General features: G+C 55.6%; 2 protein-coding genes across 2 annotated transcripts; both read left to right on the top strand.

The window, feature by feature from the left end:
• The first annotated feature begins 13,204 nt into the window (after positions 1-13,204).
• On the top strand, positions 13,205-36,988 carry LAPTM5 (lysosomal protein transmembrane 5). The gene is made up of 8 exons (XM_004740964.3): positions 13,205-13,368; positions 27,313-27,406; positions 28,097-28,173; positions 29,680-29,811; positions 30,495-30,617; positions 32,245-32,340; positions 34,268-34,360; positions 35,600-36,988. The coding sequence occupies exons 1-8, from the start codon at positions 13,282-13,284 to the stop codon at positions 35,687-35,689; spliced, it is 792 nt and encodes a 263-aa protein (XP_004741021.1). The 5' UTR covers positions 13,205-13,281; the 3' UTR covers positions 35,690-36,988.
• An 8,358-nt stretch (positions 36,989-45,346) lies between these two features.
• Positions 45,347-54,497, top strand: MATN1 (matrilin 1). The gene is made up of 8 exons (XM_004740966.3): positions 45,347-45,504; positions 47,205-47,551; positions 49,684-49,906; positions 50,689-50,814; positions 51,277-51,693; positions 52,220-52,372; positions 53,195-53,275; positions 53,919-54,497. The coding sequence occupies exons 1-8, from the start codon at positions 45,408-45,410 to the stop codon at positions 53,966-53,968; spliced, it is 1,494 nt and encodes a 497-aa protein (XP_004741023.1). The 5' UTR covers positions 45,347-45,407; the 3' UTR covers positions 53,969-54,497.
• The last annotated feature ends 14,496 nt before the right edge of the window (positions 54,498-68,993 follow it).

Below are 68,993 nucleotides of genomic sequence, written 5' to 3'. Positions count from 1 at the left end.
CAGCTGCCCCGTGGGGACTGGAGAGGAGGCACGGCATGGCGGGAGGCAGGGTGGGGACCCAGGAAATTCCAGGGAGAGAGGCACTGGTAGGTATTTGAACATGTTATCCTTCCACGTGCTGACAAGGAAGTAAACACAGAGAGGTTAAGTGACCTGGCCGAGGTCGACCAGTAGGTCGGAGGTGGAGCGATCAAACCCAAGTCCTTGCCCCTGGCTGCATAGAAAGCCACTAGCAAGAGCATCAAAGAGACTGAGCTTGTACCTTGGTCCAGATGGGGGATGGTGGCCTAGAGAGGAGAAGGAACTTAACTAACAGGTTAAGGTGTGCAGATAAGGGGGATCAAAGGGCGGGCTCCGTCTCTGTCTACTGCCCGCCCCGTGGAATGAGCGTTGCCCACCATCCCGGGGAGGCCTCCGAAGTCTTGAGTGGGGAGAGAGGAGCACACCATGAAGGCAGCTGCAGGTGCCTGGCTGCCTCCTGGCTGTGTGGCCTCAGGCAGGGCTGTGCCCTCTCTGGACATTTGCTGGAGGTGCTTGGAACACAAGGAGATCAGGGGGGCAGGGGGAGGCGGCTTTTCTCGAGGCAGCTTGTTTCTCCTCCTGGCCTCTCCTGGGTGTCTGGGTTGGAAACAGAGTCATGACCCGCCCCCTCCACCCTGGCTCCACCCTCTTCTTTTCTAACCCTCTCAAACATACATAGGAAACTTGCAAGTACAGCACCAAAAGCTACGCCCCTTAACCATGGGAGGTTAAGTTGTTCCCGTGCAGACCCAGCCCTTTGATAGTTAGTGTCTCTTTCCTGCCTGCAGGGACCTTGTCCCCACAAATAACGCTGATGAAGTCCCCCAGATCCACTGACCGGGGTCCGCCTGCCTGCCTGCACCTCGCCCCCCGACCCCCGCATTTCGCAGGGAGGGACCTTGAGACCATGTAAATTGGCCCTTACTCATCCAACTTTTAATTCGTTTGTTCGTTTATTCACGTCAGCAAGGACTTAGGGTTTCCACAGCGAGGACTGTGTTCAGGGCATGAAGCGTGTTACTCACGATTTTTTATTTTGCTGCTCCAAAGGTGCTGGCGAGGCCTTTCTCTCCAGAGGCCGTCTTCCCGTGTCCCCGTCATTCTCGAACACTTCCTAACTTCCTGGCACCAAAAGACGTTCTGTTACCTCGTTCCATCCCTGGCCCAACCCTGGAATCAGTCGTTTCTTCAAGGAAGGGTCTCGAGTTTAAGTTGGCGGTGTGGTTCCCACATGAGGGGGAACAGTGTGTGTAGGCGCCGAGAGAGTTTATTTATGAAACACAACATTAAAAAACCCCAGGTGTTTTATAACTGTGTTTGGGCTGTTCTTCATTTTTTTCTTTTTTAAACACACTAGAAGCTTTCAAAACTGGGTGGGTGGGAGTCGTGGGACTGTGCCCTGGGCCTCTCGTGGTCTCCACTTGGCCTCCCAGCCCATGGGGCCCGCGGGCTCCACCTGGCCCCTCCCGGCCTGGCCAGCTCAGCTGAAGCCCAGAGGGGTGTGAGCCAGGCCGGGGGTCCTGCCAGAGCAAACACAGCCTCTGCGCATGGCCAAAGGCAACAGCCCTACGTCAATATGAGCTCGTGCGGAACAGGTCCAGGGACCGGGCCGTTTGTCCCCTGTGGTTTCTGGGAGGGAGAAGGAGAGGCGGACTCAGGTGCTCAAAGGAGCCCTTGATGTCACTGGGCCCAGCTCCGCCTGTGGGGCCGGGGGAGCTGGGGCCTGGAGGTGGCCGGGACCGGCCTTGGGTCACAGTGTGAGCTGTAGGACCAGCCGTCAGAAGAACATTCATGTCTCCATGCTTTTCCTTTTGCGGGGGCGTGGTGTCTCTGCTTCTCCTCCTGGGGCTTCCGGGAGATGGCAAAAGGCAGGTCAGCGAGCACGGGAGTGGGAGTTAGGAATCCTGAGTTCTAGTCCGTTCCACTGTGGGGCCCCGGGACTCCTCCCCTCGTTCCGTCACACACCCCCTCTCCCAGGACACGGCCCGCTCTGAGCTTCACAGCGTCCACCGCAGTAAATCAGGTTCTCGAACTCAAGAGTTGGGGGGCAGGCGCAGAAGGTGGGTGTGTGATGGGAGCTGCTGTGGGGCGCCGGGGCGAGGGCCGTGGGATGGGAAGGTGTGTGTCCCGTGCCAGAGCACCCTCAGTGCCACAGGGACAGGAATTGCGGGCTTTGCTGGTCCCCCGATTGTTTGCTCGAGTAGCTGGCTTGAGGAAGAAGGACGGACCCCTGCTTTCTGTCCCCGTCATAGGACTGTAGTGGAGATGGAGGGCTGGCCGGGGCTGCAGCACCCAGGCCCAGGGAAACCCTGCCATGAGCTCTGCAAGCCTCGGCTGACGCATGGGCCGAGAAGCAGGGAGTGGGCCGGGCCAGCCTGGAAATGATGTGGTCCCTGTTCCAGCCTTTGTGTGGGGCCAGCTGTGGGGCTGTGCACCTGGCCCGCCCACCTCCTGCCTCATCTGTGGGCCCTTGGCCTCCTGTCTCCCAGCTCTGGATGCTTCTCCCACCCACCCTCCTGCCCTGAAGGAGAGTCATGGGCCACCAACCACTGTCCTCACCCTGGCCCAGGCTCCCTGATCCCCCCACCAAGCCCTTGAAGAAGCCAGGAACAAGCTTCTGCTCATCCTCAGCCTGCATTCGAGCCCCAGCTCTCTCACGTACTGGCTGGGTGAATTATTCAACCTCTCAAAGCCTCAGTTTTCTCATCTGTAAAATGGGAATCCAGTCCTGCTGGTTTCACTGGGTGGTAGTAACAATTGCCAAGTAAGGTAAGTCTGTGTGTTACAAAGCAGGGGCTCAGTACAAACCCCTCCTCTCAAGCTTGGCTCCCAGGCTACATTCAAGACTCAGGTCTCAGTCCATCAGAGCCTGGCTGGAGGTCTTCCTCCTCCTGGAGGTCTTCCCTGATTGCCACAACTCAGGCTGAACTCCAGCCACCAGACGCAAAGAATAAAGAGCTCGGCAGTGGGTAGAGATAAGGAGCAGGAAGGGAGCTTGGTGAGCATCTAGGGCGGGCTTCTCAATCTGACTCTTAGAGAAGAGGAGGGTGCACTGTGGCCTAGGAGCCGAGCTGGTTCTGGAGGTCCCTACTGTTCCTCTTTGTACAATCTCTCTGCTTTTTCTGTTTAATATCCTTCCACAAGTAGCCACTGAATACCCATGGCAGGGGAGATGTCTGATTTCATACAACGTGTAAACTGAGGCACGGAAAAGTAAGTCAGGACACAAGGTGAGGAAAACAGAAGTGGCTTCTTGTACAATGCTCTTTCCCGCACAGCACGTGGCCTCCTGTGTATCTGTTACTCCTTCCCTTCCAGGAACCCAGGCAGCCTGTGGACACACATAATGGATACCAACTCCGTGTCTAGCTTCTCCCTTGCCTGACTCAGCCTCCACTCCAGACTAACACACAAGCAGAAAGAAGAGACAATATAATCAGGGCCTGAAAAGTGGTACAAACCAGGGCACACAAGTAACTGAGAAGAGGAAATGACACAGAAACAATGGCATAAAAGTACTAGAAAAAAGCCAGGTAGGAATAGTTTTATAACCTGACATTTTAACAGATACTATAACCTAAAATATCAATACATTCAAGGATTCTTTAAAAATGGTGAAAAAAACTCATTGGCAAGCCAAAAGATAAACTCTGTGAACATACTTGCAACTTACATCACTGACAAAATATTAACTTCCTTAATATGTAAAGAGTACCTTCAAATCAACAGGAAACAGATCACCAATGAACAGAAAAAAAACAGACAAAGGATACAGACAGTTTATAGAAAAAGAAACACAAATGGCTCCTAAACACATGAAGATAGTCTTAACTTATAAAATGAATTGACTGCAAGGCAAGCCATTTTTTCATCTATCATACTGGTAAAGATTCAAAGTTTGATAACTCACTGTGTTGGTGAGGATGTGGGAAACGGGCGCTCTTACATTGCTTGTGGGAGTATATGTCAGTTCAACCTCTGTGAAGAGCAATTTGTCCTTAATGATCAAAATTGGCCTGTCCATGTCCTTTAACTGAGTAATTCAGCTTTTAGGGGTTTGTCTCACACATGTCCCTGAACAGTGTGAAATTGATGCATATACAATGGCATCTATTGTCGTAGTAGATATGCTACTACATTTCTGGTAATGGTATGTATATGGCTGTGTTTGTATACGCATAGTAATCTCCGGAAGGAAACACCGGAAACCAGGTAATAGTGTTGCCCCAGGAGAGGGTGATGGGGTAGATATTGGGTTGGGGGGGATGAATGCTCATTTTTCATTTTGTATTCTTTTCTGTTCTTTAAATTTTATATCATGTGCCTTTGTTATCTATGCAAAATCAATTAAAAAAATGAATGGCAGGGCGCCTGGGTGGCTCTGCTGTTTGGGCATTGAACTCTTGATTCCAGTTCAGGTCATGATCTCAGGGTCATGACATGGAGCCCTGTGCCAGGCTCGCACATACACACACTCTCTCTCTAAAATAAATTAAATCTTTAAAAAAAAAAGTGGGGGGGGGGCCTGGGTGGCTCAGCTGGTTAAGGGTCTGCCTTTGGCTCAGGTCATGATCTCAGGGTCCTGGGATCAAGCCCACTTTGGGCTCCGGGCTCAGCCAGGAGTCTGCTTGTCCCATTCCTGTCCCTCTGCCTCTCCCTTTGCTCGTGCTCTCTCTCTTTCTCTTAAATAAATAAACAAAACCTTTTTAAAAAAGTGAATGCTCTCCCCCACCCCACTGCCTGCCTTTCTGCCTACTTGTGATCTCTGTCTGTCAAATAAATAAATAAAATCTTGAAAAAAAAAAAAGTGAATGGCAAGGGTAGTCCTTTACCCATAGGGAGAAGGGTTAAGAAAGCAATGTCAGCCGGGGCACCTGGGTGGCTTAGTGGGTTAAGCCTCTGCCTTCAGCTCAGGTCATGATCTCAGAGTCCTGAGCAGCATTAGGAGGCCTCATGGTGTGGAGGAAAGTATAAAGCACTTCAAGCCCAAACCTCAATTCTGAAGGTACTCGCAGCGAACCAGTTCACCACGGGGATCCTCAGTTTCTTAGTCTGTACAATGGGGACAAGAACAGCATGTTCACAGGGTGAGATGAGACGAGGCATGTGGCAGGCCGACCCTCTCGAGGTGCTCTGCCAAGGTGCCCCTTCAGCAGTGCCCGCTGCCATCTCTGGAAAAACCCTCCAGAGCAGAGCTCGGCGCCCCCCCGGCCCCCCACTCCTGCCCTCCCCAGCAGGAGCAAACAGCCGAGCTGCTCAGCAAAGCGGCTGAGGGGTGGGGTGGAAAATGTCAACATCAGATTAGCCCCATGGGAAATAGCACACTTGTCCAACCACAAACACCCCCACGTTTCCCTCCAGTGTAGTGGGGTTTTAGGGGAATGGGGTGGAGCCGAGGCCGGTGAAGCCGTGACATCTTTAGGCTTGTATCCCTGGGCCCTCAGAGCCGAGGTATCTTTGGGGGGTGGGGGACTGCATGTGCGGGGGCTCTGGGCCTCCTAGCTGCGCCCCTCTATAGGATCCGGAAGACCTCAGAGGAGGTCCTGGCTTTCCTGCCCGGGCGCAGACACAGGGACAGCCTCTGCTGTCCTCTTAGTGGCTGCTGAGAAAGGGTCCTACAGGCCATGGGGAGCCGCTGAAAGTTCTTGAGCCGGAGAGGGTGTGTTCAGAATCAGCCTTGAGGAAGTATGTCTGGCAGTGGGGAAAGGGGTTGGGTTGGGGGAGGGATAGATGCCTCATAGAGCGGGGGATGGGGGTCGGGGTAGTGGAGGAAGGAGAAGCAGACACGTGCTGAGTGTGGAACCCGAAGCAGGGTTAATCCCACGACCCTAGTTGAAACCAAGAGCTGGACACTCGTCCAACCAAGTCACTCAGGCGCCCCCATTATCTTAATCTTTATAGTGATTTTGCAAGAAAGGCCAACCTACTGCCGTACCCATTTTACACGTGAGGAAACCGAGAGAGGTGGTGAGCCTGGCCCTAGGCTGCACCGCTTAGCAGGGTCAAAGGTGAGAAGTGAACCGGGTTTGCCTCCTTCAAGGGTCTGTGGATTTCCCCCACCCCTGACACCCCTCTAACTGAGGGGACAGCTATTTTAAGACCACAGGTGCCATTTCGATGATGCCTTTTACTAAGAAGTGGTATTGTTACCCGTCCGTGTGCCGCTCTTACTAATGTGACTAACCCTGGCCTTTGCCTCCCGCAGCTGGGTTTTGGCCGGAGTCACGGGAGCTGCCACCTGGGGCCCGGGCTGGCCCCAGGCTTGAGGCGGCCCCAGAGAGGCAAGAGGCCCCTGCTCCGACTTCTACGAGTGGGGGGCCGAGATCTAGCGGTCACCTGGTGCACGTAGCGGCCGCTGGCCTACAGCACCTCACTGGCTGCTTGTCTTGTTCGTGGTTCCATCCCCAAGGCCTGGCTCGGGGCTCGGCAGGTGGTGGAGACTCAGTGGCTCTCGTTCAAACAAGCGGTGCGGTCACCCGTCATGTTCGTGCACTTGCACTGTCCCCGGGAGGGGACACCCGAGCAGACCCGGCCTTCGGGCCTGTGTGGCTGTGGCGGGGTCTGAGCAGGGGTGTCTTATCAGGGCAGCCTCATGAGCCAGTGGGGACATGGGGCACCGTGCAGAGTCTGGGGAGGGTGAGGTATGTGGCCTTCGGGGCGAGCACGTGTCCTAAGTGGTCTCCTCGTTTGTCTAGTGTCTTTCACTGTTGAACGACATGCAGGTATGTGTCTGAGAGCTGGGATTGTCACCCAGCCCGGGCTGCTCTTATTGCACAAGTGTATACCGATGGCAGCTTCTGAGGCTACAACTATACACGGAATCGTCCACCTGTTCCTCAGACAGTCACAGGTGGGCAGAGGGCCCCGAAGTCCAGGTCTGACAGCAGGTCCAGCCCCTCAAGCCCCTGGGCCAAACAAACACGTTCCTGGCTCCCAGAGCCGGCCCAGCCCAGGGACTGCTTCTCTGGCCCCGGCCTCTCTCCACAGCCAAGTCCTAGGGAGGAGGTAGTGGCTGGGCCCTGGCCATGGGCACGGAGAAAGGCAGAAGGATCTGGGGGGTGGGAGGGACACCATATCCACCGCGCTTGGTGACTGGCAGGAATGGGAGGCAGGGGCGCGGAGACAGGGATGCTGTGCAGGGGGGCCGTACCCAGAGGGCTTGACATTCCAGGGCATTCAAGGCACATGGAGTGTGAGGTGGACGCAGGGCTGTGTTGGGGGCGGTGGTGGTGGGTCAGCGGCCGACCTGAGCCGTCGACTACCATGGCTGGGGTCACCAGAACAGGTTTGGTGGCCCTGGGGCAGCATCATGATACAGTGGTGGCCGCATCATGGCCTGGCTTCCCGACCTGCCGAGGGCTGGGCCTGGTGCCGGCAGCCGGAGGTCTCGGCCACAATCGGCCTCTTCAGCCTGCAGCTGGCTGGGGACCGAGCTTTCAGCCGTTGGTGGAGATTTATTGGTGGCCCTTAAAGGGTGGCAGTCAAGAGGCCTGGGCCAGCCCCCCGGGGGCCCTCTGAGCCCTTTACTCAGCACCAAGGAATCTGAGGCCTGTGACAGGCTGGTCAGGCCAGAGGGTGTTCAGACGTGGGGTACAGCTGCTCAGAGGCGCTGACCTGCCTGGCCCGGGGGCCTGACCGAGGGGTGCCAGGCCTCTGAGAGTATGGCTGTGACTCCTTCCTCCATGTTGCAGACGGGATTCTAATAAGAGGGGACTGTCCCAGGGCCCACCAGGTCTGTTCTGGTGAGACCGGAAGTCGGCCTAGCTCGGGCCACAGAGCGAAGTGAAGGTTATCCCTCACAGACGTGGCCTCGTTTCTGTGGGTCCTTGGTACTGTCCTCCCACCAGAGTCTTTTTTTTTTTTTTTTTAAAGATTTTATTTATTTATTTTATTTATTTATTTGTCAGAGAGAGAGAGGAGCGAGAGTGAGCACAAGCAGACAGAGTGGTAGGCAGGGGCAGAAGCAGGCTCCCGGCTGAGCAAGGAGCCCGATGTGGGACTCGATCCCAGGATGCTGGGATCAGGACCTGAGCCGGAGGCAGCCGCTTAACCAGCTGAGCCACCCAGGCGTCCCCTCCCACCAGAGTCTTCAGGGACCCTGTCTGTCTTGTCCGTTGCTGTGTCCCACAAGACCTGAAAGTCTTGTGTCCCACAAGACCACAAGTCTTTCAGGGAATGGATATTCAAGGATATTCAATGAAGAAAACCTGGCAGGGTTTCCTTTTCTCATATGACAAAGCATCTAGAAGGAGTGGGTTAGGGCTGGTGCAGAGGCTTTGTGACACTCTCAGGGCCCAGGGCTCTGTCTCTCTCCCTCCGTACCCTTGAAGTATGGCTTCTGTTCTCATGCTTCCAGAATAGCTGCCGCCGCTCTAGGCATTGTGCCCGCATCCCTGGCAGGAATCCAGGCATTAGGAACGAGGGTAGAAGGGCAGGTACTTGTGGGATCTGTCCCTTCTTCATCAGGACAGCTATAGATTTCCAGGAAGGCCCTTCATAGTTCATTGGCCAGAGCCATATATAGCAGTTCTCTCTCTGCCTTTCTCTTTCTTTAAACCTCTTCCAGGGCCTTGGCCCTTAGAGGGACCTGTCATTTTTGTTGTTTGGTTGTTGTTGTTTTTATTTGATTAAGTGAAAATCCCCTGTCTGGGGGAAATGCCCCAGTGAGTTCATTCGTTACTGTGGTGTGAATGGCAGGTGTGCGACTTGAGCACAAACTGTTCAGGGACGTGGATCTCTGAGGTGCTTTCCAAGGGCATGGTTAACAGCTGGGAGGAGGGAGGCACTGGGATTCGGTGGCGGGGCGTTGGCTGGCACGGCCCTTCGTTCTGCTTGCGGCCGGCACCGTCTCTGACCGTGGCGCCGCGCCGCGTCGTGGAGCCCCCTGCCCAGGGGCTTTCTGCCTGCATGGCCCCTGGCAGCTTCCCAGAGCAGTATAGGGTGTGATTAGGCCCCTGGGTGCAGCCTATGACGGGTCAGTCATAGGAGAGCCTGTTCTCCCTGGCGGGCTGTTCTTGCTAGGATGACCCTCTGAGGTCCAGGCCTGGCTTCCTTCCGCAGGAGAGGGGTGTAGGGGAGCTACCTCAAGGCTGCGTGGGCAGGCCCCTGGGGAACAGGTAGGGTTGCAGGGGATGGACAGGGGAGAGAGGTCTGGGTGGTTTCTCGTGTTTTCCATGCCACTGACCTTGGCCCTGTAGGTCCCAGCTCCAAAACTCAAAAGTGGGGAGGAGGTGGTGAGGGTAGCCAGGAGCTGATCACAGGACCGTGGTGGGGCAGGAAGCTTGACCCTTGTACAGGGTGAGCTGCATAGGGCACTTGGGAGCACCCCCAGGAAGAAAGCCCCCAAACGACCCCTTGTGGCTGCATCACCCATGGGCCTCCCCATAGCCGTCCCCAGGCAGGTACGACCCACATGCGGGTTCCGCTGCTGGCCTACTGTGTGTCCCTGGGCAGGCCCCCGACCTCTTGGGCCTGCCAAGGGGCTGATAAACACCTCTTCACCCCCTTCCTCTCCAAGCCGGGACTGGGGGAAGCTCAATTGAGTTACAAGTTGGGAAAAGGGTTTAGTGACTGATCTGAGCAATAATCCTATCAGTATAGCTCCCCCGCGTTGAGTCCTTACTGGGAGCTGGGCCCTCCTAAGTAGTTCAGGTTAATTGAAAGGATGAGACTCCCCAGCTCTCTGTCTAAATATGAAAGCCGGTAGAGTCCTGGCGGGTTTTATTTTTACCTCCAGGCATGTGGGGGAAGAGAGAGGTCCCAGAGATGTTCTTTGGGCTTCACAAAGAAAGCTCACATGTAACTACCTTTGAGGAAAGTGAGATGTCCGTGGAAACAAGAATAGAGTGTGGCAGCAGATTAGGAAGCAAGACAAGACGTTTTGGGGATGAAAGGTGACCTTGGAGGAAGGGGGAATCCTGGCAGATGCCCTTGTCAGAAGGGACGCTCAGGAGGACAACTCTGCCGGCAGGTGCGTCCCCGCCGGCTGGCCACTGCAGGAACACGGAGCACTGCCCTTCTCCTTATCTGGACTTTTGAAGGTCTCCAGTTTGCAAGCTCTCCACCAGCTGGCAAAGAAGTTAGAAAGAAGTCTGGAGAAGCCCAAAATGTGTCATTTGTCATGGAAAAGCGCAGAAGAGGGGTGAGGGGAGTGGGAGGGTTGCCACCCCCACAGACATGTCCTTAGTTCATCCTTGCAGACGATGAGATGGGTGTGCTCATGGTCTGATAAGTGGCAGGAGGGAAACTGAGGCTCAGAGAAGTCCGTGACATGCCCAACGTGGGAGCCGTGGCTTCTGTGGTGTGTCCAGGAGACCCAGGGTCCAGGGAGGGCCAGGATGCCTTTCCTGTCACGGCTGTCACAAATGACCATAAGCTCGGCAGGCTGAACAACACAACTTTATTACTTGACTTCTCTGGAGGACAGAAGTCCAAAATGGCTCTCTGGGGGCTAAAACCAGGCTGACATCAGGTACGGGCGGGGTGCGTCCGTTTCAGACACGGAAACTCTGCACCCTTCTCCATCTTCAGGGACAGCACATTAGCATCTTCTGATCTGTCTGCCTCCAGTATTCCTGCCTCCCTCTTTCACTTATGATTACTTTCTTGATGATGATTATGATTACAGTTTGATGGTTCCTGTTGATTATATTGGGCCCTGGATATTCCAAGATCATCTTCCCGTCTGGATTCTTAACTTAATCACACCTGCAAAGTCCCTTTACCATGTCAGGTCACATAGATTCTCAAGTTCCTGGGAGGGCATGTGGGTCTCTTTATTCTGCTGATCTCAGTGGCCTTGGTGAAGGGGTCTGACATTTGGGATAACAAGCATCCCTTCCTCAGGAGGGTGGGAGGAAGGCGCTTCCATCCCATAGGGACTGACTGAGCCTCCCCTTCCCACCCAGGGCCCCACATGTACCGGAGGCAGGCTACTCATTGCGGGAACTAAGGATGGATCAGAACTCCAGGGCTTCGGGGAGGGAGAGGGTGGCCAGGACCCAGCCAGGATCAGGTGGATCAGGATTCAAGTCCAGACTGTGCCTCTGCCCAAGGGCCTGAGGGGAGGGAGTGGGGGTGAGGAGCAGGCTGGCCCCGGGAAGAGAAGGGAGGAAATAAACAAACCTCCTCTCATCCTCATCAAGGATGAGGACCCTCTGCCTCTGTTTTGCAGATGGGGAAACAACAGCTCAGAGAGCTCAAGCACTTTGTCTGAGATCACACAGCTCCTGTGAGCATTCCCAGTGATGCCCACGCTGGCGCTGGCTGTTTACTCCACCTGCTCGCCCCCTGGCCTGCAGCCGGCTTGGTATTTTTCTTTAAACCGACTTGCTTTTTTATTTAAATGCATCTGTTTTAAAAAGGGACTTTATATTATACTCATAAATGGAAAATCACAAAATTCATGGGCTAGTTATGTCTATTTTTATAATGCACATTAAAATGAATTTATTACCATAAAAATGAAAAGTGTTCATCCATATACCATACAAAATGGCCTCACATACCAGCAGTGGGTTCTGGCACTCTCTCTGGGAACTGGCTCTACCTGCTTCAGTTTTCACCAAATCATAATGTTATTCATGGCTCTCGTTTATTATAGTATTAAATTTTCAAGTGGCTTCCCAGCTCCATTACCTCCAGACTCCCTAGCATGGCCTCAGGGCCCTTCTGGCTCCTGCATTTCTCATTTCCTGACACTCAGGTCCTGCTGCGCTTGGGCAAAGCCGGACTTCCCTTGCTGTGTTGGCTCCCCTGCCAGCAGGTGTCAGGATTTGAACCCAGGCAGCGAGCTTTGAGCCCACACGCCGAACCAGGACGCTGTACCTCCTTTCTGGGATGTCTGGTCCCAGCAAGGCCTGAGATGCAAATAAAGAGGCTTGAAAGCGAGGTAGGGAAGGGATTGGCAGGGTCGCCCAGGAGCCACAGGCTTACGGGGTCCCTCTTGGTCTCATAGGCAAACAGAGAAAGGTTTGATCACGCCTACCTGCTCAGTGATGTAGGTCCAACAGCACAATTCCTGCCCAGGGCGAGGAGCCTAGAGACCTTTTATAACCTCTCCAGGGCAGAGATGACTAGAAGCCGTAGTGGCCAATCCTAAGTCCCTGACCTTGTGCGGGAATGGGACTTCAGGTCCCCCATGTTCTCTTGAAGAAGCTGTATGTTGCAAGAGAGCTCTGTGTCTGGGCAGAGCGGACTTGGAGAGATTTCCCAAGTGCCTCATACTCCTTTCTTTTCCTGCAGTACGGATAATTCATCACTCGAGAAGGGAGTAGAGGCCCCAGTGTAGCCTGATAATAGTCATGCTTTATTAATTCCACTTTTTCCCAAGAGTAGGGGTGTGGGGGGGTAGATCCCTGATTGCATGGGAGACTCAGGGGGTCTGGAGACCCCCAAAGAGATGCTTGGCGGAGGGTTTCCCAGATTGCTGTGAGGCCTTAAGGAGCCAGCTGTGGGGAGAGCCTAGCCCCGGGCCTGATGCATGATGGATGGATTTGCTCAGTAATTATTCTTCTGTCCTGCTTCGGACGGAACTCAGGAAGTGTGTGCTTCCATCAGAGGCTGGGGATGGAGTGAAGAGAACCGCTCCAAGGGGCCGCCTCTCGAGCCAGTCAGCCCCTCTTCAGATCCCAGTTCCTCCACACGCTAGCTGTGTGACTTTGGACAAATCAATTCCCCTCTCTGGGCCCTGGTCTCTTCATCTGGAAAACAGGGTTAGTCATAGTCCCTCCCTCAAGGGACTGAGGGGAGGGTTACAACAATCCACCCAGGATAATGCTTAGGACGTGTGCGGAACACGACATGGGAGCTACATGGGCCTCCAGGCGGATCTGGGTTTGAATCCTGCCACCGGCACTAACTGCGATGTGACTTGGGGTGATGGTCTTGACCTCTCCAGACCTCCGTTTCTCTGTCTGGAAGTGGGTTTGGTAAAGGCTGCTTCCAGAAGTGATGGGAGCATCCCGTGAGCAGGGCATGTGTCTGCTTGGCTACCGAATGGCGGGGTCCTGAGGGGCAAGAACCTGCCTTCTCCAGGGAGGCCCTCCTCCCCGGGGGTGGGCAGTGGGTCAGCTGCAGGGCTCTGGAGGCAGGCTGTGGCCCTTCCTTGCTGCCCCGCCCCCATGGTGACGAGTGGGGGCCCCTGCCTGTCTGAGGGGCAGGAAGGAAGTGAGGAGGGCAGTTTGCAGCTTCCCCTTTTCTGCCCTGCCCCAGGCGCTGGGTTCTCCCTGTCAGTGCCTAGGAGCAGGGGACAGCGGCACCATGGCCCCCCGTACGCCTGCCGTCCACCAGACCTGCTGCTGCTTTAACGTCCGCATTGCCACCACTGCGCTGGCCATCTACCACATGGTGAGTGTGCAGGCAGGCGTGGGGAGGCTGTGTATGCGTGCGTGTGTGTGTGTGTGTGTGTGCATGTGTGTGTGTGTACGTGTGCACGCACGGGTGTAAATGAGAGGGCCCCCATCTACGGAACTCCCCACCATGGGAGGACCACCGCCCACCACTGGGCCTCAGTCTCCCCCTCTGCCTAACAGGGGAGGGGGCTCTGCAGCCACAGCCGGGGAGGAACAGGGGTGGGAGAAGGGTCCTCCTTCTAAGTGAATGGAACTCACTGTTTTCCCCCAAGGCTCAGTTTCTGCCGCTATAAAATGGGATGACTTAGCATCCACAAGGTTCCAATGCAACAGCAGCTGGGAAGGGGCTGTGGAAGGCAGGCAGGTCTGAGGACCCAGACTGCTTCTGGAGTTGGATCCGCTTCTTCCCCAGTGGGGGCCCTGGGCGTTTTGGTTGGGGAGGAAGGCCGGACTCCCTAGCAGGGAGCGAGGGGGCTGGAGCCTCTGGTTGGTAGCCTGGCACCCCACGGCCTTCTCTCCACCAAAGGAAACTTGCGATCTTGTGCTGATGGGTAGGACGGCTTGCCTGGCCCACGCTCCGGAGAAGCGGCCCAGCGGTTCCCCTTGGGAAGCTGGTGTGCACAGCCCCAGCATGGAGCCTCTATCTTCTCTGAATGTAGGGAGATACTGGGTGAGCCCCAGCCCCCTGGGGCCAGAGGCTCCCCACTCTGTCTTGGTGGGTGAAGGTTGGGGTCTCTGTCCGGACCATCTCCCTGCACCCCCACCCACTGTACCACTCTGAGCCACACCCAGCTCCCCCAGGGCCTGTGGGTAACCGTTTTCTCATGAGCCTAGAAGGGCTTCCTCAAAATTAGCCTAAATCTGGCATTCTGTGGTGGGTGTCTGTGACCTGTTTCAGCCTGGCTGCACCTGCCTTCTGCTTCGGGGAAGGTCAGGCAGGGCTGTGGCCAGAGCACGGCCTCCCGAGGGGCATCAGCTCACAGCCTCTGGGTGCACGCATGTGTGCAAGTCCTGGCCTCGCTGCTTCCTAGCTGTGCGGCCTCGGGTTGCTTACCTAACCTCTCTGAACCCCAGTTTCCTCACTGAAAATAGTACTACGTCTCTGATAGGGCTGCTGAGAGCATCAAGGGAGTTCATATCTACAAGGCTCAGAGCAGTGCCTGACGGAGAGGAAGTGTTTGTTATCGGTGTGCGTCAGACCCAGCGCCCATGGCCGCGTAGCCAGAGTTAAGCTGTCAGACCCCAGAATGCTGGCTTGGGGAGTTGCTCAGAGGCTGTCTTGCCTGGCTCCAGCCAGAGGGGTGACCCTGAGAGATGGCGAGGGCACCTTGGCTGTCCCCACCCCCAATCCTTAGGGCCTCTTTAAGCTCTGAGATAGCATAATGTTCTCTGGAGGACAGTGATGGACGCAGAGGGTCCCTGTGGGAGGTGGGCCCAGGTCAGACCCCAGCTCTGCCACTAACTGGCTGTGTGACCTGGGATGACTTTTTCTCTTGGGCCTCAGTTTTCCCTTTAAGAATGATGGAGGGTGTCAGGGGACTGGCCCTGGGGGTTCTAACTCCATCCTGTTTGCGGGCTGGACAGGTCACGGAAAGGAGGGCGGTGGCACAGACGGTCGGCGCTGACCTGGGGGTCCCATCCTGGGTTGGCTCTGGCTTCTGCTGATTGTTGCCACCAAGGAGTAGTGGGCCCGGGAGCTGCTCTTCTGACACCTTGGGAAGCAGGAAACACAGGCTTTTATGCTGCATTTTCTGATATGTTTCTGCATTGGTGACTGATTCGAGATGGAAAGAAATTCCCGTGCTGGCCAGACAGAGTCCATACGCAAGCCATGTGGGCCAGCCGCTGTCTGTCTTGCGTGGTGCAGACTTGGGGACCCTTGAGGTTTCTTCTTCTTCTTCTTCTTTCTTTTTTTAAAGATGTTTTTATTTATTTATTTGGCAGAGAGACAGCAAGGCAGCGAGAGAGGGAACACAAGCAGGGGGAATAAAAGGGGAGAAGCAGGCTTCCCACAAGCAGGAAGCCCAATGCGGTGTTTGGTCCCAGGACCCTGGGATCATGACCTGAGTCAAAGGCAGATGCCCAACAACTGAGCCCCCCAGGTGCCCCGTTGGGGTTTCTTCTTTATCCCATTGTCTGAGGTCCTCACCTCTTTGTGGGGAAGTGACATCGGGGCCCGCTCACAGAGCTGGAGAAAGTGTGGGCAAGTGATCAGGGAAGCCTTCTTGGAGGTGGTAATGCTGGTGGAGGCATAGAGATTTCTTGTGGGGAGTACGGACAGGGTGGAACAGGTGTGCAAAGTATAGAGACTGAGGGGTAGCAGCTTGTGTAGGGATACTACCCAGATCAACTTAGAGGCTTCGGCTTGGGGCGAGGGAGGTGGTATGGGCTGAGAGCAAGCTGAGGCCTTCACTATAGTGCACTACTGATATCTGGGCCTGGAGAATTCTCTGTTGTGGGGACTGAGCTGCACATTGTAGAATGTTTACCATCATGGTTGGTCTCTACCCACAAGATGCCAACAGCACCCCTGGGCTGTGATCACCAAAATATCTGCATATATTGCCGAATGTCCACTGGGGACAAAATCACTCCCAGTTGAGGATCACTGTCTGTAACATGAACCATGGGAGCCAAGAGATGTTCTAGAGCAGAAGGCACGAGAACAGAGGGCAAGCTTGGACCCTGGACTCCTGGCCTGGGCAGTCCTCTCTGGGCTCCTTGGTTTGTTGCAATGGAGAATCATAGTCTGGAGAAGCCTCTGCTCCTTCCCAGAAAGGACAGGGAGGGGCTGGGTGGCAGGTGTGCTGGCAGGGTCTCTAACATCTGGATGGAAAAAGAGAAGCTGCTGTCCAGATGTGTTGATGGCCCAGACGGTTGTCATCTGGGGCCGGTCACGGATGACAACAGCACACTGAGAGCTATTCCTGGACTTGGCCTCTCTGGGGAGGGTTAAATTAGGTCTTTGGTATCCTCAGACAGCGCTACACTTTATCGGTCATGGGGGACCTCCTTATGGGAGGACCCTCTTGTGTCCAAGGTCTGGAGGGTCTCCCTCAAGGTCCCGCTGGGTTTGTGTAGAGGGTTTCCTTGGTCACGGGTGATTTCTGACTCAAACTTGCATGTGTAAAGGAGTCAGAGAACTTTCTTTTCTTTTCTTCCTTCTTTCTTTCCTTTCTTCCTCCCTTCCCCTTTCTCTCTCTCTCTCTCTCTTTCTTTCTTTCTTACAGATTTTATTTGAGAGAGAGAGTGAGAGAGAGAGAGAAAGAGAGAGAGAGAGAGAGAGCATAAGCCAGGAAGAGGCAGAGGAGGGAAAAGCAGACTTCCCCCGGAGCAGGGAGTCCGATGAGGGGCTCTATCCCAGGTCTCTGAGATCATAACCTGAGCCAAAGGCAGATGCTTAACCTACTGAGTCACCCAGGACCCCCAGAGACCTTTCTTAAATTGGCCTCTTTGGGCCTGGCTTGTCTGGCAACCCAAAGTACGTCCTAAGCCAATGACAGGAGTGGGCGAGTCCCCAGAAGACCCCTTTGCCCAGAAATAGCTCCTTCCCTGACTTTTCCCCTCCAAGCTGCCTAGAATTGCATTAAAATGCCTTGCCCAGATGAAAAGCTTGCACCTGCTTTAGGCCAAGGAGAGAAGGAGGCTAGCTCTGGCTATCTCTGGGTAATAGGGTTATGAAAACTCTAATTTTTCCTACATGCCTATATTCTCTCTACTTGGTACAATGAGCATAAACTACTTTTTTTAAAAGCTTGTGTTATTTATTTATTTATAGTATGAGCAGGGGGAGGGACAGAAGGAGAGGAAGAGAGAATCTCAAACTGGCTTTTCAAGGAACAGGGAGCCCAACTTGGGGTTTGGTCCCATGACCCTGAGATCGTGACCTGAGCAGAAATCAAGAGTCGGTCACTCAACGGACCGCTCAGTGCGTGTACTGCTTTTTAAAGGAAATTTAATTTTAGAATGGTTTTGGATTCACAGAACTCTTGTGAACACAGTAGAGTTTCTGTTCGCTCCTCACCTGGTTTCCCCCGGGGCTAGCATCTTACATTAGAATGGCACATTTGTCACCATCGAGTCCCCATCAGGACCCTGACTCAAACCCAGGCTTTAATCAGATTTTCTCAGCTTTTCCCTCGGATCTCTTTCCTCTCTCAGCATCCCACCCTGGGTACCACGTTACATTTAATCCTCGTGCTTCCTCAGGTTCCCCTTGGCTGGGACAGTTTCTCAGATTTTCCACGTTCTGGGTGACCTTGACAGTCTTGAGGAGTACTGCTCATACATTTAGTCAAATACTCATCAAAAGGGACTTTTAGTTTTCTCTTGGTTGGGCTCCGGTGAAGTGTTCTTGGGAGGGAGGCGGCAGAGGTGAAGGGCGATTCTCAGCCCATCCTATCAAAGGTGTGGACTCCCGACATGTCTCATCACCGTTCATGGTGACCTTGACCGCCTGGCCAAGGTCGTGTTTGTCGGGTTTCTCCCCGCTGTCCCCCACCCCATACTGTCCTTTCTGGAAGAACGTCACTGAAGGAGTGGAAAGTTACTTCTGGAGGGCAGACGAGCTACCTAATATTAGAGATATGTGGAATTTCTCATGGGAGATCGGTTTGTTCTCCTTATCTGTTCTATAACTAAACGATGTATTTATTTATGTCCATAGAAACTCGTGGTTATTTATTTTATGCCTTGGGTTATAACCCAGGGCTGCTTTATTTTTCTGGTTGCTCTAGCATGCTACTTTTTAAATTGCAAAACAAAGAAAGTCAAGCAAACCTCTCTTGTGTAAAGGAGCCTGTTTTTAATGCAGATAAATTCTCCAACAGGACTTCGTTTTTCCCCGTGCTGAGCCCCAGGCCCGGGTCTGGGCCTGACACGTCCATGGCCTGTGCCTCCAGGGGCTCCGGGCTCAAGGAGAGGCGTGATGGTAGATGACACGGGCGGGCGCACTGATGAGGGGCCTGAGCCCAGTCCTGGAGTGGAGGTTGGGGATTCAGGAACGGCTTCTTGGAGGAGGCCAGAGGTGTGCTTAGGATGAGCGGGTGTGTGCTTGGGGCTGCTGGGGAGGGAGCAGCCTGAGCAAAGCCTCGGGGGAGGGAGAGGCTCTGTGATGTTTGGAAGACTGAGATGTTCCTAGAGCTGGGGTTTAGGGAGGGATGGCTGTGAGGAGTAGTGGGGGAGGCTGGATGGAGTTTCTTATTTCTCTCAGGCTTCATAGCCCAGAGGATGGATCTCTGCTTGGTCCAATCCTCTCCTTTTAGAGATGAGAAAGCAGTGGGCCAGGAAGGTTCCTGGCTGGCTCCAGAGGGTAGACAGCGGCTTTTTTTCTGGGGGCGCCCTTTCCAGTACACAGGTGTGGGGAATGAACCAGTGGGTGAACAAATGAATTCCTTACCTGGCCCGTGGACTGGGGGTGGCCCGCCTGTCTGGGAGATCCTTCCCTCCCCAAGTCTTCATTTCTGATTTATGGTCTAGCTCATAGGAAGCATCCTTCTGCAGGAAGCCCTCCTGATTTGTCCTTCTCAGACTCCCAGGGGTTCTTCTTTCTGTTCCATTTTGAGATTGAAAATCATAGCACGGTCTCCATCACTAACATGTGATATGACCCGGAGTAAGCAGACACCTTTGCCGTCGGGGCCTCAGTTTCCTCATCTGCTACCCAGGGCTAGGAATTCCTGCCTCAAGGGTGACTGCTTTGAGGTATTGAGCTGGTGTGGCCCCACTGGGGTGAGGGGCTGCCAGCCGGGGCCCAGAGCGGGATGGGGGAACAGACACACCTTTGAAAGCTCATCTCATCTGTTTAGGGCCTAAAAATAGGCCCCAATTGCCAGGTGGGGAAAGCCCCAGATGAGAGTCTGTTAGGGCCTCTGCCTTCACACCTGATGCCCCATGTGGGGCAGAAAGACCTTGGTCTGTGCCCCTCCTGAAGGTGTGAAGAGGCCGCTAGGGGTAGTCGGGGAGTTGTGGTTCCTCCCCAGTGCCATGGCCCAGGGGGCCCAGTTGGGCCTGAGTTACGCTTCTCATCTCTGGGACATGTAGCTAACTTGTGAAATGTTGGAGGCCCACACAGCTACTTGTGGAGGCTGCTGGACCCACTGGACCCACTGCGGCCTGGGCGCTAGATCCCTTGGGGGCAAAGTGGAACATTTCCTGTGCCACCAGGCCTGGGGGGCTGAGTGGTGGAGGTCTCCACCCTGTGAGGTGGGAGAGGGTAGGCCAGACCTCAGGCTGGGGAGACACCAGCTGGGAGGAGGGGGTCCTCCTGTTCAGACTGGGCCCCATGACTGGAGGGCAGAGTCTGGGGGGGGGTCTGATGCTTCTCGGTCACCACCTTGACACTGAGCTCCCCCAGGAAATGAAGCTTTTAGTTTGAGCCCAAGGCAGCAGACCCGGAACCCAGACTTCACTCTGTGCTTGCTGCGAGGCCTGCGCTGGTCTCTTTGGGGATGGAGGTGGGAGGGGGGAGGTGACACAGAGTCCTGAAGCCCTAATGAGGCAGGAAGCTGAGCATGAAGCTGTGCAGGGGCAGGTGCTGGCTCCCTGCCCTTCCAGCCCTTAGCCCTGCTGTGAGCCCAGGGTCTCCCTCCCCCATGCCCAGCCTCAATTTCCTCCCCTGGCAAATGGGGGTCAGTGACGCTAGCGTGCAGGGTCATTTTGAGACTCACAGGAAACCAGGTGGAGGCACACCCAGTACCTCACGAACACCCCCACAAATGGCAGCAAACCTGGGAGCCTCCATTCGGCCGGAGAGGACAGAAGCTTGGAGGGGCCAGTCAACTTGGCAGCCTGTGGTGGAAGAAGAAGGAGAGCCCCCCCGGCCCCCCCCCGGCCCCCCGCCCCCCACCCCCGCCTCAGGCTCCTGGTCCGGACCTCGTGGGGAGGGTGCGCCTCTAGGCGGTGACTGGGTAAGACTTGCCTCTAAGAGCTAGGGGGCCTGGCTCGTCCAAACTTGGAGTCCACGTGTCTCAGTTTCACCTGCAAAGTGGGGAGCAATGGGGAGAGAAGAGCTTTTCTCACGAGGCTGAGCTGAGGGTGAAGGGCTGCGGGTGTCCCCAGGAGGTCTTGGCCTCTGCCCTGTCCCGTGCTAGCAGTAGCCCTCAAGGGAGGGGGGTGGCCTCGCTCAGAAGGTAAAGAGGGGATTGATGGCTTATGAGAATAGTTTGGAGGCACGGTGTGTCCCCAGATACCCAGGAAGTGGAGGATGATGGGGGCTTTGGCCAAACCTGGAGAATGACCCTGAGCCCCTCCAAAGGCCCACCACGGTACTTCACTGTTTGAATATATCACCATGTATTTGCCTGTCCTTCTGCGGAGGCTTGCTTCTAGTCTGGGGAGGTTATAGTTAGAGTGGCCGTGGGGGGCTATGGTTCGCCGACCACACACGAGCACTTCTGCAGGTCAGTGCGTCTTTCTGAGTGGATCCGTCTTTGGTAGCAGATACGTGTCACCTCATCTGCTCCTTGTGACCGCCTCATGAGGCAAGGGATCCTTCCCTCTGTTCCACAGATGAGGGAACTGAGGCCCAGAGAGGCAACCTGGCCGGGTGGAGGGGTCAGTGAAGAGTGGAGGGGCAGGGGTGGGGGCGAGGAGAGCAGAGCAACAGCCTTGGTGGGGGTTGGGGAGGAGAGCCGGCTCTGGGGCAGAGCAGGCAGCCTGGCCCCGGGCGGCAGCAGAGCCCGGACTCCTCCAAGAGGGCCGGGCAGATGGTACCTGGGGTTGGCTGGGGAGATAATGCTGTGAGGGAATGCCCCCCCCCCCCCCCCCGCCGCCCTGGCCTTCATAAGTGTCTGCAGGAAGTATGGGCTGGTGAGGAGGGGCTGGGGAGGAGAGTTTCCTCTTGACGCTCGTGTGTCTGGTTCTCTTCTCTTATCCCCCCCGCCCCCCAGACAAGCCAGGGGCCCCCAGGGAAAACAGGGTGGGCAGACGAGCTTCAGCGAGGGTGTGATGACGAAGGTGATGATAATGGTTTAAATGTGCTGCTACCCTTGGGTGGCTGGGCCACCAGAGCCAGAGGACACAGGGTCAGGGTGGGGGTGGCCCTGAAAAGGGAGAGGGGCAGGAAGGGGTGTGCGCCCTGGGGACCCACTTCCCATTTTGCAAACTGCATTATCTGTTGGGGAAGGGTTGAGGACATGCCCGGGCCTGGCTCCTTGTGCAACCTCTGCCAAGTCATACTGAGCACCACCATCCCCCCACCCCCCCGCCCACCGCTTTCCTCCAGTGTAAGTGGGGGGACAATCTGACCTGGTAGATTTGCCAGGAGCAAATAAAGTGGAAGGCTCAGAAAGGGTCCTGCATTGGCTGGCACCTGGTAGGTGCTCACCGAGGAGTGGGTCTCTGTAAAGGGGACCCCCTGGCATCTCAGAGGGTGGGGCTCTGCCCACCTTCTTCTGAGATGGTGGGTCCTGAGCCCCCAGAGGTCAGAGAGGGTGAGCCCACCTCCTCGGACTGGAGAGTGGTGTTTGAGCCCTAGAATTGGGGATTTCGTGTCTCCACCGCCATGATTGTCGTCGTGGTCGTCATATCAAGATGTCACTGCTGTCACTAACATCAGCAGCAATGTCACGGCCATATTATCAAGGCAGTCCATCATGGCTTCCCAGCATGCCCACTGGGGTTCTGTCTATCGCCTTTTGTCTGTTACCCGGTCACAAACATGGTCACCTCTATTATTGCTGCCCCTGTCGTCAAAACATTCACTGCCACATGATGACCCAACCCAGCCACATGATGGCCCCCCACCTCCCAGCATGGTCGCCCCCATCAGCCCCGCCCGGCCAACATTTTGTCCACACTCAGCTGGGGCTTCGCTGCTGTTGTGGCCCTGGCCATATTCACGGGTGCCCCCGTGTCTCCCACCTTCCGTGATTTTGCCGCCTCTAGTTCATTCAAGCTGTTGGCTGCTCCTCAGAACCACCAGGCAAACCCACAGGCCTTCTCCTGACTTCCTGGCCACTTGCCCCATTGCCGAGCTCTGGGAAGTTGTGCGTGTTACTGAGAGAGAAGGGACGAGTTGGGGATGGGAATGGGAACCGAAACCGGGAAGAAGCAGAGGGAAGAGGTACAAAAGAGGAATGGAGAGCAGCGGTGATGGCGGGCTGGGCTGAGCCTGGCCACCACGGATGTGGTCTTGTCGCCTGAGCCCTGACTCCGTGTCAGGACTGAGGCTGATTCTGGTTCTGCAGCAGACTTCCCGCGTGAACCTGGGCTGGTCACTGCGTTGTCCTGGGGCTCAGTGGCACACTGGGAATGTTCCCTCCCTCAGGGAGAGGCATTCCTGCCTGTGGGTTTCCCTGGAGTTGCCCTCTCAGCCTCTGGGCCTCTGCATATGGTGTTCCTTCTTCCTGGAATGCTTTTTTTCTCTTCTCTGTTGAGAAACTCCTACTTATCCCTCAATACCCTGCTCGGACTTTTCCTATTTGTGAAAGCCTTCCTGAGTCTTCCAGATGGTGGTGATCACTCCCTCATCAGGGGCCCATGGTCCTCCTCGTGTCCTTTGTTATGGCACTGAACACACTGGTGACCTGTGGTTTCCCCAGGGTCCACGACACCTGCAGGCCAGGCCAGGGTCAGTGGTTTCTCTGGATAGAGCCTGGAGCCAGTATGTGCTCCAAGAGTATTTACCAGATGAACAAACAGAAGGAGTGAACGAATATCTATGCAGATTAATGAATCCTGACCAACGTGTTCGTTTATGGAGCACAAGCTGTATGCCTGGTTCCATGCTAGCTTGTCCTTTCACCTGACAGCAGCCCTACGAGGCAGGTCTGGTTATTGTCCCCATTCCCCAGACGAGGAGACAGGCTCCGAGAGGTTAGTGGCTTGCTCAGGGGCACAGAGCTTGGGTCGGGCCCGGGACCACCTGACCCATACACCCTAGCTCTACTCTGCATGACCTCGATGCTGCAGAGGGAAGGCAGAGAGAGACGCTGTGCTGGAGGAGAGGGTGGTGAGTGGCTGCTGTTTCCCAGGCTTGTGGGAGGAGAAGAGCCCTGTCCTGTCCCCAGAGGTCGTGGGTCACGGGAGAAGGCAGCTCTTTGTCCTGGTGGGTACTCACAGGGGTGGGGGGTGGGGCGAGAGGCAGGTGAGGGCCTGGGCCCTGGGACATCTGGATGCTGGGGGGCTCTGGGCCTCTCCCAGCATGCACTGTAGGTGAGCCAGTTAGTTTCCCAGAACTACAAAGCCTCTTGGTCAGGGACATGGGTGGAGCGGTGAGGGCCTTCTGATGTGCAAGGTGCATCTCCGGGCGGGCCACCCTGGGTGCCCTAGAGGTGAGAGGGCATGGTTTGCAGGAGTTCAATCATCCTAGGGGCCCTGGGTGCAAACAGGAGTGTTTGTCCTCATTGACCAGAGCAGGTAAACTGAAGGTGGGGCTGAACTGGGAACTGGCCCACTGGGAGCTGGGAGGCAGAGGGTGGTCTCGTGTCCCAGCTGCCGGGTCCTGAGAAGGGGTGGTGGTGGTGGTGTCTAGAGCTGCCTGGCGGGGGAGTAGGCAGTTGGTTGGCAAGACCACTCAGCCCTGGGTGGAGCCTTAGGGGCACAGGCTCCAGGGTTCAGATGCCTGCTGGGCCATGTGACTTCTCCTCTCTTAGCCTCTGTTTTCTCATCTGTAAAATGGGGGAAATATTGCTTCTCTTGCAAGGTTTTGGGAGACTGATATAAGCCTGTGTGTGCAGGTCTGAGCACATAATAGGTACTCAAAAAATATCAGTAACTTTCCATCCCATCTTCTAGGGAGGCGAGACTCCTATCTTTCTCCTGGATTGAGGCTGGTGTCTTCTGCCAAAGGTTAGGGGGCCAGCAGAGGGTCTGAGGCTGATGCTGAGGTTGCCTGGCTCTGAGACTTGGGGCTGGTGCCTGCCTTCTATGGGCCTCAGGGTTCTCATCTGGCAAATGGGAACAGAAATCTCTCTCTCCCCTTCCAGGACTGTCGGGAGGAGAAATGGAGGAAAGGCTGAGCCTGGTTTTAAACCCAAGGGGTTTGTACAAAAGGAGGATGATTTCTTGCCCCTGCTGCCCTGGGAACAAGCTGTGGGGGGAGGAGGGCGTGGTGCCCCTCTGACTCAGCCAGGGCGCCGGCATGGGAGCGGGGAAGGGGGCCAGGTATCGGGCAGAGGCCAGAGGCTGGGAGGTGCTGGAAGGATAGCGGAAGGTGTCAAATCTAGGGCTTGTTGGCCTGGGCTTGAATCCTGGCCCTACCCATTACCAGCTGGAGGCCACAGACAAGTCCCTGGCCCTCTCTGAGCCTTGCTTCCCTGGTCTGTGAAATGGGGGTGGGAGTATTCACAATAGTCCCTTGGCTTGTTCTGGGAGGATCACTGGGACGTGAGGGCAGCGCACCTTAGTCAGGGTGTACCGGGGTCCCTCCCCTTCCCTCCCTTGCTCAGGGTCACGGGATACGGTGGGGTGGGGGGGTGGGGGTAGCTGGGATGCTAATGGCAGGATGACAGGTGCCGTGGCAGGGCTGGGAGAGACGTTTAGGGCCCGAATTTAGGGGCTGCGGACAGCTGTGGGTTAGCACTGGTCTCCAAAGGGGGGTGATGCCTGAGATGATGGGGGGGGGCCCGGGAGGACAGTATTAGAATTTCCACTTTTCAACTACGTTCTTTAGTAACTTCTGGGTGTGTGTGTGTGTGTGTGTGTGTGTGTGATGTTGGTAATAACAGAACAGTAGCACACGCATATAATTTTGAAAGAAAGAAATATAGAGGAGTGTGTTCAAAAGGTTTTACTGATATAGGTGCATGATCGAAATACCCGCACACTCTGGGGTACTGGCTAGCGGGGGCTCCGAGGTGTTTCAGGGAGTGGGGTGTGTGCAAAGACACCAGGACACCCCTGGGGGACTTAGACTCCAGTCTCCACGGTGTCCGCAACTTGCCGTATGTCCTTGGGCAAGCCGAGCTTATCAAACAAACAGAGGGTGCTTAGAAGATAAGTGGGCAGAGACCCTTTCAAGCAGCTGGGAGCTTGGGATTGTCTGATTCTGAGCTTCGTTCCAGATCTCCGACAGTTCTGGATTCATGGGACTTCCAGAGTCTTCTCTTGCCACACCTGGTAGATACTCATGTGCCCTTCTAAGCGCAGCTGCATCTTATTGGTGCTCTGCTCACACACCCCCAGGGATGGGGAGCTCACCCCCTCGCAGGGTGTCCTGTTGTGTCCTGGATGGACCTGTCATCTGCCTCCCTCCCTCCTTCCCTCATTAAAGGTGAAATTGGGGAAGAGAGGGGCTGGAGCCTCAGGCTTCAGGGGCTAAGGAAGTGGTTTTTCTCTTTTGCGGCTACTTCCTGTGGGTGCCAGCCACAGCCCCCACAGCATCTGCCTTCCCCTTGGGGCTGATCTCAAACTTTTTGGTGAAACAAAGCGTTTTTGGTTCACCCTGTACCAGGTAGATGGGGCAGCTAGATCGAGCTCGCTGTCCACCCCCCGGCACCCTGCTCTTGGTCTGTTCCACGACCCCCTATAAGCTCACAGGAGCCAAAAGCAGATTGTGTTTGCTGAACGCTCACTGCAGGCCCCGGGCTCAGTGCTTTATAAACACAATACAATTTATTCCTTCCTAAATCCAGTGATTGCCAGTTTCCAGATGAGAAAACTCAGAGATGTGAAATGACTTGCCCAAGGTCACATATGGACCCAGGTTCAGCACCATCTCTCTCTGACTCTGGAGCTCAGCTCTTCATCACTTCCGTGCTGTCCCTTTGTGCCCCCTGAGCAGAATGTAACATGGCAGGAAGACAAATTGAGACCCGTGTCTGAGCTAAAAAACCCTCACACAGTGAGCAAGGGGAAAACAGATGGTGGGTGTTTTGTTGCCTGTCAGCTAAGCACGAGTTACTAGTGCAGGGCCACCCAGAAAGCCAATGTAAACTTCGGCTATATTAAAAGAGGTAGGGCATCCACGGCAAGGAAGGAGATAGTCTTGTGATTCTCAGCGCAGCCAGACGGTGTCTGGAGAATTGTGGGTGTGCAGTGGTGGGGGAGGGGCAGAAGGCTTGCTGCAAGGGGGTGGACACACAGAAGACTGGGAGTTCCCCTGGCCGGACGTACTTAAAGGAGTCCTGTGTCTGATGGCAGAGGGCACAGGCAAGGTGACTTCCGAGGTCTTTTCAAATTTGTGGCTAGACTCCTGTTGTCACCAGGGCCACAACACTAAGGTCTGTCAGATTTGGATAGGGTATATTCATTGTCCATCCATCCATCCATCCATCCATCCAACACAGTAGCTAGGCCAGTGAACAAGAGAGACATAAGCCTTCCCTGCCTGGAACCTACCTTCCAGGGAGGATAACAGCAATCATTATAGTGAGCAGAGCTACTTTAAGTGAATGATTCCACCCTGCCCCACTATGACCCTACGAAGCAGGTATTATAGTACCTGCATTTTGCAGATGGGGACATTGAAGGGCCATGGGGGATAGAATTGGCAGGGCTCCCTGGGGAGTCATGGGTCAGGTGCTGCCACGCCTCTGTGGGTAATTCCAAGAATCTAGAGCTCTATGCTGCCCAGAAACTCTGACCAAGATCCTGAAATGCCCAAAGCCAGTTGTGGTAAAAGGGGTGCAGAAGAGGGACCCAGTTACTGGTAGGAGCCCTCAGACGCTCGCCCTCCAAACTTGACCTTCAGTAGTCACAGTTATTGTTTTATTGAGAACCAGGTGTGGTTCTAAGTGCTCTCCTGGGATATCCTCACTCACTCTTCTTAGGTAGCTATAGGCATTAGCCTCATTTTACAGATGGAAAAACTGAGGCACAGAGAGGCTGAGCAGCTTGGCTAAGCTCACATAACTGAGAAAAGGAAGAAAGCTTGAGCCGTCTATGTGTATAGGCCACACTTGATTCAGGGTGCTCCATAGACCCAGCCCTCTGGGGGGGGAGGGAGCAGGGGTGGATCTGTATAGGCCCCACTGATGGATGTTCTGTCTGCCCTCAGATCATGAGTGTATTGCTGTTCATCGAGCACTCAGTGGAGGTGGTCCACGGCAAGACGACCTGCAAGGTGTGGCAGAAGGGCTACCTCCGGCTCGGTAGGTCCTGGGGACTCTGGAGCGGGAGGGGCAGGTGTGGGGAGAGCAGGTGCGGAGAGGGGCCCTGGCTCTGGGCAGACGGGCTGGGGTTAGTTGCCCTGCCTCTTTCCTTCTCAGCCACAGGTCTTTCCTCTGCAAGCAGAGACCTGTCTCCACCCAAGTCTCTAGGTGTGAGAACAGAGAGGAAAGTGCTTTGCAAACCCAACTGCCTTAGGAAGGTGACAGCAGGACTGTCCTGATGACATCTGTCAGTGGCTGCCCACCACCCTGGAATGAGACAGAAACTCCCCATGGTGGGATCCCGCCCCCACTGGCCTCTCTGGTTCTGGGTTGCAGCACCCCCTCGCTCCCTGCTTCTGCTGTGTAGACCACACCGAGCTCAGCCCCGTCTCAGCTGCTTGGACTCCCGGTCACTCAGCTCACGGGCTACCTCCTGAGAAGCCTTCCCCGGCCTCTCCCTGGCTAAAGCAGACCCGGGCCACTCTCCCACCCTGCATCTCATATTACCCCAAATGCTCTTTTGCTATCTCCGTAGTCCCCCAAGACTGAGAACAGCAGGAGGGCAGGGTCTGAGCTCACTCCTCACTGTCACAGCCCCCACACCAGTGGTTCCCAAAATGTGGTCCTCGGAACCCGCCTGGGGTTCCTGGGGTCACCTCGGAGCTCCTCACTGCCCTCCTTGCCTTCCAGCTAACCTGGTCTCCAGCTTCCTGCTCATCACCATGCTCTTTGCCATCAGCTTGAGCCTGCTGATCGGAGTGGTCAAGGTGAGGGTTTGTAGGGGAGGGGAATGGGAATCAGGGCCTGGGGGCTGGCCAGGAGCCCCAGCTACCCTCCTGCCAACCCCCATTCACACCTGCTGGGTGGGCAGCAATGGCCACCAAGAGGGTGGGAGGTGGGTGTTTTGGGAGACTGCCCCCCTTCGCCCTGCACCCTAGAGATTTTTACGCTCTCTTGCAGTTTGGAAAGCCTCGTTTCCATACTTTGACGCAGACCCCCCCCCCCCCCAACCCAAGTGTAGGGTCAGGCACATGGACACTTCGGTCATACCAGCTGGTGACACACATGAGTGAGAAGAGGAAGGGGTCATTTTAAGGTGTGGGAAGGGGAGAGAGCAGTGGGTTTCGTAATCAGGGAGAGGAACCAGACTAGGGGAGGGTAGATGCGTCAGGCTCAGTTCCACCCAGCGAGCTGGTGAGAGAGAGAGAGAGAGAGAGAGGCTGTGGCTCAGGCTTCTGTGAAGAGGAACCGGGCTGTCCCTTGGCCCCCAGGGGGCAGGAAGCCAGGGCCTCAACACAGAGCCACCGGAGCAGGACCCAGCAAGAGTGTCCTCCCTGGGGAGCTGGTGGCCCGGCACTCACAAGCCAGCAGCGTGGGGCAAGGAAGGAGCAGGGGCTGTTTGGAATATATGCCCCTTGCCCGCCCTGCCCCCATCGCTCCCTGAGCCAATGGCATCCTTATGGAAGCTTTGTGCCCCAGGGGGCAATTGTACCTCGTGCAGAGCCGGGTGTGATCCAGCTAGGAAAGTGGACCAGGGTTCCAGAAGGTCCTGAGACTGAGTCTTGGCTCTTTCGGCTGCCTCCTGAGTGATTTTAGACAGCCACCTGAGAAACCACAAAACCACCCTTCTGTGATTTTGTCCCCAAGGGTGGGTTCATGAGCACTCACACTGGTCACAGTCATCCCTTGCTTGAAGTTGAAGGAGAGGACCTTCAGTGTTGGCCACCAAGGGCCTCTGACCGTGACCAAACACCCCAAGAGCGGTCCACACAGAGGAGGGTCCCACCACCAAAGCCGTGTGGCCTTCCCTCCCCCTCACTAGACCTTTGCTTATGTTGGCCCTTCTGTCTCCAATACCCTCCCCGTTTCCTTCATGGTTCTTTCCAGATCAAGCCTCAGCGTCCCCACCTCCAGGAAGTCCTCTCTGACATGTTCCCATCTGTAAAATGGACACAAAGCCCTTCCTGGCTGGGTTCTTGAAGGCTGTCCTGGCTGCTTCTGGAGGCCCAGGGGCACTTATCTCCGTGTCTCTGGGGACACCAAGACGCCTGGCATTCAGGGTCTGGGTCTTACATTCTCCGCATCCCAGAACCTCCTTCAGGGGAAGGGATGTGGGTCCACTGGGAATGACCTGGGCCCAGTCAGGAGGGGAGGATTTGGGAGAGGGCCATATTACCCAGGGACGGAAGGGAGCTTCTAATGAGGTTGGGGGGAGGCACATGGGGACCTCAGGCTGTGGGGGACTCCCTGATAGTGCTGAGCCTATCTTCTAGAACCGGGAGAAGTACCTGCTGCCCTTCCTGTCCCTGCAAATCATGGACTACCTGTTGTGTCTGCTCACCCTGCTGGGCTCCTACATTGAGCTGCCCGCCTTCCTCAACTTCACTTCCAAGAGCAGCTGGGTGGTGAGTACCCAGCCCTGCTCCACGTCCCACAGCCGGCCAGCCTGGGGGTGTGTGTGGCAGGAGGGCTCTGTCCCCTGGGCCCTCCCTTGTTGATAAGCCCAAACCCCATCAAATCAGGTCAGCTTTCTTCCTCTGTAAAATGCACCTGTGAGGGTTCCCCATCCCCATGTGTTGGGGTCATTAAGAGAGGACAGTATATACAGGGCAGGCAGCACGTTGTGGGGACTTGGCTAATACCAGCCGTTTGAGTTTACACAGCAGGAAAGGGCACATGCCCACTTCCGTGCCCAGACCCCGCTTTGTCCCTCCTCTGTAACCAAGTGGAGAGAAGGAAGATAAAGTTGATTAAAGCCAACTATGAACATCCATAGGGGAGATGCCCATGATGGAGGTGTTGATCCCTGCCTCAGCTCCCCAAAAGTTACTTTTCAGAATTTCCCTAACTGTTGTCCTGGAAGAGATTGAATTGCTGGTCCTGGGCTGGGCATCAAGAGGCCCTGGTTGGAGCCCAGGTCCCGCTGCCAGCCCTCGGCGGGATGTCTCAACAATGGGCATCCGTTTCTTTCTGGGTCCTGTGGGTTAGAAATTCCCTGGTGTCTCTGGCTGACTGTGTCGAACAGCACAGGGACCTCTGGCTTAGGGCTTCATTGCTGGTTTGTCTCCTTCCTGCCTTTGCCCTCAAGGGCCCCTCCAAGGTCCCACTGATGACCCTGCAGCTGCTCGACTTTTGCCTGAGCATCCTGACCCTCTGCAGCTCCTACATGGAAGTACCCACCTATCTCAACTTCAAGGCCATGAACCACATGGTGAGTGTGGGCTGGGGGCCCGCCCCCATCACTGGCTCTGTACTCTTGAGCGAGCTGCTTCCTCTCTGTGCCTTTGTGCTTAGGCTGGGTTCCTTAGAGGTAGAGCCGGTGGAGAGGGTTCTTGTGTGAGTACCTGACTGAGGGAGAGCTCTCAGGAAGACCCTCGAAAAGGGGAGGGAGGAGCGCGTGAGACTAAGGGAAGAAGCAGGCAGACCTGTGACTTCAGGGACGGCCTTGCCTGATCCCAGAGGGAACCTTGTGGTGTGAATTGCATCGCAGAAATAATATGCATTTTTTTAAAAAATTCATGGAGAAAGGCGGCACTCAACACATCTCAAGATGGCCCTTGAGGCTTCTCTGCACGATTTCAGGGCACTACCCTGTATAACTAAAGAGGACCAGATGACTGCCTCAGGTCCTTTCTCTACAACCCTTGATCAATGATAAAGTAGCCTGGCTTTTATAAAGATGCGTCCTCAGATTTTTGCAAATCCCCAAATTAACACCACTAAAGGATGTAATTATCCCTGGCGTGATTATCAGTGTAACCGCACATACAATACATGAAAAACTACAAAAGCATTCTGATATGACAGGTTGATTTCCAGTCTCACGTGTTACCTATACAACTTGTTCCCACATGCCAGCCTTGCAAAAGAATGTCACTGTTCAGGTAGGGCCTTTCGCATTTTTGAAATTCCGAATTCCGAAATTTCGAATTTTGAGAATTCGCATTTTCGCATCATCTTTCGTATAATCCCATGTTTTGGTTTAATGTTGGATTTAGTATTTCACTCCAAAGTGTGGATAAGCGTAACAGAAACAAAACACAACCCACAATCTCATTCTCGACCTTAGAAATCATTGTGGCAACAGAGTAAGTGATTTTGTGAAGTTCAGGCTTTAATTCTACATATACTCTTCAGACATGATGAGATTCTTGAATCAATGAGATATCTGAGTTGAAGAAATTAAGGATGTCCATGATAAGAACACACACACACACACACACACACACACACACACTCAGATAAACATAATAAAGACTCTCTCTAAGGGAAAAAAATAATATTCATTTTTTATAGTGGTCTAACATATTGTCCCCAAACCTAGTGACTTGAAACCATGCACAACTGCCATCTCACAGTTGCTGAGAGCCAGGAATCTGGGAGTGGCTCAGCTGGGTCATTTGCACTCAGTGTCTCTCATGAGGTCCCTCCCGCCCCCTGACATGGGGATGGGGCTGTGGACGCCAAGGGCTTGACTAGCTCTGGAGGGGCCATTCCCAAGATGGCTGGCTGGCGTGGCTGTGGCGTGCCCCACACGTGTGTGGGGACAGGGTGGTTCTGTCAGTGAGCCTAGCCTCTAGAGACGGGCCTGTGGCTGCTGGGGGCCGGGGGGGTCCAGCCAGGGAAGAGCCAACTGGGCGGGTAGCCACTGCACCTGCTTCCCTTGGTTTACTCGCCTGCCGCGGGGGACTGATGGTACGGAGTGCCTGTCTCCTAGGGCCCTGGTAGGGGTCAGCCGGGACAGCGGTTGTACCACATGGTCTCATTCTTCCACGAGTGGACCCCGGAAGGGTTCCTTGTGGGCAGAAGCACTGATGCGGCCCCCAAATCTGTTGCAGAATTACCTCCCCAGCCAGGAGGGTGTGGCTTACAGCCAGTTTATCAAGATGATGATCATCTTCTCCATCACCTTCATCACCGTCCTCATCCTGAAGGTGAGAGGCCCCCCGACACGGCCCTGGGGAGGGTGGGGAGCCTGCGTTGCCCAGGCCCTCCCATGCCAGACTGTTAGGAGGCAGGGAAGTCTTCCACTGTCTCCCGCTGCTGCCCAACTTGCTCTTGGCTTCTTCCTCCAACCCTCCCCCACCAGCTCCTTGGACCCCACTTGGGATCCTTGGGGACACTGCATTGAGGGGGAGGGGGCTGCAGGGAAGACCACTGCGTTCGAGTATCAGAGACTTACTGTGTAACCCAGAGAGACCCTGATCCAGGGAAGGAGGAGCTGTTCTGTCTGAAATCAGATTCAGAAAATCTTGAATATGAGTTCCAGCTCTCCCCTTGCTAGCTGTTTGGTTGCCTTCTGAGTCACTTCTCTCTGGGCTTTAGGTCTCATCTGTGAAAGGGACAAAATTAATATTGCTTTGTCCCTGTCACAGTTTTATAAGATTCAGGCACCAAAGTAAAGATGGGTCCTGAGGTCACATTACTAGAGGTTTGGTCGTATGAAGGAGGGAGGGGAATAGTTTAATTCCTCTCTGAGGGGGTCAAGCCCAGAAGATAGAGTCCCATGTCAGGTCCCCCATTCTTAGAGAGAGAGGACAAATTGGAGAGTGTTAATAGCCACACAACCAGGAGGGAGGAGAGGTAAGAACACTCTTCCATCTGAGGGAGTCAAGGAAACCAGGGCAATTCAGCTTGGAAAGAGATGACTGAAGGGGTTTTCAAATACCAAAAGGACTCTCATGGGGATTCTAGAGGCCAGGCCTGGAGGCTGTGTCCCAAAGCTCTGGGGAGGCTGATGTCAACTCAGCAGAAGGAAAGGCTTTCAAGAGTGTTCTTTTCTGACTGTGAAAGTAAAGTAGGATCATCGTAGAAATTTGGAAACTACAGATGAGCAGAAAGAAGGCAATCAGCTCACGACCCACCACCACTCAGAGACAAGCACCCCTGATACTGGGGCGCATTTCTTCTCAATCTTTCTGTGTATGTGTGGGTGTAACTGGGTGTCGCTGCCTGATTTTTCTGGTGCCCTGAGCAGCTTCTGCTGTCATCTGTTGCCAGCCTGGAAACGGAACTTCCCCCCTCTGAGCCATCCTCAAAGGATGGGCCTAGCCCAAGGGCTTCATTGAAGTTCAGTGAGAACTTTCCTGAAGGATTCAAGGAGCAAGTGTGGGGTGGGGTGGGGGGGTGGTGGTTTGACATCCTATACCCTCCTGCAGAGCCAGTCCCCAGGGCCCAGCGCACAGCTCTGTCTCCCTTGCCCCTCCAGTTCTTTATCTGCCTTTGGGGGAAGTTTTCTCTCTTCCTCACTCTGTCTCACTGGTCACCCTCCCTCACCTGCCTCCTACTTCCTTCTTTTATAATTCATTTTATTTATTCCTGCCTCTTGAGTTTCCATCATGGGGTTCCATAAGATAAGAGAAATCTCAGAAGACAGGGCCCACCCTCATTTCTTAGGAGGCACCGGGGGCAGAGACCTATATAGGTTATTGTTCCTTTGACAGGCCCCTGGGGGCCTCCCTCCCCACCCTGAAAATCCCCCCTTAACTTACAACCACTGCTAAGAGAAAGCAGTTGCTTACATCATCGGCCATCTCAGGAGGTGGTGAGCTCTAGCCCCAATGGGGTAGAGAAGAACAATTTGCAGGACCATTGCCGGGAGGCTGGAGGGGGGCCCAAAGTCCCCCAAAGCCCCCTTCTGCACGAGGTCGTTGGGGGGGGGCGTGGAAAGAACTATATTCAGAACACCTGGGACCAGCAGGTGAGGTAACCCTGCTCCGGGACAGGGAGCTGAGTGCAGTAGCCAGATGTCACCTTCTGGGTTGAGCTGGGGCTGCCCAGGAAGTGCCTGCATATGTCCCAGGCCTGCTGGGGCAGTGAGGACGGTCAGCAAAGCATTGTCTGATCTGGCTCTTTCTCCAGGTCTACATGTTCAAGTGCGTGTGGAGATGCTACAAATTCATGAAGTACGTGAACTCGGCTGAGGAGAGGAGCGGCTCCAAGAAGCTGCAGAAGGTCAGCCCGGTGGGGGATCAAATCTCAGCCTTGCCAATCCCTGTGTCCCCAAGGGCAGGTCTCTCTCCCTTCCTGGGTTGCGGTTTCTCCCCGTGAGATGATTGGACCAGAAGAAATGTGGAGATCTCTTCTGGCTCTGATAGTCTAGGATTTATTCCTTCATTCATGCATTCACCATTTCTGCCTCATTGTTTGCTTTGCATCCAACCGTGAGGGTACAAAGAAAGCAGATGCCACCCCATCCTAGGGGACTGTAGAACCCACAAGAAATCCAGACACAGAGCTCTGATAGCAACGCAGTGTGAAGTATGGGGGAAAGGGAAACATTGAGGAGGTACCTGGCTTCACCTGGGGTATCAGGGAAGGCTTCCTGGAATGGGTGATACTTGTCCAAGTCTTAGACTCTCAGCTGATACAAGTTAGCTGGGAAAGGGAAGGGACCTTCTAGGTGGAGGGATGAGGTACACTTAGAAGTAGCTCATTGAATACATCATGGGAAAAGAGCAGCTGGTTTAAATTTTTGGTGTCACTTTCCTCATCTATAAAATGGGGATTGTATTAGTCAAGACCCTTTTGGTTGCAAGTGGCAGAAACCCAACTCAATCTGACTTATGTGAAAAAAAGGAATTTATTAGCTCCCAGAACTTGAAGGTCCAATGTAGGTCTGGCTCACAGAGGCTGGCTGTGAGGTTGGTCACCTGGGTGTGACCTCATCCTCTCCATCTCTTGACTCTGCTTTCCTCATGGTGGCAAAGTGACTGCCAAAAACCCTAGGCTGACATCCCCCACCCTCTTAGCAACCCCAGCAGAAAGGCCCAGGAGCATGTCTCAGGGACCAGCTTGGCTCACAAGCTATCCTCAAACCACTGATGTTAGCCAGAGAGGACGAAATTCTTCCCTGAGTGACCACACTCAGGTCACATGTCCCACTCTGGATCTGAGGGGTGGGACCAAGTTTTCTGAAAGCATGTGGATGGAAAAGGTTCTTCCAGGGAAAATGGTGCTTTGTTAACACCACACAGGGACTTGAAGCTGGGCAGGCAGAAGGAAGTCTGTCCCCTGTAGAAATAGACAGTGCACCTGTCTCGGGCATGCCGTGTCTAGTGTAGGATGTCCCCAAGGCGTGCTGGTATCACCATCATCCATTTTGTCAGAGGTCGGGGCTGGAGCCTCTTGACTCCAGGTTGGGATCCTGGTTCCTTCTGGCCAGTCCTCAGCTCCCATCTCTCTTGCTCACAGGTGGTCCTGCCGTCCTACGAGGAAGCGGTGTCTCTACCATACAAGAGTCCGGATGGGGGCCCAGCACCGCCCCCCTACTCAGAAGTGTGACACCCGCCAGGCCCCAGCCTCCATGCTGGGAGGAGTGGAGCTGTCTTGTAATCTGCTTCTCTGCTTTGGTGGCCCCTGGTGGCCCCGGGTGAATCACCCGGCTGACTTCAGGACAACCCGCTTGTGTCCCCCTCGCTGGCCTGCTTTTCCCGTGGGCCTGGGGGAGGCTCACAACTGGGTCAACTTCAGGCTGAAGGACTCCTTGAGTCTCTCGGAAATTCGGTCCAATAGTTCTTGGCTTACTGTGATCGGCCCCAGCATCTGTTTAAACCATTTGTCATTCTTAGCCCAGTGGGTTTGGTTAAAGGACGTGGAACTTGACCTGTGGAACCACGTGGCTGACAAATGAAAAGCATGCTTCTCAGTGCAGGGAACCAGTTGTGGGGGAAAGCTGCCATCCATTGCATTGGTTTTAGACAGTTGTCCCTTCACACGGCCATGCGGCCAAGTCATCGTCCCTGGGTCCTCTCCACCAAACACCTACGTCCAATTTCTGGTTTCAACAATTACAGACAGCCAACCACCAGTCGATTCAAAGCAGAGATAAAATTCAATAATAACAATAAAAATCAAATGAGCCCCAAATCATTCTCTTCCATCGAGTCCAGTAACTGGCTGCCCACTCCGATCCACCCGGTACTTCCGAGGGGCTGCGTAATTGTCAGTTCAAACGAAAATCCTCGCACTTGCCCAGTGTCATCTGACAGCTACTTGCAGGAGGTAACAGTTGTTCCCACCACCGAACTGTCCCCCGACAAACAAACACACGGTCATTTTGCTGAAGACAGTCATCAGTAACAGTCGGCCACATGTGGCTGGCGTCCTCCCGCGGCAATGGGGCCTGTGACAAGGGCGGCCTCAGGCATAGTTGTCCCCAGCAGTGAGCTGCCACCAGCCCCCAGCGGGGACCCCTCTGTCACCAGTCTGGGCCGAGGCCCTTCTGTCCTGCCCAATGCTTGTGCTTACACAAGTTAGCCCTGACATCAGGCAGATCTGGGGGCTGGACTAAATCCACGTGTTGGTTCGGTCAAAGCAGGGGAACTCTTTGTGGGCTCAGACCCTGCCACGGGCTCTCGTGGCGGTGGTGGTAGATGGGAAGGTTGGGTTCCCACACGCCCTCTTTCGCCTGTTTCCCTGCAGGCTGGGGTTCTCCAGGGACCTGATCCCGAGGAGGAGATAACAGGGCTACGGAGGCAGGCTCTCTGGGGTCTGGGGGGGGGGCTCCCCGCCAGCACCTCCTCATTTAATTGCTTTGTGTGGGATGGGGAAGAAGTTTGAATAAAGCAGCACCACGCTTCACTTTGGCTGATGTGGTTCTTAAAATGTGGCATAGGCAGGGCTGGGAGCGCTGCCTACGTATCCCACAAAACCTTCACTTGCACACACACACACGCACACACACATGCACGGATTCATTCAGTCCAGAGACTCACAGGGGCCATGTCCAGCTGCAGTGTCTTGACCCCGTCCTGTTTCTCATCACAAGTCACAGACACATAAGTGCCCTGATGTCTCCCCAGAGAAGGTGTGAAGTCCACTCCCTTGGCGAGTGCTTGCCCGGAACCAGGTCCTGGGCTGGGTACTAGGGGTGACCGTAATGGGTCAGATGTGCCTCCAGTCCCCCACAGTCTGGGGTGGGAGAAGACAGATCTACAAGTGATTATCATAGCCCATGGCCAGCACCACAATAAGGAAAGTCCCAGAGATCCCTATAGTCAGCGAAGGCTTCCTGGGGGACCTTTCACCAAGCTGAGCTGGAAGGATGAGTGGGCAACGGTAAGCAAAGGGGGAAAGGACGCAGGGGGCCTCTGTGGAGGCAGGGAGAGGAGTCGGGGGAGGTAGGTCAGTGTGGCTGCGTGTGGGGATGGCAGCCTAGCGAAGTATGGGGCCTGGATCGTGGAGCCTTTGCATTCATTAAGGTCCTTTGGCCGTAAGCCCACCTGGGCTTGCTTCAGCCAAGAAGGGCATTTGCAGGAAGAAGATGGTTGCAAGTAACAGAAACTTGTGGGAGCCAACTTAATTTAAAAAAAAAAAAAAAAGGTGGCTGTGGTATAGCTTGGCTCACATAAATGAAAAATCCAGAGATTTCTGGCTTTGGGCATGCTTGGACTCAGGAATCATATTCTGCAATAAATCTCTCTCTGTCTCTGCCTCTGGCCTTCCTCTGAGGCTGAGCTGCTGAGGGCTTGCTTGAGTGAAGTCAGAAGAAAGCCCGGGGCAGCGTGAGTTGGGCTTGGTCCCCGGTATTAACAGAGCCTTGAATGTTGCACCCAGGAGCAGGGACTTATTCTGGACTGGGGAAGCCTGCGGGGTTTGGGCAGGGGAGTACAGGATCAGGACCTAGAGAGGATGAGAGCAGACGCAGGGAGCCATAGAGGACTGAGGAAGGAGTTACCGACCTTCGAGGTTGTCAGCTTTTCTCGGGAGAGCAGATTTCTTTATGGCTTTTGTCACTCTTTGTCAGATCCCCAGTGAACTGATAGAGTGAGGTTTTAATAGAGATGGACAGCAAGCTCCCATTCAAACATGAGAACACTGAGGCCAGAGATGTCAAGTGACTTTCCCAAAGCCACACAGCATTCAACAAATTAGACTGACTGCCTTTTTTTCTATTCCAACGGTGTCTGTTAAGGTCTGAGGCTCTAGCCTGTGTGAGCCCCTGCATCTTGGGGTGAGCCACGCAAGGAAGCTCCCCAGAAGCCCCCATCAAATGGGCACAGAGGGGAGGAGAGGGGAAGACTGATCTCGTCTCCAACCTTCCATCCTCATCGAGAGGACGCCAGGGGGCATTGGTTGTGTGTCCTGAGGACCAGTGGAAGGACACCCTGCCCCTCCCCCCTCCCCTGTAGCCGGAAGATAAGGCACAGGCAGAGATGTGTAGCGGGATTGTGCCCCGTGGCCAGGCGGCCCGGAGGGGGCTGGCCCGAGAAACAGGAAATAGCTGGGTTTGGGGAAGTTGCGTGGCCTGGCCAAGCCAAGCCAACCTGCCATCGGCTGGGCGGCCCTCACTACGTCCCTATCAATGCCCCGTTTGAGGCTTACACAGGGGTCCTTTGACAGGACTGAGCTGGGACCCACTGAGAAGCCCTGTTTGAGCTGGAGGTCCGGAAAGGAGCCAGCCCTGGGAAGGCTCGGGCTGCCTGTGCATGGATGTCTCTTGAAGGGCAAGAGAGTCAGCAAAATCCAATCAGGGTCCCCGAGCAGGAGCCCTGGTTTCTCAGGACTCTGAGGGTAGCTGGAATGTGGACCTCTGTGACCCTCCCAGACTTCAGGGTCATCTCTGCCTCTCCCCGCAGACCCCATGTGGCAAGCGCTGTGTGACGATCAGTTCTGAGGTTCAGACTGACAAATCACTTGCCCAGAGTCATGATCTGTTGGAGAACAACGCTGAGTTTGACTTCTGCAATAGGCCTGACCGGAGTCTGAGCTTGTCCCCCTGGTCCTCTCCAGCCTACTCCATCCACCTGACAAGGGCGTGATTTTAGAAGCTTGGAAAGCACCTGGCAGATAGGGACTGATGGATACCCATCGTTGTGCACTTGACACTGAGGACAGGCCTGGCTCGAGAGCTTGTAGTGGACAGGGGTCTGTCGAAGGTGGAGGGCCCAGCAGAAGGTGGGTGGGGGGCGTGGTCCAGGGGAGAGATGGTGGGGGTGTGAACTCAGGCAGCGGCCATGGGCCTGGGTAGACTCAAGAGGCATTTGGGAAGCAGGACCCAAAGGGCCCAGACAAATAAATGAGGAAGAGGGAGAGTCAAGGCTGGTGCCCATATTTGGAGAGCATGTGAGAAGGTGGTGCCCAGCTTTGAGTTGAGGACACAGAGCAGGGAACAAAAGAGGATGTGCTGGGTTTTGTTTGCATTTGTGCTACCTAGGGGGACATGCGAGGCAGGAGCTCAAGGTGCAGCTATGACTACAGGTCTGGAGGTCAGGAGGTAGAGAAAGGAGGGAGGTTGGGATGTGAGTGTCATCTGTGGACATGTGGGGGGTGACATGTGGTGGGGTGTCACCAAGTTTCATAGAGGTGTTAACCCATCGTGGGACCTCATCTGACCTGTGGCCACACTAGATGCAGCCTTGGATGGAAGCCGCTGCCTCCTTGCCCTGTCTAGCCTCTGGCTTCCCACCCGATCCAACTGCTTAGGCCTGATGGACACCTGAGGGGCCTCAGAGGCACTGATGTGTCCCAAGGGGCCATGGACAGGATGGGCACCTAGCTACATCTCAGCAGCCAGGGGCATGGGGATGAGTATGCCCACTTTGCAGGTGAAGAACCCTTGCCCTCTGCTTCCCTGAGGAATGTCCCCAGTCTGCAATGAAAAGTGTCAAGAAAAACAGTTCCCCGAGTAAAGGAAGGGGATGACCCGCCCTTGGGACCACCTTGGATTTTTCTGGGAGGTGCTGGAAACTCTGCTGTGGATATAAGCAGCAGCTGCTGTGGGTCTCCGTCCACTGTCTTCCTGGATGGGCTTTCTGGGAGCCCACACTCGCATTCCAGTTTCCTGGCACTCCAGCAGGAAGCCTGCCTAATTAGCCACCAGGAGCGCTCTGATAGGCAGTAGGCTTGGCAGAGAGCAACCAACGCAAGTGAGCTATGGCCCTAAATAAACAGAGTCCATCTGGTCAACCTCAGTGGCCCAGCTGGTCAGGCAGGACGTTGGCCTTGCATTTTCCTCCGTTCCATGTGCTGGAGGGACAACCCAGGCAGAGAGGCAGCCTGGGTAAAGACCTGGAGATGGGACTGCCTATCAGGGAGTGACTCCGGCCTGGGAGTCTCACCTGTGATGACCATTCTGAGCTTGTAATCCCGCAGATATGGTCGCTTGACCTTGACCCAGTTGCTGAAATTTTATAGTCCCTGGAGCTGAAATCCTAACAGAGGGTTTTGGGAAGAGCCAAGGTATTCTTGAGCACTGTGTGTAGGACTTTGGAAGAAAGAAAGGACATGCCAGGAATCTTGCTGCACACGTCTCTGGCCCCTCTTCCTGGGGAGGTGATGTTGGGTATCTCAGGGGAGGGTCGGGGGTGGGGAGGAAAGGTTTAAATGTGTCTGGCATTGGACATCCTTAGGAATGCCCTTGTGTGTCTGTAGTCATTTTGTGAGTAAGGACCGTGCCAAACCTTATTCCCCAGACATCAGACTCCATGGGTCACTTTTCCCACCCTCCTTCATTGCTGAAGGCACCACAGAGGCAAGGGCCTGGAGACCGAGTTATGAGACTAACCACTGGGCTATCCTTTTGGTAGGTCAGGGAGCACCTAGTCCTTCCCATACTGACCCCGAAGCAACTTTCCCCAAACTGAAGAATGCTAGAATTATCAATCTCTTGCCCTCTGCCCCTCTTCCCGCCCTCCCTCATTCTACACCGGTCTATACCCCCTGAGCTAGGCAGAATTCTAGGATAGCCTCCTGGGAGGACCCCATGGGACAAGATAGCTCATGGGACAAGAGCCCCCACCACTGGTCAGTAAAACTTGAAGTGGAATCCGCTGCAGTGAAGGAAAAGGAACACTTTGCTCAGTGCCAGAGAAGAGAGGGGACAGAGCTGGGGAGGGAGAGAGGGGACAGGAGCGAGACTGGAATGGCCTGGAAAAGGTGGCAAGAGACAGATTGTGAGAAGGCTCGAATGCCCGGTGGCATCTGAATTTTCACCTAGAAGGGATAGAGGGTCCACAGAAGCTTTTCTTTTCCCTCGGGAAGGTGACACTGAATACCCACGTCCTGTCCCCGGGCTTCTAGGCAGAGCCAGGCAGTGGCTACTCCTTATCAGAGGGTGTGCAGAGAGATTCTTGCTGTCATTGTCTTGTTCTCGTGGCCGGAGACAGAGGACTTGGAAATGGTGAGATAGTCTGATGGAGGAGGCTTTGGGAAGGGGCTGTGCGGGGTTGGGGGGGGCGTGTGTCTAGTCCTGGGCTGTGTCCTGAGAGAGAAACATGCCTTTGTGCTAATAAGCCATCCGAGGGCTTATTTGTCACTGCGGCTTAGCCTGTTCTCTAACCGATACAAGAAGGTAAGGCGGAAACAAGAAACGTGGATGGAGCATTCATCCGTGTCATTCTCGACCCTCCCGTGACCTGGGCGCCGAGGTCCCAACTTGGCAGACTTGAAGCGGAAGAACAGAACCGTGAAGTCAAGTGCAGCCAGCGGGTGAAGCCACAGGGACTCCCGCCCCGGGGCTGTGTCTGATTCTGGAGCTTTGCACTTCACAGGATTCCTCAAAGTCTGGCATGCAGGCCAGTGGCAGGACGCGAGGTAATTTGCGGTGATGTGCGGATGCAGAAGTTAAATTTAATTAGTTTCGAATTTATCTGAAGGCCTCTTGGAATACCTTTATAAATTGCACAGCAACCCAGAGATTTCATGGCTGTCATTTCTCAGGAGGAGGAGGGGAACGTTTTATACCAAGTGTGTTGGTTGGTTTAGAGTTAATTAAAGAGAGTAAATAAATAAGAGTAAAAGTATGTGTGGATCCCGCCAAACGGCGAGGCTGGTGGTGACGGAGGGAGGAGGAGCGCGCGATGACCAGGTTTGCTCTTCAGGAAAAGAGTGGAGTCATGGGGCGCGGGAGGGGGCTCCTGCGCCCCTGCCATGGAACCACGCCTGCCCGGGGCCCCTCGCTTTAGCACCAAGGCTCTCTCGGACGAAACACTAAAGGCTTTAAGTTTCTGGAAACCCGAGGTGTGTGAAAACAAGGAGAGGGAACAGCGGGAGCCCTTCACAGCTGCCCGTCTGACTTGAGAGCGTTTTTTTTCCCTCTGGGTCATACCGGACACACTGTTCCTGATTTTCATTCCTGGGGGGAAGAAAATTGCTTCACATTTTGAAAACACAAATATTTATATTCTTTCCTCAATGTATACGCTGAGCTTCCTCCCTCTAAGCCCTTGCTCCTGCTGTGGAATGTGAAAGCTGCCCACCCCTTTGGGAAGAAACCTATCTCTGCTCCTGAAAACGTACCTGTGGCCCATTTCTGTGGCCCTGCTAATGAGCCGATGGGTGACACAGAAAAGGCGCCTGTGTTCCTCTGAGGAGCCCATACAACGGCCATTCAGATGCGGAGCTGAAAGAGCCATTTCATGGGCCCAGCTGCTGGCTCGGCCAAGAGAGCCGTGTACTCCGGGCTCCGGCCGCGGCCCGGTGCATTTGGGAGGGGATGCGGGGCTGGAAGGCTGCAGATCACGTTCTCCTCGAGCAGCTCCGCTGGGCCGTGGCCACCGCTGCAGACCCCTGCCTGACCCTGTTCGGTTCCCAAGGGAACGGAACCCACTTGTCACCTGTTGCTTCTTTTAATGCATTGTTTCGCTTGATGACCAGATACCCTGTTCCAGACTTGCGCTGGGTCCTGAAGGTCGTTGGAGGCTGGGTGGGGCCAGATGCCCCCCTTGGAGGGAGCTGATGGCCAGAAGGAAGGCAGTTAACCCATTTATGATCCGTTGTGGGGAAGTGAGAGGCACTGCAGTCATTGTGCCCTATAGTGTCTTTGGAGGAAATAATTACTTAAAAATTGTAGAGGGAAAGGGACCAGCAGCCTCAACTAGCCATTTGAAGCTGGGGACGGCTATGAAGGATACAAGACAATAAAATCTAAATGGGAAACATCAGAGGGAAATACTCTTTGCTTCCTCCTTCTCTAAACCCGGGGCAAAGAGGGGTGAGGCCCGAGTTCCAGGCGGGGCTAACTGGCTGGTGGCTTCAGGCTTCTTCAGACCTCAGTTGTCTCATCTGACAAATGGGATGATGCCCTTGGAGACAGGAAGACACAGTAATAGTGTGTGGCTGCCATTATCGCTCAAGATTGTGAGACTATTGGTTGGGTCACTTTAAAAAAAAAGGGAAAAAAAAGGGGGGGAAAAAAGGGAAAAAAGGGAACAGGGCGCTTGGGTGGCTCAGCGGGTTAAAGCCTCTGTCTTCAGCTCAGGTCATGATCCCAGGGTCCTGGGATCAAATCTCACATCGGGATCCTTGCTTGGTGGGGAGCCTGCTTCTCCCCCTGCCTGTGCTCTCTCTCTCTCTGACAAATAAATGAATAAAAATCTTTAAAAAAAAGTCTGTACATTTCTTTTTGAGGCATAACTCGTATAGTCTTAAATGTTAACGGTCTTGTCCCCCAGAAAGATGACAATCCTTTGACCCCCATCTGCCCTGTCTTCTCATTGCCTCTTCACCTGGTCCCAGTGAGGCAGGGATGCCAAGAACCACCATTCCCACCGCATGATAACAAGCTGAGGCTCAGAGAGGTTAAGTTAGCTGCTCCAGGTCACACCGCTGTTCAGTCACAGACAGAGATCTGAACCTGGGCCTCTCAGTTGGCCAAGCCTGTGCTCTTTTCATGTGATCTCATCGGTTACTGAACCTCCATGCAGCAGCAGGTCCATTTCTGGTGACGCTCCCTTATTTACAAGCCTTTATTTTTGCCTTCCAGTGCAGAGCCTGGACTGGGCCCAGACACAGGGATGAATCAGTCAGACTCTTAACAGCTCAGAGGTGAGACACACAATGACAGAAGCACGGGAAGGGGGTCCTAATCCTGGGGGAGTGAGGGAGAGGTGGGCCTGGAGAAGGCACCTCCGCCAAGCTACACCCAAGCAAGCAGGGTGGCTGAGAGCACTGGCCTGGGGCCCTGTTCTGTCAATGATACTTTAAAAAGAAAAAAGATTTATTCACTTATTTTAGAGAGAGAGAGATCATGCACATATGTGCAGGGCATTTGGGGGAGAGGGACAGAGAGAAATCCAAACCGACTCCCCACTGAGTACAGAGCCTGTCTCTGGGCTCCATCCCACATCCCTGAGATTATGACCTGAGCCGAAACCAAGAGTCGGACACTTAAAGGACTGAGCCACCCAGGCGCCCCTGGCAATGACTTCTTGGCAGCGTGACTTCAGACAAGTTACTCCATCTCCCTGTTTGTCAGTTCTTCTGGAAGATGGGGGTAGTAATAGTAGCTGCATAATGGGGTTGTCAAGGGAATTAAATGAGACTGTTCCTATAACGCTGCTCCTCTCACCCATCCTAGGAGGTGGGATCAGAGAGGTGAAGCAACTGGCCCGTGGTCACACAGGCAGCGAGCAGCAAACCTGGGTAATTGGCTTTAGGTCTGTGCTCCTACCCATTGCCTCTATTGCCCTGTGCACACATGTCAGAGTGTGAAAGGGAGGGAGGGGCGTTCGGGGTAGGTGACCCTGCTGGTACAAAGCCCTGGAGGGCCTGTCAGGGACCCCAGGTATGGCTGCCTGGCGGGGAGAAGGCAGGGAGGTAGGGGACAGGCCAGGTGAGCAGGGCGAGTGCCAGATAAGGAAACTGATGGAGGTGAGAGTGGGGGTTGGGGTGGGGTGTGGGGCGAGGGTGCAGGGCTCGAGGCCATTGGGCTGGCTTTCCCTGGGCTTGGAGCAGCAGCTCTGGGTCAGGGCAGGCTCCAACCCCTGGCAGAGCTGCCCTCCACCCACCTGAGATTTCCTGAGTTCCAGCGGCAGGTCCGCTTCTGCAGGCAAAGGAGCCCTTGTGGTCGGAGGGGCCTCTTGAGCCCAGGCCAGGCGGCTCCCTCCCTCTCTGGGCACACACACCTCCATTCAGCCTGGGCCACGCCCCCCCAAGGGGGCTAGGGGCCCCTGGCAGCCACCCCCATGTCAGTGGGGGCCGCCTGGCCGCCGAGGTTGATAAGACCGGGACCCCACTGGCCCCCAGCACTGTGCTGGCTGCTGCCTGCCCCGCCAGAACCATGAGGCTCCTCTCTGGCACTGGCCTCGTGCAGTGTGGCCTGCTGCTGCTGCTGTTCCAGGCCCTGTGCACATTGGGCCTTGCCCCCCAGGCCAGAGGTGAGGGGGTCCATGTGAGGTGGGGGACATAGGGTGAGCGGCCTCTGACCAGCAGCCTGGCCAAGAGGAGCAGAGGTTAAATGGGGTACGGGATGGGCCGGGGTGTTGAGGGGTCGGGGGGCAAGGGGGTAGGAAGACAGCAGGCTGGCCCGGGAGCCGACAGCAATGGTGACATTCATAAGGGCCAGAGCAGGGATGATCCTCGGTCTGCGCTATTGAGGGACAGGAGTGGGCCTTTCTCTGCAGCCTCACAGGCTTCCCTGGGGCTCCTTAGCTCCCAGGCCCCCCTTGGGGACCACGCATGCTGCCAGAGCCAGTCTTGTGGGTCCCTGAGGACAGACGCTGGAGCTGCACCAAGCCCAGGGCTGCATGCACACTCTATCTGGGGTCACCAGGACTCCAACCCCTTTCCTTAGCCCCTCCAGCCTCTCCGGGTGTGGGTTCTTGCCTGCTGTACCACTCCCAGAGCTTCTGCCTTGGGCACCGAGTCCCAGAATGCCCAGCTCCTCCTGTACAGATGGGGAAACTGAGGCTGGAGAAGGGTGTTCTCCTGGTTCCTGATGCACTGCTCCATGGTGTGGCTAATTCCCTCAGCCTCTCTTGGCCTCAGTTTACCCGTATGTAGCCTTAACTAGTAGGGACCAGGGTGCGGCTGCAAGGTCATTACTAAGGTCCCTTGAGGAGCTCTGATACCTAGGGCGCTGTGGCTGGGGGGCTGGGACAGCCCAGGACCCCTTTCCTTTTCTGAGCCTCCCTGAATCCTCTCTTGGGAGCGGCTCTGCTCAGTTCTGGGGCACAGAGAGGAGGGCCTTTGTACTGAGCCTCTCCAGGCTGCAGGGTCAGGCCAGTGAGAGTAACAAGCAGTGAGCCTTATTCTCCCCACTGGACAGATGAGAAACTGAGGCTCCTAAAGGTGCAGTGAGCTGCCCAGGACCACAGGGGGGCTGAACCGGGATTCGAACCTCACTCTGCTTCATTCCAGCTTCATGCACGTCCCAGCCCATGGGGCTGCTTGCTGGGGTGTCTGGAAAGACATGCCTCCATGGGGATGTGTCTTAGGAACCCACCGGGTCAGGCTGCCACGGTGGCCACGAGGAATCCCTGCCCTTTTCCCTGCCCACGGACACCAGCCAGAAGACTCCTCGGGGCTGAGGGAAGCTGGGTCCCCTCGGGTGACTGGCTTTGATGCTGAGATGAAAGAGACCAAACCCATGGGCCCTGTTCTGGGCCCTGGGGCTCTGTCCTCTGCGCCCTCTCCCCCACCGACCCCACAGGAGAAATTCTGCCGTGGCCATGGCAGCCACTCTGGGCCACAGCCTGGGAAGTGTGTCTTAAAGTCTGTCATCTCCTTTGCCGCCCCCTGGATACCAGCTGCATGCCTAGCCCTGTCCTGGCACCTTGCACGCACTCCTGCTCAGCCCTGAGGGTTCTGTAAAGAGGGGACTGTCAGCTCATTGTACAGACGAGGAAACTAAGCTCAGGGAGGTACCGTGAGTTCCCTGGGGCTGAGATTTGAGCCTCTGTCTTCCCCAAGGGGCTCAGAAGCTGGGCCAGCCACGGGTGTCCACATGTTGACAGAAGGTCCGAGCTGGCCTGGCCCAGCTTCAGGTTATACTGTCCGGGACCTCCAGTCTCGGTCTAAGCAGCCCCTGACCTTCACCCCCTGTGCCTGGCCCTCTCCCTCGTGCCCCCCCTTGCAGGGCATCTCTGCCGGACCCGGCCCACGGACCTGGTGTTTGTGGTGGACAGCTCACGCAGTGTGCGGCCCGTGGAGTTCGAGAAGGTGAAGGTGTTCCTGTCCCAGGTCATCGAGTCTCTGGACGTGGGACCCAATGCCACCCAGGTGGGCGTGGTGAACTATGCGAGCGCTGTGAAGCAGGAATTCCCGCTGCGGGCCCACGGCTCCAAGGCCGCGCTGCTCCGGGCCGTGCGCCGCATCCAGCCGCTGTCCACGGGGACCATGACGGGCCTGGCCATCCAGTTTGCCATCAACAAAGCCTTCAGCGATGCCGAGGGGGGTCGGGCCAGGTCCCCTGACATAAGCAAGGTACGCGACCCACCCCTCCCGCCCTCCCGGATTCCCCAAACATGCTTCAGGTTGTGTCTTAGGCCCAGAGAAGCCAAGGGGCAGAGCTGGGCCTTGAAGCCATCTTTATCCACGCTCTGACTGCAGGGCCTCAATCTGGAGCGTGCTTGATTTTTTTCAGATTGGTGGACCTTGGCTCCCTGGGGCTGATTGAGGCAGTCCAGATGCCTGCCCTCCACCCTGTTCCCTGGACTAGCTGTCACCCTGAGCAGCACGTGTCAGTCCCTTCACGTCTAAACCACAATGATGCAACTCGTTTTTGAGGGACTGTCAGCAGGCCTCTGTGAAGTCCATTGCACAGTGTGCTTGGAACAGGGCACGGACCCACCAAGCCCCATGGAAGGGCTAGCTCAGTTTGATTTAATAAGCCTCCGAGGGCAGGGGTTTGGAAAAATGAGGTGATGTGCCCCAAGCCGACGTCAGTACGGGCTCCAGGCCAGGTGCCGAGGAGTTCACAGACCTGGTCCCCACAGCAGGATTTCCCAGCCCAGGACCTGTAAGACCGGTCAGAGGTTGCATCCCAAGGTGGTCTGCCCACCGATGCCCACACCTCTCCTTCCTAGCCCTCAACAGCCTCAAGGAGTCAGCCTTTACCTGCCCAGGACCTCAGCCCCGGGCACATACTTTCTGACCCCCACGCAGGCCATGTCTGACATCTGCGTGCTGAAGGAATGCAATCCTGCTTGAAGGTGGTGACTTCATTTTACAGATGAGGAAACTGAGGCACAGAGGCCCAAGTGTCTTGCCCAGCTAATAAGTAATAGGAACATCTACAGAGGATAGGCCATAATCCCGGCCATTACAGCCCTCAAAGAAATGGCCTGTGAGTGCTAAGCCTGTTGGTCGTCCTCTGTGGGGGCTCTTTACAAGCTCTGCTGTGAGGTTGATGGTCATGGTCGTTATAGGCTGTGGTGACCTGGGGTGATCCTAATGGAGAGAGGTGGTGAAGGGGATGGTGGCAGTGTCTATAGGTGTCACACCTCCAGTTAGGGGCCTGGGGTAGGCACATGAAGACACACAGAGCCCCCAGACCTGTGCCATCCAGCCTGGAATCCACCTGTGGGAGGCCCCTACAAGGTGGGTTCAAGGTCACAAGGCTGGATTGAAGGGGGATAGTCGGGGCTCCGGGAGACAGTGGGTCTCGGGGAGTGGGGCAGCCTGTGACAGTGGACAGTCATAGCCAGGCGAGCCTCGGCCTCTGGTGGGGAAGGGCAGGGTGCAAGATCACTCCCCAGGGGTCCCCACAGTGATAAAGAAACAACCCACCCCCTTCCTAGATGACTCAGGAAGGTGAGCGTCATTTCCAACCACCATACGACAGGTTACTAAGACAGGGGTTTGGGGCCCCGGGCGGAGGGTGGGGACCCAGGTCAGAAGCAGAGAAGCACTGTGAGGACTCTGGCTTCCGGGTAGGCTCAGGTGGGCGTGGTGAGGTTAGGCCAAGCACCAGGGTCCCCTCTGTGCCCCTTCCCAGGGCACAAACAGGGGAACCTTGTGGGAGGGCAGCAGACAGTGTTATCTCTTTCGGAAAGGAAATATAGCATCCTGGGGAACGGAGGGAGAAGAGGGAGCCATCATCTATGTGGGAACAACCCCCCTCCCAGGGCCCGGAGGGAAAGGATGGTCAGGCTGGAAGCAGAGCCGCCGTTTATTAGCCTCGCCTGCTCTCTGCTGGCCAAAGGACAGAACTGCATGGTGTCGGGCCCGCTTGCCGGGCCCCTGTCCTCAGAGGCCCCAGTCTGAGCGGGGAGACATGGTCCTGCCCTCAGATCATCACAGAACTGCGGCCTGCCCGAGCGGGGAGACACCCACAGGCCCTAGTCAGATGGAAGAACATCTCAGCCATGTCTTTCGGTGAGAGAGGAAACCTGTCTCCTCTTTTGCTAGTCAGGTTCCCCTCCCTGGGGCGAAACCCTGGCGGGGAATCAGATCCATCTGGTGTGGATTAGCTGTGTGACCTGGGCAAGCCGCTCTGCCCGTCGGGCCTCAGGGTCCTCTTCTGCCAGTGGCCCCGCGGGCTTAGTGGAGGGCTGAGCGGCCCTGCGCAGCGCGGGAGGAAGGCCTGGTCCTCACACGCGCCCCGCGTGTCTTAGGTGGCCATCGTGGTGACGGACGGGAGGCCCCAGGACAGCGTGCGGGACGTGTCTGCACGGGCCCGGGCCAGCGGCGTCGAGCTGTTCGCCATCGGCGTGGGCCGCGTGGACAAGGCCACGCTGCAGCAGATCGCCAGCGAGCCGCAGGAAGAGCACGTCGACTACGTGGAGAGCTACAGCGTCATCGAGAAGCTGTCCAAGAAGTTCCAGGAGGCCTTCTGCGGTGCGCCGGGAGAGGCGGCGATGGACGAGGCTGGGGTCTCGGGGAGCGCTCTGGGGAGCTGGAGTGGGGGCCAGACCGCAGGGGGCAGGGGCGTGGCTGAGAGCATCGGGGCCGGACTGAGTGCTCTTCGGGGGTGGGACCGGGGCGGGGCGGACGGGAATGGATAGGGCCGCGATTGAGCTCCGGGGCGGGGCCAGGGAAGGGGCAGGGTGGGGGCGTGACTAGAGTCGATCGGGGCGGGGCTAGACAGGGTGGGGCTGGGTAGGGCGGGGCCAGGGAAGGGGCAGGGTGGGGGCGTGACTAGAGTCGATCGGGGCGGGGCTAGATAGGGCGGGGCTGGGTAGGGCGGGGCTGAGTTCACGTCAGGGGAGGACTAGGGCGGGGAGCATGGAGGGATGGGGTGATGAATGGGGATGAACAGGGCTGGGACTGAGCGTGGGGGTGGGGTCAGGGAGCAGGGAGGGATGGGGGAGTGACTAGAGAGTCGATCGGGGCCGGAGCAGGACAGGGCGGGACTGAGTCGGCATCGGGGACAGGCCGGGGCGGGGCCGGGCGGAGATGGACAAGGCAGGGGCTGACGGGGCGGAGCTGAATAGGGCGGGAGGCGGGGCTGAGAGAGTCAGCCTGCGGCGGACCTGTGATTTTGGCCTGGGGCTGGGAGTGTGGGGCTCAGACCTCAGCTAGGGGATGGTCTGTTTCCCTGAGTGTGTGAAGGGCTACCCTGGCTGAGATGTCCAAGGCCCTGAGACCGTTAGATTCTGAGTCTCCTTTTGTCCCCACAGTGGTGTCAGACCTGTGTGCCACAGGAGACCACGACTGTGAGCAGGTGTGCCTCAGCTCCCCAGGCTCCTACACCTGCGCTTGTCGGGAGGGCTTCACCCTGAACAGTGACGGCAAGACCTGCAATGGTCAGTGGGCTGGACACAGGCAAGCCCTGGGGAGGGTGGGGAGGAGAGGGGATGGGGCTTGGCCACTTTCTAGGAAGCCCATCTGAGCCTCTCTGCACTTTGTTTCTGGGCTAGTCTGCAACAGTGGTAGATGTCTCCTAGAACTTGGTGTCTGCAGAAAGTTATTTTCTACTTTTGTCCCTCTTTGTCACGGTGGGTGGTAGGTTTAGTATGGTGGAACGAGTTACATAGTCTTGAGTTCAAATCTTAGCGCCACTCCTTCTGAGCTGTATGATTTAACGGCTTTTGGAGTTTTAGTTTCCAACGCTATAAAACGAGGCCAGGAACCTTGGCTTTCGAGAGGGAGTTTTGAGGACAAAAGAGGCTGGGATAAACCTCAGGTGTGTGATGGGTTCCTGACTTGTGGTCAGGATGAACGACGGGCTCCTAAGCTTCATCTCCTCGCCTTCCTACCCTTCCCAGTCTGCAATGGCCGTGGTGGCAGTTCGGCAACTGACTTGGTCTTCCTCATCGATGGATCCAAAAGTGTGCGTCCGGAGAACTTTGAACTAGTGAAGAAGTTCATCAATCAGATCGTGGACACGCTGGACGTGTCAGATAAACTGGCCCAAGTGGGGCTCGTGCAATACTCGAGCTCTGTGCGGCAGGAGTTCCCGCTGGGCCGCTTCCACACGAAGAAGGACATTAAGGCGGCAGTGCGGAACATGTCTTACATGGAGAAGGGCACCATGACTGGGGCTGCCCTCAAGTATCTCATCGACAATTCCTTCACTGTGTCCAGCGGGGCTAGGCCTGGGGCCCAGAAGGTGGGCATTGTCTTCACCGATGGCCGGAGCCAAGACTACATTAACGATGCTGCCAAGAAAGCCAAGGACCTTGGTAGGTGGTGCCTGGACCCTGAACACCACTGATGGCCAGGGGTGTCTTGAGTCTAAACCCTAACCCCAGGTGCAAGATAAATGAGGAATTCTGGGTCTGTTAAACTCTTTATTATCTGTGATGAGACAACAGAGTCCCCAGAAAAGTAAGAAGTCTGTTTCAAGGGTCCTTTTGTAGGTGGGGCTTTGAAATTTTTCAAATGAATGTTCTCCAGAACACACCAACTGTTGGAAGGCAGCCCCACTTTGGGACAAGCCGGAGTCTCTGTTTTATCACCTACTTAAGGAGGATAATAATAGCCACCAGATGGATGGGATTACAGAGCTCCCCGTCCAAGGAATCAGTGCAGGTCTGACATATGGGAGAACCTTAGGGAACGCTGGAAGTCTCTTAGGCACTGTGCTTGTAATTCCAGCAGCTGCCACTAGGAGGTGTCTGGTGTTGATCAGCTGGGCATTTCTCAAGAGGCTGAGATGCTGCTGCCTGTCCCCATGGCCACTGTCACTCATCTTGTTCCTCTTGGCAGGCTTTAAGATGTTTGCTGTGGGTGTGGGCAATGCCGTGGAGGACGAGCTCAGGGAAATCGCCTCAGAGCCCGTGGCAGAGCACTACTTCTACACGGCTGACTTCAAGACCATCAATCAGATTGGCAAGAGGTTGCAGAAGAAGATCTGTGTGGGTTAGTGAGGCCAGAGAGGGCACTGATGGGAGGGGTCGGGGGGGCTCTGTGGGGAGACTGTGGAACCATCCTGGAACTGGATGGGGGTGGGGAGAAGCAGGAGCTGCGGTGGCAGCAAGAGGTGGCAGAAGCAGGAGGAGGGCTGACCGTTCTCACTTTTGCAACTAGCAAACATATGCTTCTTACATGAATGGCACTGTTGTTAGTACTCTCCAAATACTAAATCATTCAATCCTAATTAGTAGAAATATTATTCCCATTTTATAGACAGGAAAACCAAGCCCAGAGGGGTGGAGCGATCGTTAATAACCAGTGGTGCCAGGATTTGAACCCTGCTACCTCCCCATCCTCCTGTGGCTAGAGAGTATGGATTACAGAGCCAGAGGTGCCTGGGTTTGTGTGTTTGCTGTGACACTGCCTATGGGCCATGATCCAGTGGTTTCATTTCTCGGGTCCTTTATTTGTAAAATGGGATGATTAATGACTTCCAACCCAAAGTGTTGGGTGAAGCTGGCAAGATGACCTCGAGGTCCCTAGCAACCGTGTCCTGCATGTAGTAGGTGACCAGCATGGAGATGCTGGTATTGGAGGTTTATTGGGGCTCTGTGGGGTTGGGAAGACATTCGGCGTCTCCCCCTCTGTCGCTCCTGGGAGTTCTGCTTCAGAACCCTACACGTGTCTCTGTCTTCTCAGTTCTCACAGGCCCCCCACACTTCCCCAAGATTCCCCAGTCCTGGTCCTGGGCTGTGAGCTCTCCTTGTCCCCCTGCCACGCCACCGCTCACCTTCCCCTTTCTCTTTCCCTGCTTCCTGTCCACTCCAGAGGAAGACCCGTGTGCCTGCGAGTCCATTGTGAAATTCCAGACCAGAGTGGAGGGGCTGCTGCAAGCCCTGACCAGGAAGCATATCCTTTCCCAGAGGCCACTGAGGGATGGGGGCAGTGGCAGGGTGAGGGGCAGGGAGAGGGAGGCACCCCCTTGAGTGTGGGGTCGCAGGTGGGGACTCTGCCTCCTGCTGGAGACAGGCTGGATTCTGGACAGATGGGCTGGCATGGCCTTTGGTACTGATCCTGTCAAAAGCAGAGGCTCCTAGAGGGTAAACAGAGAAACTGAGGCAGAAGCCAAGACCTAGAGATTTGGACACCCATCCAGAGTCCTAGCTGTGCTCAGGAAAACATGGAGCGTGTGGCTTCCCCATTTCTCAGGCTTTCAGCGACATGACAGATCCCAGTCTCCACTCAGACGAGGCTGGGCCTGGAACAGGTCCCCTGGCTCTGTCAGGATAAGGTGGGAATCCAGGTGGGGGACCCAGCAGGCCTGAAGCTGCCCCCGGCAGGGCTGGGCCTTCAGGGTGTACAGTAACTACTGGGTTTTAGGGAAGGCACTGTTCTGAGGGCAGTGACATGTTGTAGATGGGGTGGGAGAACTCCCTGGAAGAGGGGCTCTTGAGAGGTGGGGGACACGGGAGGTGGGGTCCTGAGGGCAGGTGCCACAGCCATCACTGCCCTGCTCTGGTCAGCCTGGGCCTATCCTTAACCCCGAGTCCACTGGAAGCTGTGAGCCAGCGGCTGGCCGTCCTGGAGAACAGAGTCGTGTGAGGCTGCCCATCCCCACCGCAGCCTCTCGGTCTCCCCGCTGCCCACGTAGCCCCCTGAGTCCTGCGTGTGTCCCCTAGAGCCCCAAGTGTAGTCTAGCTTTGCCATTCTAGAGAGGGGGGTTTGGAGGGGCAGGCCCTGAGGGCACCAGGCCTCCCCCACCGTCCTGCCAGCCCTGCTGGGCTCGTGTGAGTGTGCCAGGTGTGTGGCTGTGTCTGGGAGCACATGCGTGTGTGTGAGTGCATGGGCATGTGTACGTGTGTTAGGAGCGTGGGTGTGTTGGGGAGTGTGCTTGTGTGTGCCTGCGTGCCTGAGGGTGGGCGTGTATCTGGAGCAGGGATGTGTGTATGTGAGTGAGAACATAAAGGTGAGTGTGAAAGGGACTGCGTTTGCATTTCTTCAATCGAAACATAATATATTCCTATTTTTTTTAGTTAACCCTTTCTTGACTGCGAGTGCTGTGAATCTCTTTCCTGTTTTTTTCTATTGCCTTCTGAAAAACAATGAAATATGATTTAACTTAAGCCCTGAATGGGGCCGGAAGTAGCGTGGTCATTTGGGGAGCGGGATTAAGAACTGGGGGGGTGGGTGCAGGGGGACCCTGCAGGCTGGCAACTGTGGTGGGAACAGGGGTGAAGGCCGCTACCCCAGAGCTGGCACGGGGTTGCCCTGCCCTTGCAGCTCTTGCTTCTTTCTCCTGCAGCCCTGCCTGCAGTGGACTTGAGTCGCCCTCATTATATGCATGGGGAAGCTGTGTCTGGGTGTTCAGATGACTTGCTCAGTGGAGCATCAGTTGGAGAGCAAGGACTTGAATCTAGGGCTGCAAGACATCAAAGAAGAAGAAGAGCCAGGACACCAAACAGGCTGGTTCATGCATTCATTCATACATTCATTCATTCCTGCTTCATTCATTCATTCACGTGTGTATGCGGAAGACAAACACAGAATACGGGCCATGGCAGGCAGAGGGGAGATGGTGGCTTTCGAGGCAGATGTAGTCCCTGCCCTTAAGGGACTTACAGTCCAGTTGAGCGCCTGTCACCCTCACCCCAGCTGGGGAAAAGGAGAGAGTGTTTAGGTTGTAGCAGGAACCAGTGGGCTGAGTGTGTGTGCGTGAGTTAGAGATGCTGGGAGGGTCTCAGCTGCGCCAGGGCTGGCCCCGGGTGCCCCCACCAGCCCCACACCCCATGCCCGTGTTGGTGTCCTCTCTGTTCCCTCCTTGGGTGTTAGCAGCTTTGCCTCCATCCCCAGCACCAATGGCGGCACCCCTCTGCCTCAAGGATGGCACATGAGAAAGTTTCCCGAACCCCATGTCTCCCCCAGCCCTACCTGAGGTCTTTTGGCCTCACCCAGGCCCCTCTGGAGCAGTGCCCCCCACAGTCTCAGTCCCTGGTGTCCCACAGTGGGAGCTGGGGTGATTTGCTGAACCCATTCCTGTGTCATGGGGCATTTTTAAGTTACTACTAGATTCACACTTGGGAGTCTTTAAAAGGCTTTTATGAGAGACTCAGACCATCCTGAAAGGTCTTCCTTAGAGACACTTCCTGCAGACAGAATTATATCCCTGCACCTGCTAAAACTTAGTGACTCAAAACATCACCAGCCCCCCCCGAAAAACACCTGTGCCCAGCATGATTCTGCGAGTTGGCTGGGCTCCGCTGGCGGTTCTTCTGCTCCATGTGGAGTCGGCTGGGGTCACACTCCTAGTGGTCTTGACCCGGCCGGAGCCTCCAGCATGGCCCACTCCCCTGTGCCACAGGGCCCATTGGTATGACTGCTACCTGGGGAGATGGGGGTGCAAGGCTGGGCTTCTCTCCACTTCTCTCTCCATGTATGTCCCTGGGGGCTCTCCGGCGGGGGAGCGCAACTTCTTCTCTGGCAGCCCAGGGCTGTGGAAAGCTTTTTAGGTCTGGAGCCCCATGTTGGCACTGCACGACTTTTGCTGCATTATTTTTTGATCAAAGCAGTTTTAGGCCAGGCTGAACACAAGGGGTGGGGAGGTACACTCCACTTCACAGAGAGAGAGCAATAAAGAATTTGCAGCCACTTTTAATCCATTGCAGCGGGTCGTTCTCTGGCGTCCCTCTCTGGCTACACTCCCTGCCTTGGCTATTCAGGACACCCAGGAAACCCTTGCATCAAAACGGGACCATCCTGGGTTCCAGTGCCGTGCCTTAGCTGCCTGGTAACTTGGTGGGAACCCTTTCCCCCTCTGAGTTCCCCACCTACATCCAAGGCAAAGGATACTGGCACCACCTCGAAGATCTTACGGGGTGTCAGTGAGATGGGTGGGGGGTACCCAGCTCAGGGCCCGCCCACATTTTGCACCCAGAGTGGAGTTGGCATCATTGTTGCCATCTGCTGAGTGGTTTCCCAGCCTCAGGGACGCATTTAAACCTGTCAGCACCCGAGAACCTCCCTCGTTCCCGTCTGGGGCCAGTGTCCCTTGAGACCCTGCAGTCACCTGGTTTCCGGGGACTGTGCCACCTGGGGCACCTGTTACCTGCTGGAGACCAGAGTGTGCACCATGGCTCTGGCCCACCTGCGTCACGGTCATGGGACTGATCCCCCAGCTCCACCAGGAGGCAAAGTCAGGGACAGTCTTTTCTCTGCCTGGAGCAGTGCCAGTATGTGGGGGGAGGGGGTCACGGCTCAGGGAGATGAGGCTCGGAGGGCGGCGTGAGCTTGGACAAACCATCCCTTCTCCCTGTGGGCCTTAGTCCCTCATCTGCTAAATGGAGAGATGATCCAGAAATAAGCAGTCATTGAGGATCTCCCAGGGGACGCATGAGCTGAGAGCTGAGAGCTGAGAGCTGTCACTACTTCCTTGAAGTCGGACGAGAGAAAGGTGTGCCAGGGGGTGTCTGGCCTGGCAGAGACCAAGCGTCAGACTCCAAGCTCCCAGGAACTATCCCATGGAGAGGTGACAGTGGACAGGTTAGCAGTTCGGGGTCGACAGTCCTGGTGTGAGACCCGCCCCACCAACCCCCTTGCCTTGGACAGACTCCTTTGTGCTCTGACCTCAGCTTCCTTGACAGTAAACAGGGCAACAGCACCCTCCTCACTAGCATTCATGCTGATGGCACCCAGACAGAGGGCTTGGCATGGCCAGCCCTGTAGGGCTCCCTGGAGGAGACCGGCAGAGGTGGCTTAGCAGGGAGACTGAGGGCTGCCCCTGCAGGGCAAGTCTGGAAGGTGAGCAGTGTGTGGAGGGAGGAGGGGCTGTGAAAGGGCACATGCCTGAGGGGGAGGGGCCGGGGACTGCGAAGTCCAGCCAGCCGGGTCTTAGCCCCACCCTCTCCCCCCATTCTTTCCTTCCTTCCCTCCTTCCTTCCCCATTCACCGAGCACCACCAGAGGCCAAAGCATGCACAAGGCGTTCGGGATAAAATAGAGAAACGCCCAGCAGTTTCTGGCCTTGTGGTGCTCCCAGCCTAGAGGGGCAGACAGACAGAAAGCCTCACCGGGAGTCTGGCTGGGGTAGCGGGGGAGGACTCAGGGTGTGCCACAGGAGGTCTTCCCCTGCTGTGGGCAGGTGGAGGAGGCTTCCTGGAGGCGGTCGTCCTACGCCTGAATCTGAAGGCACTTGGGAGTTAGGAAGGCAGAGGGAGGCTGGGGATGAGTGTGTCAAATAGAGCAAGTGACGTGTGCAAGGGCCCTGAGGAGGAAGGTGTGCGGGCCCCCCCCTAGGTCCCGGATGCAGCTGCCTGTCACAGGGACCAAGGCACAGGCCCAGGACCAGAGGAGGCGGGACTCCCCCTGCAGGGTGGTGTGAAGCCAGGCAAGGGTTTTAGGAAACAAGGTGATGTGATCAGAAAGTAGAATGGACTCTGATTAGAAATGGGACTCATGTTTTCCCCACAAACCCTGGAGGGCGTGCGAGATGGGCTGTGAAGAGACCTGAGCTGGGGTGGGTGGGGACCGAGCATCCCTCTCACTTGCCCAGGGTGGGGTGGGGACCTGGAGGCTGGCCCTGCTGGGTCCCGTGCAGGGCGGCTGACCTCCCTGTCACCGTGAGGCAGCGACATCCTTACTTGCAGGGAGAACAGAGAAACTGCTAGGACGGTGGCACTGAGGGCCCAGTGAAATCCTTCTGGTGACCCTGTGTGACAGTTAGTGTGACCCGTTTTACAGGTGATGGGGTTGTCCGAGTCAGCGCCGGGACCATTTCCTAGGTTGACCGAAAGCTCAGGCCTTTCTTAAGAGCAGCACCAACTCAGCTTTGCTGCCTGTGACAACGAATGTCAAGCCCTGGGCGCACAGTAGGCCCTCAGCAGACCCCGGCAGCCAGTCTCTTCCCCTGTCCTCCTCCAAGAGGGTCGGCAGGCTCACAGTTTGGCAGAGTGTGGACCTGGTCGTAGAGGAGCCTGGAGCTGGACCCAGGATCCCTGAGCAGAGGGAGCAGGGTTGGACCCCCACAGAGCGGCTGGTGGGAGCCAGGCAGGGAGCGAGCACCTTGTCAAGCAGGCTGGGGGTTGGAGAAGGTGCTGGATGGGGAGATCAGCACCCAGGAGCTTGGATGCTCCTGTGGCTGCAGTTGGCCTGGTTCAGGCCCCGGTGCAGCCTGAACTGGGGTGGGTTGGGGATTTGGTGCCTCTGGGGCTGAGGCTCAGGATTTCTCATAAAGGAACAAATGGAAGGGGGTATGTGCCCAGAACTCACCCATTTTTGAGTAGGAGAAGGTTGCTTCCTGTTTCCAACAGTGCTGCCCAAATCATCCTGTGGCAGGAGGGGGAGTCCTGGGGTGGCTGCAGGAGAAGCAGGGCAGGTCGACCACCTGGAGACTGGAAGGCGGGCACCATTGGCTCAGAATGAGTTAGGGCTCTGGACTGCAAGGGACAGAAATGTCACACCAACCGGCTTCAGCACGAGAAGGGAGTTGATAGGATCCCATGATGGAAGGTGCTGGGGAGGAGCTGGACTCCGGGACGTCTTTGGCCTCCAGCAATCTCCCTTCTTTTTTTTTTTTTTTTTTAATTAACATCTAATATATTATTAGCCCCAGGGGTACAGGTCTGTGAATCTCCAGATTTACACACTTCACAGCAGTCACCATGGCACATACCCTCCCCAATGTCCATAACCCAATCAACCTCTCCCTCCCCAATGCCCCCCAGTCCCCTCTTTTAAAAATTTAAAAAAAAAAGATTTATTTGTTTATTTATTTTTGAGAGAGAGAGAGAGAGAGAGAGCACGAGCAGGGAGCAGGGGAGAAGGAGAAGCAGATTCCCTGCTGGAGGAATGACGTGACTCAATCCGAGGACCCTAGGATCATGGCCTGAGCTGAAAGCAGACACCCAGCCAACTGAACCACCCAGGCGCCAAGGGTTCTTGCCACTCTTGACTCTGGTCTCCGACCTGGAGGCCTCATATCCAGCCAGGCCTCGTCTCAAGGTGGCTCCAAGCCCCCCAGCTCTGAGTTCGCAGCCTTCAGCCTCCTTGGCTCAGGTTGGGTCCAGTGCCCACCCTTGTACAATCACTTGTGACCAGTGTGATGCAAGGCTCCGACTGGCCAGGCCAGGGCTCTGCCTGTCCCTGGATGATGGCTGGACCAGCCACACTGGCCGTCCCAGGACTAGGACTGAGTGGTTCCTCCAGGAGAAGGAGGGGCGTGTAATCGGATCCAGGGTCTGGGTGCAGGCCGAGCAGAACCACCCGATATCCCCAACAGGTAGGGTCCGAGCTGGGGTTTTATTTAGCTCCTGGCTGGAATAGATCCTGTATTCTTCTCTGCATGGGGACGGGGGAGCTGGCGCATACAGAACCATGTTGCTGGGCTCTGAGGACGGCGAGGGCAGGCATCTTGGGGTCTTCCAAACCTCAACTCCTGCCCAACTCATCTCGATTCTCCCCACGTCAGTTGCAGCACCCTCTCCATGTAAATTCCACATCTTCCCCTGCTCGCCATTTGATTAACAGAAGGTTATAAACAAGTCCCACAAAGAAGGAAAACCAACATCTCCCCAGGGCGCCCACAGTCTATTGGCAGATGGCAAGTTACTCTGTAACCGATATTTTTGTTGTTTTGATTTGTGTATAGATAAACAGGACTAAACTAATTAGGATTTTTTCCCCCTGTCTTTCCCCAGGTCTTGGATTACAATGGGAGTCCCCTGGCCCCACAGTGAATTGGTTACCAGGTTTCAATAAGGGGTTTGTCTTTGCAATTACAGTTCATTAATGGATTTACAAGGGAGGGAAGACAGCACAGTCCGCTAAGGGGATTGTTTTGCATTTCTCCTCTTTTAATTACATGATTTTCTCCTGGATCAATGCTCTGTGAAAAATGGTGGTGGTGGTGGTGGGGGGTGTAGTCCCAACACCCCATATGTTCCAGATGCAAATGCAATTAATATGAGAGGAGACAGTATCTTCTTGGAGGCTTCCTGCTGCATGGGTTTGGGCCAGCCTCCTCTGGAGCCGCTGTGCGGATGGGCAGCTCTGTCACCGTCATGGGAGCCCAGGAGCTTCGTGCACACAAGCCTTGGTTGGCTTGGGAGGGGCCATCTCTGCTCCTGAAGTCAGAATCATATTTAGCGCCCCCACTGAGTTACCCTTTTTTTGGAACACACATAATTTTGAATTCAAACTTCCCAGTGATGTTGTGAATAAATTTGTTTTGCAAACGGAGAAAGCAAGGCTGCCAGATGTAAAGTACCACACAGCCAGTAAGTGGCAGAGCTGGGGTTTGAACCCTGGAATCTTTGGCTCCAAAGTCAGGACTCTTTCCAGAACATTGCCTCTCTGCGGTTTGGACTCACTATGATGAAGGTGGGTTCTAGTCCTTTCTCTCCAGGTTGGGACCATAGCAGGTTAACTGGCCTTCTCTCCTTGTTCTTTAGTCCATCCTGCATACTGATATCAGAGTGATGGTCCTACAGTGCACATCTGATCAGGTCTCACCCTCGCTCAAGATCCTTCTCTGGCTCCCTATTGTCTCCAAGATAAAATTCAGACTTAGTTGGACACCCTAGGACCTATAGGGTTTGGCTGTTGCCCAGTGCTGTTGAACTCCAGATTTCCTACTATTTTCACTCACCCTTTGCTGCTACCTGGGTGACCCAGTTTCCCCATCTGTGAAATGGACTCCTGACCCTGGGTAAGATGATCTCAAGGACCACCTTGGATCTTGGAGATCATACAGTGGCCTGAGGCTGCTAGGGATGAATCTGGCCACTGGATGGCGGCATCGGCCCAGGAATGAGATGGCAGCCAGGCTGGGGGATGGGGTTCCTCACCAGTCCCTGCCAGCTAGGCTAGCGCCTGTCACCTGTGGCATTCAGTAGCCTGCAATCTAATCCCTTCAAACTGTCCCCTCCCTCCCACACACAAAGACCCCCAAGGAGGTAGCAATCTGTCTCCAGGGGCAGAGCGTGGGCGGGGGTCTCCCCCAAGATGGTTGTTTTCTCCTGGCTCTGGCTGGCTGTCCTCTTCCTAACCCTCACCCTGACATGCCCCGTGTGGGGCCTGGGCTAGGTTCAGCTCTGGTCTCACAGGGCCTGGCCCAGGCTCTGCTGGGCTGGTGGTGGCAGCCCAGACCTGGAGGTTGGGGACCGGGCGGGGCGCTAGGTAGGAGCACCCCGAGGGGCGTCTTCCTGCTCCCCTCCCCTCTCTTGCTCCTATAGGCAATGGAAAAAAGTCTTTTGTCCCTTCTTCGGGATAGAAAAGTCTTCAAGCCGGAGTGGCGGGAGGGGTCCATTAGACACCCTGAAGTAGACATGATGGAGGGGCCCCCAAAAGGCTCCTCGGGGACCCTGGACAGAGCAAGTCGCCTACAGTCCAAAGAGCTGGGGGTGAGACCCGGGCTGTCCCCGACGTGCTGTGTTACTTGGGGCCCGTGACTGCCCCTCTGGTCACAGTTTGCACACTGAGGACATGGAGATAACAAGTCCCACCTGGGATGTGCAGACTGGAATGAGACAGCAGGTGCAGGGTAGCGTGTCATCGGGGCTCGGGATGGAAACGCCATCTGTGCCGGGGTTTGGGCCCGGGTACCCCCTCAGCCACAGGTTTCCCACTGGAGCTTCAAGGAGGAGACAGCGCCCCCTCCCTCATGGAAAACCTCCCAACAGGTCAGAACTCGTCCGCTTCTGTTGTCTCCTCAGGTTCCTCAGGTTCCCAGGGCCTGATGTGGTTCCTTCCTGCCCGCCCCCTCCCTGTAAAGTGCGAGGGGCTGCCCAACTCCGTGACGGTGACGTGGAGCGTGGGGTCAGCAGGGGGACCTCCTGTGTCCAGACCCGGGTGTGAGGCGTGGCTCCGCACTCAGGCCTGGGTGACCTTGGCGAGCCCTTTACTCCCCACGCCTCTGCACCCCCGGCTGCCTGGGTTGGGTGGGTGTGCAGTGGGCCCACGGCCCACACGAATGAGCATGTAGCCCCAGCAGCCTCCAAGCTCCCCATGGCTTCCTTTCTAGGGAGCCCACCTTTGAAGATACCTGTGCTCGAGGAAGCCCAGGAAAGGGGCTCCCCTGGGCTTCCCAGGGCCCTGGTAAGTAGATAGAATGAATAAATGTGTGATATGCGGGTCACACAGAACGTGTCTGCTCCCTCTGGGTCCCACAGCCTTCCAGTGTGACAATAATAATTTACAAATAGGGATTTATAGTGTATTACAGTACAGATAGTGTATTATATTACTTCTATATAACACATTATAATACATAAATAAAACATGCAAATAACATACCCTTGTAAATAACAAACATAAATATATAATATATAAATTATAATATAATATATAATTATTAAATAATACTATAGTGTGTTATATAGCTATAAATAGTAACTTAGAAATATAAGTCTGTGGATAGCTAACATGTATCACTGCTTACTGTGAGCTAAGCATTGTCCTAATAGCAGGAACCTCATTGATTCTCTGTAGCTACTTTGGATGAAAGGATTGTCCCCATTTTACAGGCTGGGTCAAGTGAGGCTCAGGGAGCAGAAGGGATTTGCAGAGGCAAGTAGAGTCTCTGGGTCTTAAACCCAGGCCTTTCTGCGCCACGTGGCCTCTGGGTCTTCCTTCCTCCGGGGGGAAATCTCTTTGTTGTTCTAAATGCTCTTTGAGGTCCACAGGTCGGGGTCTGGCCCCGATGGTTCCACCTCCGGACCCCCTCCAGCTTTGCCACAGTCCCTTACAGAGAGGGCCAGAACAGCCTCCTTCGGGGACCCGGCAGCCTCCACTGGCACCTGGAGTCCTCCCCGCCTGCCGCCTCCCTCCCCCTATGGCTGGCGGGCCTTGCTGTTTGGGCTTGTGGCCACAGCTTGGGAAAAAGCTTGCCCACTTCCTGGTATCAGATTTTCCTTTGCAGTTTCCTGCCTTCGTTCCTGGCAGGAGCCATTGGTCCACGGACAGCCAGCATCTCCCAGCCTCTGTCCTGTGGCTGGTGCAGGGCCAGGGATCCTGTCCCAAGCGTGGGGCTTCCTCCCAGAGCCAGGACTTGTGGCAAGCGCCTGTGATGAGCCCCCCCCCCATGCTCCCCATTCCCTGGGGACTCTTGGGGCCTTCTGTCAGGGGGCCGGAGGTCAGCTGGGCCCCCTCCAGCTGCCATGGTGTTTCCTTTGCCAAAACCCAGGCTGGAGAGCGGCAGGCAGGGCTGGGGCCTCGCCAGGGGAAAGAGAAACCGCCCCTGTCCTGGGCTGGGCTGGGAGAGGCCGCGCCATGTTCACGCGCCCGGATGCTGCTTCCTCCCTGCTCCTCCTGGCCGCTCCGGCAGCGGGCCCTGTGCCTCCCGGGGAGGGGGACCAGCCCCCGCTGAGTCAGAGAGGTGACAGCGGGTGGTGCACTGAGAAACTATATTTTATATTCTTCCAGTCATGTCTTTATTTTAATGAGTATCAGGAAAAAACCCCACCAGCAATGAATGCCTGAAACCCTTGATTTCATGGATTTTATTGCTCAGGGTGAGGCCCATTGAAAAGGGCCTATTTTGAGATCTGAGGGGAACATTGAGTCCACACAGTGCAGGAGGAGGCCGAGCTGGAAAAATCAAGGCTGTCCAGAGAAACCACCCGAGCTGGGAAGCTTGAAGAGGCCCGTGAGCCCCGTGTGGGATCCTGGGGGTCTGGCCTGGCTCTGCCGGTGGTTGAGGGACTTTGATCAGGCCACTGCTCCTCTGTGAGCCTCCCTCGCCAGGGAGCTGAGCAGCAGTGGCTCGCGGGGGGCTGGGGAGAGTGTTAAGTGGGGCGAGAAGAGTGGAGGGCTGGCCCCAGCCTGGCATAGCCTTCATGGGGTAAGAGACCTTGTCACCCAGTCCTCTGCCCAGCCCCACGCCAGCAGCCCCACTGGGGACACCCTCTTCATGCTTCCCAGCTCTGGGTCAGGCTTGCCTGGGTGTGTACCCAGCTGGGCCACCCACTAGGGGGCGACACAGCTTCCTGGAGCTGCCATGTCCCTGATCATAGGCTGGTTGTGAGAGACTCACCTCACAGGCGTGTGGATGTGAGGAGCAACATGAAAAGGCAGGTCAAGTCCCCAGAACAGTCGGGCGTCATCCTGTGTGAGTCTGCCCTCCAGTGGGGTGACAATCTGCCGGTTGGACAGGGAGAGTTTGGTGAAATCTGGAGAAGCATCTGAATCAGTTCTGAGTGTTAGATGTGTTATCCTGGATATGCTTATCTGTCCACCCATTCATCTCCCATCTATCTGTCTGTCCATTCAGCATCTATCCATCCATCATCCATCCATCCATTATCCGTCCTATCCACGCATTGTCCATCTGTCCATCCATCCATCCAGCCATCCATCAACAATCCTATCCACACGTTGTCCATCCATCCATCCATCCACTCATCATCCATCCATCTGTCCATCATCTGTCCTATCCACTCATTGTCCATCCATCCATCCATCCATCCATCCATCGAACCATCAACAATCCTATCCACACGTTGTCCATCCATCCATCCATCCATCCATCCATCATCCATCCATCCAGTAAACAGTGGCAGGGGCCACAGAACCATGCTGGGGAGTTGGGATGCTCTCTTGATTGTGACAGTTGCCATGCATGGTGTGGACAGGCGAGGGATATGAACAAATTTGGGTTTGAAGGTCCCCCTGGCCACTGCATGGGTGTGGACAGGGCTGAAGAAAGGAAGAGGCCAGTCTGGAGGTAGTGGCTGCAATGCAGGCTGGAGGCGTGAAGGTCAGGTCTTGACAAGGGCAGTGCCGTGGGGGGATGAATGGGGACTGCAGCAGTCCCCAGAGTGTGTGTGGGGAGGCAAGCAGCATCCACGGTTGATTTAAGAAGTTCCCACAACTGGAAGGCGAAAGAGAGGGCGATAGTGGGAACATCAAGTTCAGGTTTGATGTGAGGTTTGTTGTAAGGTGAGAGAGACTTGAATAGACAGTTACATCGATAAAGAGATTAAAACAGCTCCTCCCTCTCCCCCTGCACGGTTTGCCGGTGGGAGGGGCTGGTTGGAGCAGGTCTGGGCCCCAGACAGCGGGAGGGAATGGGGTCTCCATCTTCAGGAGGAAGGGGAGGAGGGCTTTGTGAGTGTGGGTAGGTTTGGGTATTTGGTGTCAGGAATCCTAGGGAGTTTCTATTTCAAGACTTGGATTTTCTCTGGAGAGAGGAAGGGAGGCCTCCTGCTGATGAGGACAGGAGAGTGGGAGGGAAGCATGAGGAGGGGCCAGGGGCTGAAATCATCCCCGTGGTGATGAGCCCTGGGTGGGGGCAGATGGAGGCTGGGGGCTGACTTCAGGATCCGCTTAGGCTTTGTGGGGGTGAGTGAGGTATGCACTTGTCTGCTGGGTCATGGGGTAGGCTCTGGGTGGGACTGACCACAGGCCATTGTCCAGGCTGGCCCCCACTTGGTATTTGAACCCTGTTGTATTCCTGTGTGCCAAGAAACCTGTCATGAGGAGGGCCCTAAAACACCGGGCCCAGGACATGCACCCAACTCCCAGCTCGTCCCCGACTGCTGCCGGCTCAGTGCTGCTGGAGGGCGCTTTCTAACGAGTTAACTTTATCCTGCTATGCCCCAGCTTCAGTGGCTCCTAACTGCCTATGGGATCAAGTTCAGCTCTTTTAGTCTGGAATTCTCAGAGGCTTCTCAGAGTCTGGCCCTGCCTTCTTCCAGACGGTCTGCTCCCTCCTTCTTCCTAACACACCTACCTGCATTCTGTACCTGAGGTCCAGCCATGCTGAACTCTTTGTCAAACATGCCAGGCTCTTCTGTCCTTCCTTTCTTTGGCATATGCTGTGCCCTGACTAGAATGGCCTTCCTGCTCTGCTGAGGCTGGTGATCACTTAGACACTCTCTCCTGTGGTCCTTCCTGACTCTCCCAGGGAAAGTCTGCTTCCTCCATAATGCCTCCTTGGGGCTCAACCAGGCCTCTGTTCTGGCCCCAGGCAGCAGTCATCCTTATGCCTGTGGCCACTCTCACTGGGCTAGAAGGTCTGTCAGACATTTGTGACAGTGACTCCCTCTAATCCCTGTCCAAAGCGGTTCTAGGTTCCTGCTGTGAATCAGCAAGAGGATGATTGGGTGGATGGATGGTTGGATAGGTGGGTGGATAGGTGGATGGTTGGTTGGATGGATGGATGGGTGGGTGAGTGGATGGATGGACAGATAGGTAGGTGGGTGGGTGGGTAGATGGATGGATGGGTGGGTGGATGGATGGATGGATGGATGGATGGATGGATGATGGATGGATGGATGGGTGGATGGATGGATGGGTGGATGGGTGGATGGATGGATGGATGGATGGGTGGATGGGTGGATGGATGGATGGATGGGTGGGTGGGTGGATGGGTGGATGGATGGGTGGATGGGTGGATGGATGGATGGATGGATGGGTGGATGGGTGGATGGGTGGATGGATGGGTGGGTGGATGGATGGATGGGTGGATGGGTGGATGGATGGATGGATGGATGGGTGGATGGATGGATGGATGGGTGGGTGGATGGATGGATGGATGGATGGATGATGGATGGATGGGTGGATGGGTGGATGGGTGGATGGATAGATGGGTGGATGGATGGATGGGTGGGTGGATGGGTGGATGGTTGGATGGGTGGGTGGGTGGATGGGTGGATGGGTGGATGGATGGATGGGTGGATGGATGGGTGGATGAGTGAATGGATGGATGGGTGGATGGGTGGATGGATGGATGGGTGGATGGATGGGTGGATGGATGGGTGGATGGATGGGTGGGTGGATGGATGGGTGGATGGATGGATGGATGGATGGATGATGGATGAGGTGTCTGGATGGATGGGTGGATGAGGTGGATGGGTAAATGGGTAGACGGCTGGATGGGTGGATGGATGCACAGAGTCAGACCAGATGTCCAGGGAAGGAAGGAGCCTGCAGAGAGCTCACATTCCACCTTACCTCATATTTATTGATGGCCTACTGTGTGCCAGGCCTGTTAGGAGTCCTCTATTCCTGACACAGTCTAACCTTTCACAGGTAGGGTCATCAGTCCCATTTTACGGGTAGGGGCACTGAGGCTGAGAGAGTTCCAAGGCATACATCTAGGAGGTGAGGGGGCCATGGTTTGAGCATGTTTCTCCACTGTCAGTGTGGGGCCCTTCCTCAAGCTCATTCCTGTTACCCTGAGTCCTGAGCTCTGTGCCTCATGAAGCCTGTGGCAGCCATGGGTATTTCACGTCCCTGTTGCTCAGGCACAAGGAAAATCACGTGCATTGGAGCCAGGCAGGCCCAAGTGGAGATCCTGGCCCTGTTACGAAAAAGCCGGTGATTTGGGTGTGTTGGATCACCATGGACATTAGTTTTCTCATCTGGAAAATGGGACATTAACAGAGGTTTCCAGGGCTTTTGTGAGGGTTACACAAAGTAAAATGCGCAATGCCCTTACCCAGGGCCTGGTGAGAAGTGGGGGCTCCCGACACAACCTGCCACCCCCCCACCTGCCCCTTCTCTCCCAGACCAGTCCCTCCCTCAGGTCCCTGGGCCCTCAGCGCTCAGCCCTGGTGTCTTTCCCCTCAGCCCTGCCCAGAGCCACGTGTGTGCCCTCTGTGTGTGCGGTTACTATGGCAACCCCCCTCCCCCGCCCCCCAGGGCTCCTGGGCACAAATTGACCAATGGGCTAGAGAGGGAGTGCAGCTGTGCAGTTCCGGGCTGCCCCCCACCCCTCGCTCTGGCTTCACAAGCATCTTCTTACCCTGAGGGGTGGCCTGGGGTCTGGTCCTTGAGCCGAAGGCCTGTTCTGCCTTAGCCTGGGGGGCAGGTGTCCTCTCTGTTCATATCTGGCCAGAGGAGGCAGGCAGCTGCGTTCAGTGATGCTCCCTGACCCCAAGTTCACTGGAAGCGGGTTGATGGTGTCCTGGCCGCCTGGGCCAGCAAATGCCCCTCCTCCTGTGTGTGAGACTTCCTAGCACCACTGTTCCTCTCTTCCATGGCCAAGTCTGCCGGGTTCTGAGCTCCCTCTGCCGCAGGTGCATAGATGACCCAGCCTTCCTGCGGAGGTCTGGTGGGTGGGGAACGGCCCCTGGGCTGTCCTGGAGGACTGAATGCGAATCCAGCCTCCTCCAGAAATCCAGCCCCGCCGGCCTAGTCTCCACTTCTTCCTCCCCGGATCCAGTTCCTTTCCAGAGAAACCCAGCTGAACCCATAGGACAGCTGTCACTCAGAACCCATTGAGAGAGCCCCCAATTAATAGTGAATCTGGGAGAGACCTGTACTGTGGAGCAGGGCCAGTGCATCAGGAAAAACAAACAGAACTGATATGCAAGGGGGCTCCAGCTTTCTTGGTCCCTAAGCTGCTTATTTTGAGTGAGCCACACCAGAAAAATTCTACTTGGCCTCCAAAGGCTCTGTGCCTACTATTGTAATAATGAATTCCCAAGGAAAACATTCCTGAAGTGGTCAGCTGGAACCATATCCACCCACCTAGGTGGGAAAAACCCACCCAGGGGTTTTCCTGACTTGGAGCTTCAAGACCTAGGGGCAAGCACAGGCGTCCCTACGGTGTGAGCTTACCTGGGTTATGACAGGTGACAATCCCCCACTGAGAAGGTACCCCTGGCAGGGCAGTTGGGGAGGGGTTGCAACCC

The sequence above is a fragment of the Mustela putorius genome, unplaced genomic scaffold, assembly GCF_011764305.1.
Source record: "Mustela putorius furo isolate JIRA1106 unplaced genomic scaffold, ASM1176430v1.1 tig00003853_pilon_pilon_pilon, whole genome shotgun sequence".
Taxonomy (NCBI): Eukaryota; Metazoa; Chordata; class Mammalia; order Carnivora; family Mustelidae; genus Mustela; species Mustela putorius.
The sequence above is the reverse complement of the archived record's forward strand: the minus strand, read 5'-3'. Positions and strand labels throughout refer to the sequence as shown.

Bases quoted from the DNA above. Each gene is read 5' to 3' on its own strand.
- LAPTM5 (XM_004740964.3), top strand. From the start codon at position 13,282: ATGGCCCCCCGTACGCCTGCCGTCCACCAGACCTGCTGCTGCTTTAAC. The intron at 28,174-29,679 runs GTGAGGGTTTGT...CCTATCTTCTAG, and splicing joins TGCTGATCGGAGTGGTCAAG to AACCGGGAGAAGTACCTGCT. The intron at 32,341-34,267 runs GTGAGAGGCCCC...CTCTTTCTCCAG, and splicing joins TCACCGTCCTCATCCTGAAG to GTCTACATGTTCAAGTGCGT.
- MATN1 (XM_004740966.3), top strand. From the start codon at position 45,408: ATGAGGCTCCTCTCTGGCACTGGCCTCGTGCAGTGTGGCCTGCTGCTG. The intron at 47,552-49,683 runs GTACGCGACCCA...CGCGTGTCTTAG, and splicing joins GGTCCCCTGACATAAGCAAG to GTGGCCATCGTGGTGACGGA. The intron at 50,815-51,276 runs GTCAGTGGGCTG...TACCCTTCCCAG, and splicing joins TGACGGCAAGACCTGCAATG to TCTGCAATGGCCGTGGTGGC.